This window comes from Marmota monax, unplaced genomic scaffold (genome assembly GCF_021218885.2).
Source record: "Marmota monax isolate L192 unplaced genomic scaffold, Marmota_monax_Labrador192_F-V1.1 WCK01_AAM20220418_F8-fsc00043, whole genome shotgun sequence".
Lineage (NCBI taxonomy): Eukaryota > Metazoa > Chordata > Mammalia > Rodentia > Sciuridae > Marmota > Marmota monax.
Window position 1 is genome coordinate 6,196,680 of NW_026691982.1, and position 72,089 is coordinate 6,268,768.

General features: G+C 33.5%; 1 protein-coding gene across 1 annotated transcript; it reads left to right on the forward strand.

Moving 5' to 3' along the window:
- The first annotated feature begins 36,458 nt into the window (after nucleotides 1-36,458).
- Nucleotides 36,459-47,919, forward strand: LOC131424310 (uncharacterized). Its single transcript, XM_058580513.1, has 3 exons — nucleotides 36,459-36,975; nucleotides 41,485-46,532; nucleotides 47,060-47,919. Exon 2 carries the CDS (start codon nucleotides 41,927-41,929, stop codon nucleotides 46,487-46,489), a length of 4,563 nt encoding a protein of 1,520 aa, XP_058436496.1. The 5' UTR covers nucleotides 36,459-36,975; nucleotides 41,485-41,926; the 3' UTR covers nucleotides 46,490-46,532; nucleotides 47,060-47,919.
- The last annotated feature ends 24,170 nt before the right edge of the window (nucleotides 47,920-72,089 follow it).

Genomic DNA, 72,089 nt, shown 5'->3' on the forward strand with positions numbered 1-72,089 from the left:
TCTGGGGTAACTCGTTAGCTCATAGAAAGTGCCTTCTCACCATGTCTTCAATTGGGGGAAAAGGCAAGAGTCTCTTGGGATCTCTTTTATAAGGGTAATGGTCCCATTCATGAAGGGAAGCACTCACAACCTTATCACTTTTTTATCACTCTCCTCTTAGTATCAGTACATAAGAACTCTGATTGCAGAGTAAAAACTTAGTGAGACATCTATATTCAGACTGTAGCAAATAGGTCGAAAATAAAAAAACGTTTTCCTTAGTGTCTTTAACTGTATATCACCCTCAAAAATATGCTAAAAACAAAATTGTGAATAAAGAATTTCTCACCAACTGCCTGTTTGTTTGTTTTAAATCCCATAATCTGCCTCTTAGCAGACCTGCTTTAAACTCATAGATTTCTTATTTCCCATTAGGTGACATTGAACAAGATGTAGAACCTTTCCAGGATGTGCTTTCCTCATTTGTAAAATGCAGAATAATAGAGTCTCCTTCCCTGTGTTAGAAGGGTGAATTAAGGTAAAGGATATAAAGTGCTTAGAAGCAGCCTAAACATCCCACACATATTGTTGAAGGAATAAATGATTAACATCATCATCAGATTATCTATTTTATAAAAATCTCTGACCTATGACTATCCTGTTTCCTATTGTCCTTTTACTATTGTCATTTAATTAATTCTTTTAATTTACACAGATGTAAATACAGCAGAGGTAGAAGTTTACATTGGTTTCCTTTCACCTATTATATTGCTTTCTATCTTTTATAAATTATTGATGATATAGTATACCCTCAAGTTACCAACCATTGTAATGATAGGATAATTCTAACTATTAGCAGTTAAAAAAAAAAAGTCTGTGATAAAAATTTCTAAACATGTATAATTTTCTAATATTTAGTGTTTCTAACTTTTAAAATTATAACCTTAAGATAAATTGCTAGGAGTACAATTGATGTCTCTTAAAATATAATACTTGATTGCTTTCCCATCAGTGAGATGAATAATACTGCTAAAATCTTCTCTCAACTATGTGTGCTGTAATTTGCATTTTTTTCCCTTAAGGATTAGCTCTGTTATTTTAAATGAATTTGGTAAGTCTTTGTGACTCTTACATAAATCTCATTATTATAACATACATTAATCATTTATAATTTTCTTATATATATATTTAAACCCTTCTATATAAGATATCCATATACTATACCTATCAACATCACAAAATTGTATCAGTGATTTTAACAGGTCTATTTTTCCTATATCAGGTACTTCTTCTGTGAAAGTTTTACAGTTTTATTTAGCCCAATTAGTATACCTTCTCCTCCATGATTTATTAATTATTTCAAAATGTAGACAATTATTACTGTCACAATAATCCAATTAAACCTCAACTTTATTTTTTGCTTGTTCTTCTTTGTTTATCTTGTGTCTGTTTATGTGACTCTCTCTACCAGTTCTGTCAAACAGAACTTGTTTTGATGATAAAAATGTTCTATATTTGTACTATCTAATGCATTGGTTATTAGCCCAAGTGGCTCTTGAACACTTCAAATGAGACTAATAGGTTTGTATTGAAACCTTTAATAAGGATGCTCGTGGTACACAAAAACATGTGATTTGTTCTTTGGTAATGCTAATGCTGTCATTTATTTTCCTCTTAGGTTAGAAAACAAAATGCTTCATGGGATGGTCATGTCTCAAATTATATAACTCAATATTTATTAACTCATAAAATTCTACATTTTCCTTCATTCCTCAACCATGTAGTGGAAATTTCAAGTTATTATGCTGCATAATAACTAATAAAAGATGAATGTTCTTTTCTATTTATTAGATATGTGCTGCTTTATGATTATGAATGTTCCCATGTTCTATAGTTATAAATGTGCATTCCTCATATGTATGTTAATATGTGTATATATTCATATATATTATACTGATTATTTATATATATATATATATATATATATATATATATATATATAGTGTATATATTAAGAATAATGATGTATATTTCTGAGTAAAAAAGAAAAAGTAGAGAGATCTCTTAATAATTCATAAATATTCTAGAAAAAGATTTCATTAAAAGGTAAGAACTGTTGTGAAGTGGGGATCATGTGTAGTATCAAGGATGAAGAGTGTCCAGCTATTTATACTGGGAGGAGGTGGAATTTTCCTATGTTGTAAGGAGAGCAGTCTGCCTGCCCAAGTGCTTTATATCAATAGATGGAATCTTTGAATGATCCTAATAAATCAACCATTAAAGCAAGATAAATTCTGAACAAGGGAAGAAATACCATCATTAAAATCTCCTCTTCCACCTTTTCATTAAGGAAGAGCACCTGATTGTTCCCCTTAGTTTGAGTAAACTTTAAAAGAAATTTTTTTTTCCTGATATTAGGCTCCTGATCCTCCTTTTCTTAGAGCACTTATTGTACAAAACTTGTAAATTCTATACTTATTCCTTTGAGATGTAATTCTTTTCAAAGGCCTCTTGATGATTCTAGAGCCCAAGAATGTCTGGAAGCCATCTCACTGAACTGTGGTCATCAGGTGGACAGCTCTCTTATCTCCCAGTGTGTAAGACAGTAGGTGCCTACCTTCTAGCTGTAGTGGGCACATTGCTCCAAATAGTAAAGCTACTTTCAATCACTATGCTACAAGAATGCTAATTTTTCCTCTAGGTAAACACAATAGGCCAAGGTCTATGATCCTATTGACCCCTATTTGCCACCCAAACACCTCAGGCCTTAAAACCTATTTAGTCCTTTGTTTTAGTGAAAGCTGAGTTCGACTGCGTTCTGGATTATATTATCTTGAATATTATTGGCATCAGATCAATATTGGCATCAGATTCCCTATTTTAGCTCGGCAGTCATTTTATCTAGAGGCTCCAAAGTTTCAATTCTGAAGCAATGCTGCTTAACTTCCAGTAAGAACATGTGTCTGCTAAAGGATCAACCCCACCCCAGTTTATGATGCAACTGGTAAGCAGCTTATGAAATTCCTTTTGAGGGCTATAAAGCAGCTCTGTGGATGCCCACACGCTGCTGCTGTCCTGGGAAGGAAAGCTTTGTTGATTCGCCTCATACTACTGACAATAAATCTCTTCCATGAAATTTCAGTGTGTGTGTAGTGGTCTTTGGACTTTGTGTGAACTCCGAGTGTTCTTTCAAATAAAGTCTTCCTTGCTTGTTTAAATATTCGGAGTAATTTATGCTTTAAATTCTTCTTCCAATCTGCTTTCAATACATTGACAATATAATCATTTTAAATCCCAAGTCAGATCATGTGTCTTACTCAAAACCTGCAGTGGCTTACCTTCATTTAGAGAGAAAGCTGAAGTCTGCCCTTGGCCCTGCTGGACCAGGTCTGCAGTTTGTATGTCTAAACTCATTAACTCTCCTACAAATCAAGTTCTCTTCCAGTGGTAGCACCATATATGAATTTCATATACAGAAACATAAAAGAGTAAATCTTGAACACCCCCCCCCCAAATTTCAGTATCCAATCATATCCCAAATCCTGTCGATTTTACCTTCTCATACCACTAAAAGCTGCCATATTTTTTTCCATTCACTATTACTCTTCTGTATAAGCTACATTGTCACATATCTGAACTTTTGCTGTGGCCTTCCAGTTCTCTTTTGAATTCCAGTTACAGCTCTGTACTACCCACCATTAACATGGTATAGGAGAAACTGGATTAACCTTGCAAATAGAAATCTGATCACTTCATACCCAAGTATAAACCCATTTTTGAGTTTCCATTGTTCTTTTGGTAATTTTTAAACTCTATAAAATGGCCTATAATGTCCAATTTAGTATCTGACTTTTGATTATCCATCACTTTTTCCTACAATTATTCATTGTCCTCTGGTTCCATCTTATCACATGGTCCTTGCAGCCAAAAGCTTGGTCCTTGTTCCCAATGCCAATCTAATAAGGAGGACACAGTTTTGAGGAAAAAAAAAAAAAAAAGGTTTATTGCTTGCAGCAAAGGAGAAACCCAGGGGACTCCTGTCTCAAAGGCTGTGATTTTGCCCATCATCAGAAACTTGGGGCTTTTTAAAAGGTGACACAAAAGGGGGCTTTTAAAGAGGTGATTCAAAGATTACTGCATTCCACACATTCTTTGCCTGGAGTTGTAATCCACTTGTTAATTTGGGAGATTGTCATTTCTGAGATCATCTGGCACCATCTCCAAAGTCTGGATTACTTCCTTCCTGTGGTGGGTGTGCATGCAGGGACAGATAATTCTATCTAGGATGGGGAAGAAAGGTAATCCTATTTCCCAAAAGATTAGGAAGGAGGAAAGATTAGGGAGAAGCATGGAGAGAGGAAGAGAAAGAAATGTGTCCATTTTAAAAATTAATTGCAGTGGAAGAGCAACAAGGGTTATATTCAAAACATAAAGTGGACCACTGTTACACAGATATTGAAATTTTATTGCTATTCCTATCCCTATCTCCAACTTTGCATAGATATTCTTGTTGATAGGACTTTTGATTCATTTCCAATTATCTTTGCTTTTTAAGCTCAAATATACCTTCCCAGGAAATGTCATCCCTAATCCTTTACCAGATCAATTCCATCTATTTGTTTCCATAGTTGACATCTTTCTCAGAACTAATTTCTTCTGCCACTCATCACATAGTGCAATAATATTTGCTTGCAATTACCATTTCTTGTATTAGACTATAAACACTGGATTATTGAGTCTATTTTTCTAGGCATTTTACCCCCCAGTAGGAGCTACAATATCTATTGAAGAAATGCATGTCTTTTTTATTTCTAAATAAAATTCAATTTTTTAAAAAAAGTTACCTAAAATTTAACTGCAACAAGTTTGAATGTTGTATGGCTTTCTCTTGTTTTACATCTCCATTTTAGAAAGTTTTGCATGATAAGGACTCTTATCCACTTCCACTGAAAAGCTTATATTATTCTGGCCTTGGTAACTGATCTAATCAAACTGCCAGTTAGTGACACAGGCCACCCCATAATGTTTCTTCAGTATAGCAGATTCACCATTTGAAGACAGGAGAACATTGCTGTTCATTTTTGGCTCTGCTACAGTGTAGTTTCACTGCTAATCCTTGTTATGCAACTGTAGGATTCCTGAGATTTTCTCACTTCCCCAGGGTTTTGCTTCAAAAATGGACTGCAAGCTCCTTTTCTTTAAGAATCCTCATCTCTGTTTTGTTTTTGTCTTGTCAGGGGAATCATTTCCTAGTTTCTAAGGGAATTCTCTCACTCTTTGTCTTGTTCTTGACAAATTAATTTAATTGAGAGCAACCATTTCTATAATATTGTTTTGTCTGTAGAGACCTCTATCATGAGATCTATGATGTAGACTGAAGGAGGTGGAAATTTACAACCCCTTAGGGGAAAAAGGAAATTGAGGATTCTGACCTTCCAATTTCCCTGTATTTGCCAAAGTTTCCCTACTCACCCTCCTGCTGTGTGTGGGGAGAAGTCTGGTAAAATGAAGCTTTTGTCATTTAAAAGCACAGGCCTCAGCCAGAGAGAAGGCAGGAAGAGAAAATTCAGAAAGGAGAGAAGGAACTGCACCTGGCCCCCAACTATGGCTGAAACAGCTGTCTCCAGTACAAAAGCCCCTGGGAACTTCCTTATCTACAATTGCACCCTCCTATTCTGCCCTAAATGAGCCCACCACCAAAATTCCTCCAATGACCAGGCCCTGCTAAACCCTATGGCCTGCTGCCATTTTCCCTCTCAAAAATGTGTCCCTCCATTGCTTAATAAAGTACAGCTGATCCATTGAGGACTGTCTCCATTTCTTTTTCTTTTTGTAATCTCTTTAATTTGCTTTCAAAGACCATTTTATATACCTCATACCTTTTCCTATGCAAAAAAACTGAGAAATGAAAAACATCATATTCTTAAAGAGGGGTCTGGAGATATGTGCAATGGAGAACAGATAATCATAGGGAAAAAAAAGGAAAACTTTATTCTGATATCTACTTGTGCTAAATACTGTTTTTACATTATCTTAAAGCATTTTTTTACTAGAAAGAAATCATGAATTCATGTAAAAAAAAAAAGTGTTGCAGTTTATGAGAGAAGATAAAAAAAAAAACCCATACCAAACGATCGATCAGTTAGTATGAATCAACATAATATGGAAACACATCCACCTTTTAAAATTATTCTGTTTCCTTGTTCCCACCTTACAAAAACTATAGTTTGTACAGCAGAATACTCCCTCTATTTGATAGAATGAAATATTACCAGATCTTGGAGTTGCAAGAAAAGGCAATTAGAACTTTCAACTAAAACTAAATTTGCTCTGATTTTATCATCAAACAAATTTATTTAGTAAATAATTTATTTTTTAAAAAGCAAAAAATTGTGCTTACTGGATTTTGTAGACATTGGGAACCTCATTAGAAACACAAAGTCTCCAAAGGAGTGGGCACTGAGCCTGAAGCTTTGGGTTGTCTTTCTGTAATTTTAACATAGAGATTTACATTTACTGTTTGTTAGTAAACTACCATTTGGTTTTTAGAAAAATAATTCTACTGAGTGTCTGTGAAGATAGGTTGAAGATTCCATTATTAAAAGCAAAATTCCAAGACCAGGAAAACTTAAATTGCTCCATAAAATAATGTAAAGACTATTCTTCATTAAATAATATTATTCTTGCAATGTAGAATCCTTTATCGAAAGTTATTCAGAGGAAAGCTGGAGTAGTCACTGAATGAAGACAATGGAAGAAAAATCAATCAGCCCATTCCAGGTGAGAAGCTAGAACACAGCACATTTGCATGGAACTGAACTTGCTGTTCCATGCTCAACTTTGCAAATATGACCCATGAGAAGGATAGATAATTTCTCACAGAGTATCCAGCTTGTGATGAAGGTTGGTAGGCAGAAATGATATGCAAATTAAAACAGTGGCTAAGAGATCAATCTTTTGCCCTGAGAATAGACATTTGTATTTCTACCCTGAAAGGAAAAGACTAGATGGACTAAATTAGACTTAGATGGACTAAATTATTTTTGTTCCAAATTCACATATTGAAGGACTAACTGAAAGGCGAGTGACTCACCCAAGATGGAGATTCAACCAAGAGATTTTATTGAGAGGCTGCCCAAAGGAAAGGAGAGGCAGAGAGCAGAGAGAAAGAAAGGGTAGAGAGAGGAGAGAAAGAATAGGAAGAGGGCAGAGAGCAGAGAGAAGAGAAAGAGAGCAGAAAGTGTGTGCTTACAAGCTTCGGCTTAAGAAAGGTTGCAGAGGGGACGTGGTGGGTGCTGATTGGCAGGGTGACTCAGGAACACTGAGCAGACACTGTGACCTGCGGGGACTCCTGTGGGGATTGGTCGAGAAAACCCCTAATGTGATCAATTTTTTAGATAGGACTATTGGGAGATTTCTAGATTTAGACTATGTCATTGATTTGGGGTCCTCATTATGGAACAAGTGCCCTTATAAGAGGAAGCATCAGTAGGCTTGATTTCTTTCTTTTCCTCCCTGCCAGGTGAGAACCCAATCAGAAGGCAGCCATACTGTTGCGGGGCCTAACCTGGGAACCTCATGGAGGAATGCTTATCTTGCTCTTTGTGCAGCAGGGAAGTCGTAATATTGAATGATATGGTTTGGGACAGAGTGCTGTGAGAACACTGTCAAGCTCTATTTCCTTGCTCCTTTGACAGGAAGCTTTTCTACTGTTGGTGCAAGGTCAGCCTATATGAGTGTTTCTGAACTCTCCGGACTACCTAAGATGATATGTTGTGTATTCTGGCCTATCATGACTGTTATATGTAAATTGGCACATACTCACTATAAAAGCTATTTTTGCTGAGCAATAAGGCAGATGCTGTTCTCTGAAACCATCTCTGGAGGGGTTTCTCCATGCCTTCAAGCTCCCAACAGTTGATGCTTGGAAGGGCAGCCCCCTCAGCAATATACAACCCAGAAAGAGAATCCTTACCAAAATATGGCCATGTTAGCACATAAGTTTTAGATTCATACCCTCAATGTTGGGAAAAGTATAAACAGCAGCCGCACCCCAGAGAAAAACTCCAACATGGCGCCTAACGACCTCCTTTTCCTACCTTCCCCTTTTCTGCAGTGGCGTGAAAAGTCCCCGCCCATGTGAACTCTCCCTCCGGTGCCAATTTCAAATCTAGCTGGCAGGGAAACTTAGCCCCAATAAGAACTAATTCCTGGGCTCCGGAGCTGATATCTGGAAGAACTTGCCAATAAACAGGTGGCCTGCCATTTATCTAAGCCCTGCTATCTCCCCTTAGTTCTATATAAGCACACAGCCTTTTGCAATAAAATTGGAATTCTCCCGGTGAAGGGTGAAGTGTCTTTGCTTACTTCTGTGTGAACAATAAAAGTTTGCAGCTTGATCAGAACTCCTGTCTTGCTGTCATCCCTCGTGTCTCTTGTCCCTTCATTCCTCCCCACCTAGGTTCGCGGCCCTCGTTGATGTGTCCTGCCTGTCAGGACACTGTTTTAGTACAATTAATATATTTATCTTCTTACTCTTGAAAATAAACAGAATTAACAGAATCTATTGGATTGACATGTGTACATTCTAAGGCGAGATCTGGAAGAACATTTGCTAATCCATCTTACATAGGAAAACAACTTTTGTTAAACATATGTTTTTTTTTAAATATACATACACACATACACACATGGGGGGTGGGGGAGAGAAACAGGAGAGAGAGAGAGATGTTGAGATGTTTAGTTAGTTGCTGGGTTTTGAACTCAGGCCTCTAGCATACTAAGTAAAAACATTACCACTGAACTATATCCCCAAATCCATCATAAACTCATTTGAACAATCTTGAAATTTCAAACCTGATATCTCAGTGTAGATCAATACCATTGTTATATTTCTGAGAAAAAATTTCATTAAGTTTCTATAACCATAAGAAGTGAAATAAATTAACATTGTAATTAATAATAGTAAATTCAAATAAGAATATATAATTAGCAGACAGAATAAACTTTATGTATTAAAATATCCTCTGGGTTCTATGTGGTATTTTAAAATTAATATAATGAAAAAAATAAAATTTTCAAACACAGAAGTTTGAATATATTAAAACACAACAAAAATTAGCTTCATCATTGTGGTAGAAAATTCTACATTAGGTTCTGATAAAACGTATTTAAATAATAATTTAATTAGTAATCCTTTCTCAATGCTAGGGTTGAATGAAGTTTAGTTTTATGAATTTCTTACATATGCTGCATGAAGTGCATTGAAATTTCTCCTAATAATAATACCCCAAACTCATTGAGAACATACAAACACTATTTTACAGAAGAACATAATAAATGTGAGAGTTTCATTCCATACTCATGGGAAGCTATCTCCAAGTCATGACGTTAGTTTTGTATGCATATATTTCTTCAAAATTTAATTTCCCTTTTAGTACATCACACTATGTTCAATAATAAACACTTAAAGTGCAAGGCCTTAGGTTGTATTCTTGGTATCCCCCTCTGCCCCCCCCCCCAAAAAAAAAAAAAACAGGAACACAAATATATGATTTGCTTGTTTTATTATTCTGCTTGTTTTACTGTGTCCTGTCTAAGGTGAATAATTTATTGAGAATGCATCATTCAATTCAATTCATTGTTTATACCTAATACAATATTGGTCCCATATAAATGGATCAAAAATATTTACTAAAATAAATTGAAAGAAATATTTTGGGAATTATCAAAAGCATTAGAAAATATTACACTAAAATCCTATAAAATGGCTTGTACTAAGTAAAATGTGCAAGGAAATGTGCTTGTGAATTTTGTATATTTGGAAAGAGTGGTGCAATGATGAAAATACTCTGAAAAAAAAAATGAACAGAATTTTTCTGACAGGCAATTCTGAACCTTTAGAAACTTACATAGAAATTTGACTTACATTAACTATTCATTCTAAACTTATTGCTGTGTAATCAGGTATGAGAAGAGTGGCAAGTATCTGAATGAAAATTGATCTACTACATACTTAAACCAATCTTTAGCATTAAAAATTAAATAAAGGCCAAAAAGATTGCAGAAAGACAATAACGTTTGGGAACAAAGATAATGGGCATTTTTGCAATCTGACAGTAAGCCTGAGAATAATAGTCATTACACAGAAAATCACCATCGAATAGAAGAAAATATTTACAAATCATACATGTGATAAGAGATGATTAACCAGAATGTATAAAGAACACCTAAACTAAAAAATAAACAAAACAAACAATTCAAAAATTTATAGAAAACTTGAATAGACATTTCTTTAGTTATACAAATGAAGCTAAGTATGGGCACTTGCACCTCTAATCCCAGCTACTTGTGAGGCTGTAGAAGGAGGATTGCAAATTTGAGGCATGTATGGGCAACTTAGTGAGACCTGTCTCAGAATAAAAAAATAAAAGAGCTGATGTTGTAGCTCAGTGGTAAAGGATTTACCCAGGATTTGCAAAGATCTGACTCCTATTCCCAGTATCAGAAAAAGAAAAAAAAAAGTTATGTAAATGGTAAAAATCATATAACAAGATGCTCAACATATTATCATTATAGAAATGCAAATCAAAACCAAAACGATATATTACTTCAAAAGTATTATGGCAGCTGTTTTTTTAAAGCATAGCAAGGATGTGGAGAACTTGGAAAACATGTACATGGCTGGTAGGAATGTAAAAAGGTGTGGTCTCTGGAAAACAATATGAATGTTCCTCAGAAAATTAAATAATTATCATATTGCTCAACAGATTAATTTTTGAATATATACTCTAAAGAACTGAAGCCAGGATTTCAACAAACATTTGTACACTAATGTTTATTGTTGCATTATTCACAATAACAAAGAAGTAGAATGATATCATATGCCCTTGTAAGGTGAATGCATAAAGAAAATATAGTATATATAAATATTAAAACATTATTCAGCCTTACAAAGAAATAAAGTACTGACATATACTTCAACATGGATGAAACTCGAAGACATTATGGAAAGTGAGATAAACTAGAAAACAAAAGGAAAATATTTTTAAGTTATCTAGAAAACTTAAATTCAAAAAGACAGAAGAACAACAGTAAGTCCTAGGGGCTAGAAGACTAGGTGTATAGGGGGCTACCAAGTTTCATGAGTACAAAGTTTCAGTATGAGTTGAGAAAACGTCTTGGAGATGGAGAAAGGTGTCTTGCACAATAGTAGGTAAGGACTCAATGCTACAGAATCATACACAGAAAAAATCATCACTGTTACATTGTATGTTATGAACGTTTTATCACAATTTTATAAAAGAAAACTAGACCTTTCCTAAATATAGTCAAATATAAATCTTCAGCAAGATAGCATTTAATTCAAAGAATCTTTGATTATTTAGATTTGGCAAAAGTTGATATTTAACCAGTATGATCTTCTTTTCTTCTTCTATCCTTTCTTCCTATACTTCTACCTTTTATCTTGGCTTTCTCAAATAATATTGTATGTCCACAATGAAACACAGATACACACATTCACACACACACGGACACACACAATTCATCTTTTGGAAAGTAAATAAACATGTACAGTTCATGTATAGAACAAAACTTCATAATAGACCAATGGCATTTCCCAAGTAAAGATGAAATTTAAATTTAGAAAGAAGAAGCAAAGATAAAAAATGTGGATGTGTCAATTTACTCAGTTATTTGATGTTAAAGAAGTTAAAAAAATTACCAAAATTAATCAAACAATAATAAGTATATGCCAAAACATAAGCTAGATTTAAAATTTATGTAAAATTTAATGCAAGTGAAAAATAATTTAATTTTTCTGAGTGACCAACTTTAGTTTTGGAAGAAAGGGGCACATTAGTTAATTAATTTATTTGAAATATAATTGACAAAAATAAGTTCATATAATTAAAGTATAAAATTCAATACATTTTTTAAATTTGTTTTAATTAGTTACACATGACAGTACAATGACCTTGACATATCATACATTTGAATCAGATGGGATATAATATCTCATTTTTATGAGTATACAGGTTGCAGAATCACATTGGCCATGCATTCACATACATACACACAGTAATAATAATTTCTGTTTCATTCTACTTTCCTTCCTATCTCCCCAACCCCTCCTCTCCCTTCCCATCACTTCTCTCTACCTAATCTAGGGTAACACTATTCTTTTTTCTTTTTTTCTCACATCTTCTTACATGTATTTTGTATAACAGTGAGGGTCTCCTTCTACCATCCATGCAATTCCCTTTCTCCCTCCCTTTCCCTCCCACCCCTCTTCCCTATGTAGAGGTAATCTTCTTCCCATATAATTAAATATAATTAAATTATAAAATTCAATACATTTTGACACACATATATATATATATATATATATATATATATATATATATATATATATACCCTTACCAAAAATCATCATAATCTAGATAATGAAAGTTTCTTTCATCCCCAAATTTTCTTCATGACTCTTGGTAATCTCTCTTGCCTATTCAGCAAATATCCTCATCTCCAAGCAATGACAGATCTTTTTGTCACATAAGATTTATTTGCATTTTGTAGAATAAAGTATGCATTATTTTATTTGACTTCTTCCTCTCAGCATTATTTTGACATTCATCTATGCAGAAGCAGAAATCAATAGTTCATTCTGTTTGTTCCTGAATAGTAGTCTATTGTATGTACATGCACTCTTTTTCTAATTACCTACTGACAAACATGTTTGGATTGCTTCAGTTTGCTGTTATCGCAAGAAGAATATTATGAGCATTTGTGCACAATCCTTTGTATGATTATATACTTTCTTTTTCTTAAATACCTAAGATTAAAATGTTTTTTTCATATAGTAGGTTTATAATTAACTATAATAGTAAGCTTCCAAAATGTTTTCCAAAATGATTATATCATTTTGTGTTCTAACAACTAGATGTCTAGTTCTGTCTTCTCAACTATTCATTTACTATCTTAATCTGTTAGGTTTTTTTTTTTTCCTCTTTTGGTAATGAGGATTGAACCCAGGGATGCTTTACCCCTGAGCTATAACCAACACTTTTTATTTTTTATTTTGAGATGATCTTGCTAAATTGCTGAGGCTAGCCTAGAACTTGCAATCCTCTTGCCTCAGTATTCCAAGTTGCTGGGAATACAGGTTTGTACCACAACACTTGGCCTATCTTAACCTTTTTAAGACTATTTTTCAGTAGTATTATATTCACATCATTGTGCAATGTATACCTAGAACTTTTTTATCTAGTCATGCTAAAATTTTATATTTTATAATTAAACACTAATACTCTGTTTCCCTTCATTCACTAGGTTTTGGCAATTGTCTTTATATCTTCTATTTCTATGACTGTTTTTGACTACATTGGATACTTTACATGAGGATCATCATACAATATTTGGCCTTTTGTGACAGGCTTATATCACTTACGGTATTGTATTGGAGGTTTGTCTATGTTGTATTATGTAAGAGGATTTCCTTATGTGTAAGGCTGCACAATATTACAGTGTATGCATATAACACATTTTTTTATTTATTTCATGGATTGAAATTTTGTTGTTTGCACCTCTTCACTATTTTAAGTAACACTGTAATGAGCATAGGTGTGCAAATATTTCTTTGCAATCCTACTTTAATTTGGCTGTATGTCTAGTAGAGGAGTTTCTGAGTCATGTTTGGATTCTATTTTTAATTTTTAAACAAGCCTCCATGCTTTTCCCATGATGGCAGCATCGTTTTACATTCCTAGCAAGGCGCACAAGGATTCAAATTTCTCTGCATTCTTACTAACATTCGTTATTTTTCATCCTTTGATAGTGAGCACCCTAAATGGTTTTGAGGTGATATCTTGATGGGGTATGGGTATCTATTTCTCTTATGTTTGTGATTTTCAGTAATTTTTTTTTTGGTATGTTTGCTGAACAGTCTTCTGGGATTTTGGTTATTTTATAGTTATTGACAACTTTGGAGAGAAATGGAATGATAATTCATAATACTGCCTCATACATGTTTATACTCATTTAGGCTATCTTTTAAACAATAAAAGGGAAATGAAAAGAGAAAGTAAAAAGTATGTTTTTTAATAGCCATATATTTGTGAGTTTTCCAAAGTTCTTTTTCTTTTCTTGATTTTTAGTTTTATACTGTTGTGGTCAGAAAAGTTAGTTAACATGATTTCACTCTTATATTTGTTAAGTTTTATACTGTGACCTAAAAATGACCTGTCCTAGAAAATGTTTCATGTGCTAATAAGAGACCATTTTGCAGGTAATAGAATCTTCTGTAAGTATATGTTCTTTAGAGTAAATATCCATTTGATTTAGAATATAGTTTAAGTTCAAAGTTTCCTTATTATTTTCTATGTGAATGGTTTGTGCATTGCTAAGAGTAGAGTGTTGAAACCTCAAAGCATTATTTTATTACCATTTATTTTTTCATTCAGAATATTGTTTGCTTTATATAATTAGTGCTTCGATATTTGATGCATATATATTTAGAATTGCTATATTGGCCCCTTTATCATGATGAGGTCAGCTCTGTATAGCAAAATTACATGTTTGTCTGTTTCTACAGTTTATTTTTAATTTAAGTCTATTTTATTCAAGTGCAGCTACTCCTGCTCTCTTTTTGTTTTTACTTGCATGGCATGTCCTTTTCTTGTCCTTTGTCTTCAGTCTTTGTGTATCCTTAGAGGTTGCTAGTCTCACTAAAGTCTTTCTCCATGGTGATTCTACATGATTTTTGAATATGTGGAAATGTGAAATCATTTTAGTTTAAAATGTATTTTATTGTCTTTTTTGATAAATCTAATATCTGCAAATTCTAGACCAATTTTGATTGTTTCTTTTTCTTCTTCTTTTTTTTTCAGGGTGAATTATACTTTCCTATCTCTTTATGTTTGGTAGATTTGATTGAAGATTATATATTTTTCTCTCCCATAAATATGCTTGTGTATCCTGTGATGCAATTAAATTGCTCGACAACATTTCAATAAAATTACATTTTGTTTTTTTTCAGATTTTTTTAAGGTAGATATGAGCAGTATATATTTTGGAGGGACTTTACTCCATACTATACTTATTATTGTTGTATTCCATACTGTGGGAATAAGATTTTAAAGTCTGGCAGGGAAGCATGTCCTTTTCTTGGTCTCTCATGTGCTTTAAATATTATTTATTATTTGAGCCTCAGGAAATTTCATTACACAAATACAATATTTCAATATGTAAACTTCATCTGCCCTCTTATATCACTGGGATTTCTTTCTTTTTTTTTTTTTTGTTTTCTTGTTTGCTGTCATTTGCTTCATAGACGATACTGACTTGTTTTTCCTAGAATCTCACATGAATTCTTTAACTTGAGCATTGTACCAGGCTCTTTCTTCATTCTCCATTTTTGCATCACAGCCTGGAAGTTCCCTCAAGTCAATAAACAAGGCTAATGATAGATTTTGTTTTATTTATTTCATTTATCCATGAAGCCCTCTCACTTGTTTCATGTTCATTATCTTGAAGACTATATTGTTTTGTGCATTTTGAGTTTTGGTTGCTTGAGTCAAAAGCACAGATCTTTTCCTTGTTAATTAATCTTAGCCAGAACCCCATAAAACAGGACTTCTGTGGTTTAATGGTGAATGAGTTGATATTAGTGATTCTGATGGAAATATTTATCAATAATACATCTTTCTTGCAATTACTAAGACCAGGATAAAGATTTGCTTACAACAGATCTCACTGAACTCCAACAATATCAATGCTTGATCCAGTCTTCTACTTAGATAATAGAAAATCTGATGTCAAGATAACTTGCTTGAAATAACCCGAGACATGATGTTAATGGTGTACTTTCCAGTTTATAAATTTTACATGTCTTATTTTACAAAAATCAGTACAAGTGTTTTTGCAAAGCATTATCTTTATTTTTACTTTATATACTGAGAAATTAGTGTTCATATTACTTTGATTTTCATCAGCTGTCAGATCAAGAACTAAAAGATTAAAAGCTTTCTATTCTTTCTTAAAGGCAAGTCTCTTTCCATATTATATAATATCACTCTGATATCCTGATTTAGAGATATGTTTATAATTTTTAAAAATTCACTAATTGATCTTATGTATAGGTAAAGACACAATGACAGCTGAGTGCTATGACATTTTCAGCCAACCACAGCTGTTTCATTATCCTTTTTTGGTTGTAACATCAGAAGGATTCCTAGGAACACAGAAATTGTATTAACACAGACATTTTCTTATGCAGACACTCATACTGCCTGGCTGCCTTTTAAAACTTGAAGGACATTTTTCCCAGTTTACAAACAGCCTTTCTTTTAAAATAAACTACTCTGATAACACTATGCATGCTAAGTCAATGCCTGTGGCATTTTTAGAAGCAGAGTTACAAACCTCTGGGAATATAAATTTAATGGAAATCCTGACAGTACCCTATCTTTAACTAAGAGAATGCTGTCAATGTTAGATGGCATTCTCCAGGTAATACTGATGAGGTCAGCTCTGTATAGCAAACTAATTGAAAGATGTGTTTGTGCTGACATATTATAAACTGTGCTTATACATGCTATACAAATATAATGTAGTTCAGAGCACTGGATAGATGCAGAGCTATCAGTAAAAGTCATTACTTGTATTGACTAAATAAGAAATTGCTGTTCCTAGCACTTTTTAGTTTATTGATGAGAAATGCACATTCTATGTCACATTTATCACTGTGAAAACCCAATCATTTTTGTTTCTGATATTTTTAAAACTAATTTATACAAAATTAACAAATTTTAAACCAGAAATTGGCAAATATAGAACATGAATTTATCTATTTTAATCAATTTTCATTTAATTATTGTAATGGAACAATGTTTGTTTAATTTAAATTCATTGTACCAAAATCTGTTGAGCCTATTTATTTTTTAGTGAATACTAAAAAATTAAAGGGTTTTCTCTGTTTTACTTTCTTGATTGGGTTTAGTTTTCTGTGATAAAACAAATGTAAATACTCAAGTTTATCACAATCTTCTTTCAACTACTCACTCAGTGACACAGAAATTCAATAAGGAGAGAACACCAGAAGTGATTCAAATATTTTAAAGCTAAACCTTGGTTACTTGATATTCTTCTATGCATGTTATATTGTATTTATCACAACCATTCTAAAACATTTAATGTCATCATGTTTGTTGTATTATGAATGTTTACTCATGTACTAGCCTGTTTCTGTTAACATGATAAATCACTTGAAGTTGCGTTCTTATGAAGAAAAGAACTCTGTCTCTCAGTTTTAGAGGATAAAAGTCCAAGACTGGGTGGTTCCATTGGTTCAGCCTCTGAGGATGGCATAAGCATAAATCAAATAATAGAGAGTGAGGACAAGAGGAAGAGACCACATTATCAAAGAGAAAGTCAGAGAGAGAGGCTCAGGAGTCAGGCTCAGGCTTTCATAACAATGCTTTCTCATAAGAACTAACTTAGATATCCTATGTGAACCACTTTCTCTAGTGCCCTCCTCTTGAAAGTCCACACCCTCTCCTAACACAGCCACATTAGGGTCCAAGCTTTTACTATGTTAATCATTGAGAACAAACCACAACCAAATCATTGCAACACCCATACTTTTAAATGAGATTGTAAAGAGCTGTCTTCTTTATGAGCTGTACAGCATTTTTTTTGTTTGTTTGTTTGTTTTTTTACTTTTTGCTTTGTGTGCCCAATCTAACTCCATGACTTTCAAACTTTTTGACAGAAAATGAAATCTGTTTCTTACCAGAAATCTTAGTAATTGTATTTTAGTAAGATAAAAGCATCAAATATAATTTTTATACTTACTATAGCAACATATTTTGATAGTTTCCACAGTTTTCCATTCCTTAATTCAAATTTTATTGTTCTCGTATTAAAATACTGCTTGTAATATATTAAATCAATTTAGTAGTATTGAGCATCTACTTTTGGAAAACACTGATTCATAAGTTATGCAGAAAGGCCCTTTCAGGGAGTTTCCTAATATACAGAAGAGAGAGAGAGAGAGAGAGAGAGAGAGAGAGAGAGAGAGAGAGAGAGAGAGAGAATCCTCTTTTTGAAGTAAATAGGAGAAATAGGGAAAAAATTTACAGTTTGTACTTATAAATATTATACAGACATGTGTATTAATCTACTAAGTAACTCAGGTATAAGATACACTGGCCTTTCCAATCTCAGAGAGTTATTTTCTTATTAATTTTATTTTCATAAAATTTGTGTTCTGTGATCCTTGGTTTGTAGTTTTCATGCTTGAATTTAACTTCTGTTTCCAGGAATATGGTTAGAGAGTTTATCTCAGTAAAACATTCCCACTAAGCCCAATTTAAAATGTACTTTTGAACTAGTAAAAGTAGAATTCCAATGGTAGAACAAAGAAAAACTGATTTTGTTTTGGTAGCATTTGTCCAACTGATAAATATTAACTTTGTATCGGACAGAATGTGTTCACAGGGAGGAAGTGTGGGGTAGAAATAAAGGTATTTGGCCCAAGCAAGAGTTAAGATGAGATGGTCTGTACCATTATACCATAAAATTAGGTCATTGAGGACTAAATATATGGAGTAAGAAGGTACTGGTAGAAAATACATACATTTCTTTCTTTTTTTTTTTTTTTTACTTCCAACAACAAAAAGAAAGTCATAGTATTGACCAACTCAGGTAAAATGTTTAGAAGGAAAGGTGAATTAGAAATTATTGGGGGAAAAAATCACAGAAGGGAAAAAAAAAAAAAAACTCCACATGAAAAACTAAAATTATCATAACCAAAATTAAAAATTTAAGTGAATGCTTTTTCTGAAGCTAAAAATTTTTGAAAAGCTTTGCTTAAATGGAAGATATATAAGATGAAATCATACAGAATGTAGCACAAATGGCATAAGTGGGAGAAAAAAATTAGTTTGGTACCAAGGAATCAAAGTTTGAGTTGTCTTAGAAAATATTCATTTCATCTTATTAGCCAATTAATTAAAAAATTCATAAAAATGTGACAAAATGTTTTATGCATTTAAAGAATAATTTCATGATGCATCTGGTAAACTGAATAGAAAATAAAGCATGTGGTAGTCAGAAAGATGGGTGGTAGAAATGCTCTAAAATCAATAACAACTGTTAGATTTTTCAGAGTTTGCACCAGCTTTACAATGCTGCCTCACTCACAGGTACAGCTTTCCTAAGATCACCCATATCCAATGACTAATCATAGCAGGGATGTGACAGTTTGGATATTTCAGAACTATGTGGGACAACTTTAATAGGTGAAATCTCTTCAGAGGACTCCAATGATTCACCCAAAATTTGTTGAACTCACATTCTGATTTAAAATACAACTGCTCAATCCCTGTTTCCTCCAATTCTCCATCTTATGTACTGATACCTCAGCTATCTGTATGTCAAACCCTGTCTTGGGAATTGCTTTTAAGGAAACTAATCTATTACAATGGTTTTTCTAATAACACTAATACCTATAAGAAATATCATGCTTTATTTTCCCAAATAACCTTCAAAATTATTGAAAACAAATACACTCTTTTCAGTTAGAGGTGCAGGGAAAATTGGATACTCACATGCAAAAGAATGAAGCTAGACCTCTATCTCTCACCAGTTTCAAGTCAAACGCAAACAGATTGGAGACTTAAATGTCATACTAGAAACTATGAAACCACTAGAAGAAAACAGGGGAAATGCTACAGGGTACTGGAATGGGCAACGGTTCTTTGGAGAAGACCAAAAAAGAACAGGAAATATTTGTTTTTTATTCATTAAAGTATATGATTACATCAATCTATAGAGCTTATTTACATCAAAGGAAACAACCAATCAAATAAAGAGACAACCCAGAAAATGAGAAAAATTAAATAAATGAAAAAATAAAATGGCCAACTATACATGTGATAACATGGTTGACATGTATAATGTAAATGCAATTCAAACAATTCAATAGCAAAAAAAGCAAATAATCCCATCAAAAACTTGGCAATAGACATTTCTCAAAAGAAAACAAAAATGGCTAACAGGTATTTGAAAAAATAGTCAGCTTCACTAATTTTCTGGGAAATTCAAATCAAAATCACAATGAATCAACACTTCACTCCAGTCAGACCAGCTATTACCAAAAAAAAAAAAGACTATGGACAACAAATGCTGGTGTAAAAGTGAGCCCTTGCACACTATTGGTGGGAATGCAACTTAGTTCATCCTCAATGGAAAACAGTATGGAATTTCTTCATAATTAAAGTGGTATCACCATATAATTCAGCTATTCCATTACTTGATACATACCAAAGGAAATAAAATCAATAATTCAGAGACATCTGCACTCCCATGTTCATTACTGCACTATTCACTAAAGCTAAAACTTAGGAAAAAATATAAATGTCCATCCATTGATGAATGGATAAAAAGAATATATACGTGTACACAAAGTTATATTATTCAGCCATGAATAAAATTTTGTCATTTATAACAACATAGATGAAACTAGAAATCACTGTATTAAGTACAATAAACTAGGCACAGAAAAACAAGTACATTATGATTTCACTCATATGTGGAATCTAAAGAAAGAGCTGATATCATAGAGATTGAGGGTGGAACTGTGATTAAGAGAGGCTGGGAAATGTAGAGAGTAGAGGCGGATGAGGAAAGTTTGGTCAAGTTTTACTAAATTGGAAATGAATAAGAAATTCTTGTATGCTATTACACAATAAGATGATTATAGATAATAATAATGCTTAAAAGATTCATAAGAAAATATTTTGAAAGTTTTTATGATAAAATTTTAAATATTTGAGGAGACAGACATGTTTGACCTGATCTAAATATTAAATAACATTTGCATGTATCAAAACATAAAATGTTATCCCATAATATTTACAAGATTTATGTTTGAATCTTTCAATTAAAAAATAATTAAAGAAAAGAAAGAAGAAATAATCAAAACAAAACAAATGCCAAGTATACTTTTGTAGATTGAACTAATGAACTCAATTCTTTATCTCTCACTTTATACATAACCTGCCAGTAACATTCTGTATCTTCCCACTAAAGAGTTGGACCATAATTCCCCCCATAATTTGATCTTATTTTTCCATATGAGTTGCTATACCCAACAGAACAGGGCAGAAATGAAGGTATTAGAAGTCCTGGCAGAATCAATATCATATTTATTTTTTTATATCATAAATTGTTTAACCAGTTCCATAAAGGAAAACACAAACTAAATGTAAAATCACAAATAAAGTAGAAATAACATTTTAATTATTTGCACGTACACATAAGGAAAAACATACACTTTAAAAATTTTTCTGGTATCATAATAATTTACAAAAATTACATTCATATGTATAAGCTGTATTTAAAAATTTAATATTTTAATATTTTTAAGTATTATATTTAGAAAAGATGTTATTTTTAGAATAATCAAGATGAGGTAAAATTAGAGATGTAATTAGGTTCATGTCTTCTATGAAAAAATATAAAAACCATTGTGATTATAAGTGAATCAAAATTTAGAAACTTAGAAGGTACTCATGAATTGGAAAATTCTATATGAACAATGTAAACTACCTACAGATTACTTTGCAAATTCTACATAATCTCAAAGAAAGTTCAGAGTTTTGTTAAGAAATTTGACCATTGATAAAATGATTTCATTGAAACTTAAAAGCATCAAATGTAGCCAAACACATTTTTTAAAATAAATCATTAGGTGGGAAGGTTTTTTCTGTTTAACACAAGACCTATTTAAAGGCACTATGCTACTGCAGGTATTAACACATACCAAAATAAGAGAATAAAAAACTGAAACATAGCTGTGCATATATATGTACTAGATATAAGTCAGAAAGGGCATTTCAGCTGAAGGGGAAGCAAACAGTTTGATTAACTGTGTTTGAATCATTAAACAAAATTATTGGTCAAAAAATTAGTTCTCTGCCTTTCATCTTGCACCAAAATAAATTCCATGGATCCAATAGCGAAATTGTAAAAGAAAGAGAAGAAGACTTGTATAATCATAGAAAATAGATTTAATACATAGTCTTAGTTTCAATTTAATATCCATATTTAAATCATAATTTTACTTTCAATTTAATATCTGTGTTAAATCCCATTTCTACCCAAATAATGATATTTCAGGTCTCAACTGCTTACTGTGATTTATATGTGTGTATGTGTGCATATATATACACTCAATATGTGTCTAAAATGTGAATCTGAGTTTTATTTTAACACTCTATTTAAGACTATAACTAGCATAGTATTATAAAATAACTCCTTGAATCATCACAGTTATTCATTGTTTTCTCAAAAGGGTAATTGACTCAATTTTTAGTATATTACCAGTGATGGGGTAATTTTCCTATCAGAATTGGTATAGGCTAATGAATAGTTATATCTTAGTGAAATATAAAAGTATTTCAAACATCTCGATTCTATTTTTTCTAAAATGTCAAAGAATATCACAGTTTTAGAAGAAAAGATATTTTGAATCTATCATAATATTTTACAGTTTTTTAAATTGTCTCATCTTTCTTTCTAAGCTACCTTTTTCAGTGACACTGGTGTATAAGAGTTACGAAGTATTGTTACTCTGTTGTCTTACCTCAACCTGATAAGGGCTTTGCTTTCCATGTCAGACTATTTTCTGACTGGGAACTAAAGACTGTTTATTAAAATTTGGTAACACAGAAAGTTTTTCATATTTAAAATCCATTTGCATTCAATGCCTTCAATATTCCAAAAAATTTTAACTAAGGATCTCGTTGCTTTCATTCTGTCATTTATAACTATATATATATATATATATATATATATATATATATATATATATGCATAATATGCTTTTGTAGGTAGAGCCAGTTTAGTAGAAAGAAATAATTGTTTCATTTGTGTTTTGAATATTAATTGAGAATCAGACAAGGCCTACAATTGCTTGATAATCAAGTATTCTGCTGAAATTTTACATTTGTAATCTTGGTGGATCATAATTGAATTTCAATGATAAATAGAATAAGTTAATGTAAGTTACTAAAGGTTGAATACTCACATAGTGAAGTATTGAATATAAGGATTTATAAAATGTAAATATAGATTATAAACTCTATAATATTTATATTTATACAATATTACTTTTCAAATAAAGTATTGTGATGAAAGAAAACATTTATAAATATATTGAGAATTTTTAAAAATTGGCCCAACCTAAAATATTTCTTTGTAACCTAAGTAAATTCTTTTATTGAGTTTGATATTCTAATAAATACTAAAGAGATGACATATGAATATATAATTCAGTTTAGAAATTGCCAAATGATATTATGTGCAATATAATTAGATAGCCACATTTTATTAAAGACTAAATCACATTGATGAAATATATTAATAAAAATCAATATGCATACATACATATGAGATTTTTGTAGAAGGTCAAAATGGCAGCCCTATGAATTCCTACATATTGAAGCATGTTTAAATATACTTTTAGGAAAAGTACACTGTTTATACTATCAAATGTTTGATTCCATGTGGAAATGTAAACATCTATAACTTTTGAAACTTGAATGCTTTTAAGTGACCTATTCTGAGGTGGAAAATATCTAGAAGCTAATTCAGATAACTTCAGTTCAATGTGTTTAAATATTGAATATTCTGATAGATAAAAATAAGTTGTTTCTAATGCTGAAATAACTTCCTGATTAAAAGGAATATAGAGAAGAGTATTAAACTTTTAATTTATAACACATTGAAAATAAATATTAATAGTGTATATAAGTTTAATAGTATTATCATTTGGAAAAATTAGGTAGAGCCTATGTTGTTTAATAAACAATGCATTAACATCTGTGACTTTACATCTGAATGATAATAGATCAATTAATATGTATCAGTATTTACATTTTTATGGCACTTTAAAAAAATGTAAATGTTTGATATATTTAAACACACATGAATTGAAATAAGAAAAGCATGTAGGCATATTACAAGAATGAAATAATATATTCGGTGCTTCATATTTTATATTAAATCTACATATAGGGAATGATAATTTATTAAGCTTTCAAATAAAAATGAAACATTGAATATAAGATTATTTTTACCAGTCAAAAGTAAGAGTCAGAAAAGAAATGAAGTGAGAATAAATGAGTAGAATTGGGAAAATGACCTATTATTGACTGTGAATCACAGCAGTTCTAAATTGGAAGTGATACATGCAAATGGTATATGAAACAAGTCATAGACTTTCCTTATTTAATAAGGAAATATGTAAATTTAAGATACTTAAAATGAAATGAAATTAAAAATTGAATTCCTTGGCTATGTCAGCTACATTTTTTATGGAGTGGCTTGTATCTAGCAGGCAGTCAATACTGATTTGTTGCTGTGGATTTAAATGATGAAGAAGTTGGCATGTTCACAATTCTGCAATTAGGATTTTAGGCAAAAGATGGATGAGTTTCTCCTAAACTTCAGAGAATATCTTGAGTTTCCATTTAACTACATATCAAGACCTAGGTGTTTTTTTAATTTGTTGGGGGGGAAAAACAACTGTTGTACTTCCCCAGGCTCTCTTTTCCATGCCCAATTGAATGCCAAGGAATTGAAACTCCTAAGCATTCATCTGAAGGCATCCAAGGGAGTCCTTTAGAAGCCCCTTGTTACCAATTGTAGTCAAATGTTCACATTTTCTATCCAAAAAAAAAAAAAAAAAAAAAGTCACTATGAGGAAAAAAGTGAACATTGTGAATAAATCTAGAAAATGAAAAATAGGTTAAGGCATATTGAATCTGATTCAATTCATTTTGTTAATATTCCAAAAACTATACTAAGCCCTGAGGATAAAAAAATCAAAAGTCATGCACCAGTGTTCAAGAAAATCTGTGTCATAAATAGCAGTTTTTAACCAGTAAAACAAAGCAAGACCCAGCTTAATGGTGTTTCCTGAACTCTTTCCAGTTATGTGCCAAATCTTGAAGGATATACAACATATATTTTGATTTTAAACTCTGTACACCTATTTTTATGGCCACATCTGTCAGGCTAATGCTACACTGTTTTCAAAGCAATGTACAACTTGGTTTGAGTTAGAAGTAAGAGATGAAGCATAAAATTAAATGAATGTCAAAGAAAGTGCTTTCTGGAACATTCAAGAACTTGGCCTCTTGAGAACATGAGAGCTTATTCAAGGTAGTAAACATTTCTTTCTCAAAGCAACATGGTCTTGAATGGCAAGCATTAAAAAGTGCTGTAACTGTGGGTTCTTTTATAAACACTCTGAGACAATGTATTGTAGCGATTGTGTTACATTATTACTGACTTGTGGGTAGTATTGTTTTCCGCCCTAATTCTGTCAGGTGGGCTGCCAACATTTCTAGTAGCATATCTGCAAGTAACCCATAAGTATAAAAGTAGTAGTAAATACAGACACATACATATAACTATAAAATGCAATTTAATAAACATACTAGGAGTTAGTATGATAATAATTTTGAGACTTCATAGAAAATACCATAAAGGATATTATATCAATGTTCAAGGTAGGTAAGAATCCAAAACAAAGTTTCTTATAGAAGAGGCAGCAAATTGTTGAAATTGAAAGATCAGTGTTCCTTGTGCCTGAAAACAATTTGAAATCTGAGGGTGATAAGGTCATGAGAAGGAAACATAAGACCGACCATGAAATACCTTGAATATTATGCTGAGCAACTATCTGTATGAGAAGTTATACTCCATTTATATATGATGTGTCAAAATACATTCTACTGTCATGTATAACTAATTTGAACAAATAAAAAATGTCTTGAAAAAAAAAAGAACTCTGAGAAGGTAGAATTGAAAGAAAAAGAACTCATGGATCAATTTTAATTCAAAACTGAATGCTAATTATGATGCCATACTGTAGGTTTGGGGGACTTAACAAAGCAAAGCTTTTCAGATGAGAGTTTTCAAACAGTTAATGGAAGAAGCAATCATTCAATGTGATAATATTGAAAATACAGGAAACATCATGCTCATTTTTTAAGGATTTTCAGAAAAGTCCGGAAATGAACAATAAGCTTACAGCGTTTTTCTCTTCATTAATAAAATTGTGTAAAGGAATATAGTAGATTGCCAAATTATGAGACTGATGACAACCAAATTGTAAAATCACATTAGGATCCATGGTGAGTTGAGTGACTGAAGAAGGTTTCAGTTCTGAGTGTCCATTGCAAACATACTAGTCATTCTGAAGCCTGACCTGAAGGCTAGACACCTAACATCTGAGGACATTTCCAATCATATTTTCTCGACTATTTAAGGTGTCTTAATGATGTACCAGGTTTTATTTTGGGGGATTCACATTTTCCTGACTTTTTATTTGAGGACCATTTGTTAAAACATTTGATGGAACAGCATTTACACAAGACCTTTTAGCACAGTGGAGATCACAAATAACTATAACATTTATTCAAAATTAAAGACACATTATCAGTCTTCTTCTAAGCTACTAACCAAGAGTACCCAAATCAAACCAAGAGTATGAATTCCATTCCCAATTAAAAATGTTCTCAGAGACAGATAAGATATACCATCAATTTTTTATGTTTGTTTGTTTATTTCCCCTAATTAAATTCCTCCAGATATTGTGTAATAAAGATTGTAGGATAAGCTAAATGTATATAAACCTAAAACAGCACTTTCTTAAGAGGCTGATATAATATCTAAGGGGACTCTAAATTGAGATCTATTCAATTTTATGTACAAGGGCATTGGCTGGTTCCTCTTGTCTTATCTGATATATATTCTGTAGAATATAGCTCTTTGGGCTTATTTTAAAGCACAGACTACAGAGGGTTGATGAGAGAAATAGCTAGTCTAGAAATTTCCTTTGATAGGTTAGGGTTTCATTTTTGAAAACAAGGCCCAGTGCTCTAACAATATGGCAATGCTCATCTGGAATGGTCTGGCCCAAGGAAATCAATTTTTTTTAGTATCAAGATAAATAGAGAGACTTAAGGCTAAAGAGAAGTAGTGCTACTTGCTCATAAAACCAGTAAAAGGGAGACAGTCTCTGAATATTCACCATCTGTTCTCTATTCTTCTTCCAAGTTTTATTTCTAGGACAGATCATTTGCCAACTCACTGAACAAATACCGAACTATATGGAAAGCTTCTAGAGTTGTTTTGATGGAGATGGAAGCTTCCTCTTCTGATGCTGAGCAATGGAGAATTTTAGATTTCCAGGTTTGGCCTACTGTGGATTTATGATGCTTATTAAAAGTTATTGATGCTTCAGTCATTAACCTAGAAAATCAACTAATCAGTCACAAGTGAACTTTATCAAGGTAAGGGGGGTGGCTGAAATAACTCCAGTTCTTCATTTTATTGCATGTATTAGTCATTCCTCAAATAAATTGTGTCCAGATGTTAGACACATAATAAGGTAGGACTGAGGATATAAAAAGTCTTACTAAGAATGAGGGTTTTATAGATGACATAGTGAATAGTAGGCTTCAGCCAGCAAAATAGGAAATAAAATATACAGGAAAATAATGTAGGAGTAAAGTTTAATTAGTAGCAAACTGTCCTCCAGTCTGACATATCTTGGGCAGCTGTTGTCTAATCTGATATAGCAAAAAAACTTGATTTAAATGTCTTGGGGAAAAGTTATATTATTATGGAAAGTGTCTGATTCTACAAAGTTTCCAAGAGTTCTCAGCTGAAGGCCTCTGGTTAGAATTATCTTCCAATAATATGAGGATAATTTTGTCATGTTTGGTTGAGTTTTATAAATACAAGTATCAATCTTTGGAGTATCACTGCTAATGTACGTAGCAGCACCAGGTAGGATTCTTTAAATCTGTGTTTGAGGACTATGCTTTTCAATTCTCTCATCAATATCATTAGGTCATGCAAGAATGATTTAGGAGGATGTCAAGGAAGTGCTGCCTGCACTAATGGGATAAGAATGGTGCATTGTATAGGTATCCTGAAATATTTGACCATGTCTGCCTCCATAAATACAAAATATTACTATGCATATGGTCTGGCTGGTTATCAACTCATAATGTGAAAGTTATAGTACCATGTGAAATATTAAAATATATATGTATATGCACATATTATGCACTTAATATATGATATCTTATGGAATATCTTATAGAGAACTCTAAATGCCTTGGAGCTTCCTGGGTGAAAGGGAACACCTTTTTTTCTAATGAGATTACTCTCAATGATGTGTTATAGATAACTTCAGAATGGGTACTGTTTGTCAGAGAAGCAAAGATATAATTAAAGAGTCAAGACTTTCAGTACCATTTCCAATTTCCAATAAAGGAAAAGAGGCTGAAGGTTAAGTTTAACACCAATGGCCAATGACTTATCAATTATTCTTTATTAATGAATTCTTTATAAAAAGCCATAGGACAAGTTTTGGAACACTACTGAACATATATAGGTGGTAGAAAGGTTCACCTCTTTATCTGCTTGCTCATGGGTAGTAACCCTTTATAATAAACTAGTAAACATGTTTTCTCACATTATTTATTTTCTCACATTATTATATTTGAAGCAAATTAGGGTAATATGAGGAGGCGCTTGTAGGAACCACAACTCACAAGAGGGTGATCAGAAATATGGGCGAAAAGATGCCACTTGCAACCAGTGTCTGAGTGGGGGCCAGTGTTGTGGAACTGGGTCCTTAATCTGTGAAATACGACTCTAATTCTAGTTAGAAAGAGTCATCATTTAATTATACTGTGGACAATGAACATCCATTTGGTGTTTACAGGAGAATTTGCTTGGTGTAATGATTTGGATATGAAATGACCCTTCAAAAAGCTTAGATTAGGCAATGTAGCAATGTTCAGAGGTGAAATGTATCAGAACAGTGACTTTATCAGTGGATTGTTCTATTTGATGGATTAATAATTTTGACTGTAATTATAGGAAGTTACCGTGTAGCTGAAGGAACTGTGTCACTGGAGGCATGCCCTTGGGTATTATATTGTGTCCTCCTGGCTCCACTCTTTCTTTCTCTCTGCTTCCCTGCTTCCAAGAGATGAACAGCTTTCCTTTACTCTGCCGCACCCTCTCCCTTGAAGTTCGGTCTCACCTCAGGCTCAGATAATGGGTTCAGCTGACAATGAACTGAACATCTGAAATCATGAGCCAAAATAAACTTTTCATTCTCTAAGTCTTTTTTTGTCATTGTCTTGTATCTGGGTCATGGCGATTAGAAGCTGACTAATACTCTTAGTGTGTAGGGGAAAAAATAATAAACACATCAGATTTTCAGTGTGTTTATTATTTGTTCTATTTTTATGTTCTAGTGAGTGGTATATGAGAGTAGGAAAAACACTTTAGTGTTTTCTATCTCCTATACTTTGCAATAGGCTTTAATTTCATTTCAATTGAAACCAATGTCAATATCTTGGCCAACGAGGTTTGAAAGTCTCAGAAAAAAATGACTGATTTGACTTTCAATCATTCCAATTTGTCTTGATGCCTTTCCTGAGGAATGGAGGTCATACAGACCCTAAACTTTCTAAATAGCATTAGGACTTCACAATGCTCTTTGATAATATTTGTGAATCAAATGGTTGTCCCTGTTGATAGCTTAAAAATTCTCTGGTTTAGGGACACAAAATAATTGTAATTTCTTTTATTATATAAGTATATACAATCCATTTGGACATGATTGAAAGAATGTTGAAGTTCTATCTGCCTTATATTACCAAGATTATGGTAGTAACAGATACACCAGAGACAAATTCAGCAGTTTGAACAGAAATGCTCCCCAATAATGTTTAGTTGAGTACATTCACTAATTTATCCTTGCTGTGTTGGTAATTTCATGTAAATGTTTCAAGGCTATACCTCAGATCCTACAATGTTATTTAGAAGTCAATTTCAGGGTAACAAAGTTTATGTTAAATTTGATATTTAAGCTTATCCCAATATTTCTTTTCTAATAGGATATAATCATGTATGTTTATGATTATGTCATGCACAATATAGGTAATTTGGTTTTGTTATGTTTATGAATATGTCATGCACAATATATATAATTAGGTTTTAGATTGCAATATATATATATATATATATATATATATATATATATATATTTCTAAACTCTTCTAAAGATTTGGCATCTTGCTATTTTACAAGTACTAGGATCTTACCATGGTAATAGCTCTAGATAAATTATCAGTGAGGGCATTTCCTTAGCTTCTCTGTGTTTATCCCTTTATGTATGAGTTTCTACATATACAATAGGCATCACCATAAATGTATTAGAACACTCACATTTCCTTTAACCAGATCTTGATTGTATTGCTGCTGAGGTCAGACACCTTTCTTGTTTCCAAAATCATTGATTAATTTCAAAAAAAATGAGAATCATCAATGTATATATCTTTTTTTTTTTTTTATCTTCAGCTAAGTGAAGTGAGCTTGATTTAATTCTCACTTCTTGGCAGTGTTATCCTATGAAATGGATGCTATGGTCCTATATTCTCTTCTTTAGTTCTTGAGGTATGACCTATCTGAAAAACAAGATCTTCTGAAAAATTGAAAATTGAGAGTTTGATTACTTGATATTAATGGTAGAGCATTTACTAAGCCCATTTAAAATTGAAAACTAAAATATATTTTATACTACATAAATAATTTAGAAAGTGTTTTAAATACTGAAACAGAAGTACAAGAATGCTTTATCTTAATATTTTCTATGTTAAAACTGCATTTTACAGAGCCACACACTAATATTACCTTAGCTTTCCTGATCTATTGCAATGTTTTGCAAACTCTGCTCACACTTATTTCTGTGTTGTGGAAACAACATAGAGATTCATGCCCAACTGTAAATAACTAACTAAATATAAAGGGTAGACTAGATTAAGTAGCAAGCACATTGCCTATATAATAGCAACCATTGTATTGCACAATATATGTAATTTGGTTTTAGATTGTAAAATGTCCTTGTTCTTTAGAAATGTCAAGAAAGTTTGAATGCAATAATCTACCAGACAGTCACTTAATCTGATGCTGTATTAAATGTTTCTTTTCTTGGCAGAGAAAAAAATCAATTCAATATAGTTGGAATTATATATAAAGACTCCATCAAACATTAGCTCACCTTGTGACCATTAACTGAGGATTCTCATCCAAAGTATCATATTTAGAGCTCAATGTAAAGAATGTACTTGCTATGGGTAAATATTTAGAAATCATATCCTCATTGTGTCAGTAAAATCAGGAAGAGATTTTTACAGCCTGTAGCCTGAGGACATATTTGAACTTATATTGGAGATAGTTTTTTTAAAAGGCTTAGTCTGCAAGAAAAACTGGCATTGCTGCTATTTCTATCGTTAAGAAAAAGTATCCAAAACTTGGATATAGACACAAGAGATTTGTGGGTGGTTCTTTCAGGGGAGTGTTGGCCTTACATTTTTGATGGATTTTTCTATTTTATAATTCTGTAGGGACAGAGTTTAGTAGATTTTTTGGTTAGTAGAGAAACAAATATAAGTGGAAAAGATAAGCCAAAATTTATGGTTTATTGTTCTATTGGATGTTGACTAGTTTTCATGTAGCTTAGAATTTCTATCCTAACCTCTTGATCAAATTACCCATGAATAACTAAATTCTAGCTTTTTGAACAGGAATTATAATTTTACTGGTTTCCCTTTTAATTAATTAAAATAAATAAAAGTTTTACATGTATCATTTTGTATTACAAATATAAATTATACTTTATATACATTTTGGAAATTACAATTTAACATATAACTTCAAGGCAGTGAATTTCCAGGCTTTATATGCAATAGATACATATGCAATAGAATACATAGTTCTTAATGACTTCTTCTTAGTTCATAAACATGTAGAACTTTGGATTTCTTCATTAATAATTCATTGTTAATGATAGCTACTTCCCTAGATCTTAGTGAGGGATCAAGTGTAAAAGCCAATGGATATGATCAGGTGAAAACCATATGAAATCTGCTTTGACTTTATATTGTTTGTGTATTCTCTTTCCAATATAACTGACCCAGGTCAAAGCTAACCTACTAAAATTATCTCATGAGGTAAAATAAGTAAACAGCACCTGCTGATGTCCTTATAATGGAAATAAGATGGTATACCAACTAATATTTTCTGTGAAATATTGACCCTGGCTTCTTGAGTTTCTCCCTCACTTAGAAAATGAATGCATTGTCAAATTTTAAAAAGATATTAATCCTAAATTAATCTCATTAACCTAATTCATTCTGGTAGTAAACAACAAGGGATTTCCTTAAATTTCTCAGATACAAAGAAGTTTTGCAAAAGGATATATTATGTTGAAATAATTGAGAAAATTGTCTGTTTAACTGGAAATGCCACCACAGAATAGACAGATATGTCTTTGAACACTGGCTTTTATGTCATGCTGAAGTGAACAGGATATGAAATGTAAATGCAAATGGAGATGATTCAGGTTCTAAATATTTTTATCACTTTTTAAAAAAAATAGATAATAAAACCTGTGTTTCCTGTTTCATTAAAGAAATCGGAGCACAAACTTCAAGTGAGGAAAGATGTAATGAGTGTCTTATAATGAAAAACTTTATATAAGCTAAAATGTTTACTGAGTGTATGTGTACAGGTAGAATCATAATTCAATGCAAAAAATGTTGTGTAAGGGTATCATTATACCTTTTATAAATGTCTATTTTGTACTTAACATTGTACTCATCTGCAATAAACTTACTCAAAACTAGAGTTACAAAGAATACAAAGATAGACAGACCATGGTAGTTTGAAATTAAACATGATCTGTGGTTATAAATATGCATGAGTCCTTGATTATCTATTTAGTTAACAGTCTTTTTATGCTGCCAGATTATGACTAGAATGGAATAGAATTATTTTCTGTACTACTGGTTTAAGTTCAATATCTATATTCATAAATTTCTTTTCATGGTTTAAAAAATAATGATGATTTCATGCAGTGGTATTCGATTTTTATTTTGAAAAATTTTCACAGGTATTGTTATAAATTTGCATGCCTTTGTAAAGTAGTAAGGCAAGAATCAATACATTTGTATAACATTCGGGGAAGCAGAAATAGGTTGGGAAAGTGACTTCAAGAATATAAGGTCTGACAACTTCCAAAGCCCAAATATTTGATATTCTGAAAAATAAAGAAAGCTTTTTTGTAGAACACACATGTAACATTTTTTCTTTGTGTTTTACTTGGCTCTTAGAATAGTACTGTGTATTTAGATGCAGAAACAACATGTGTTAAAGATGAAACAAACTGGTGGTGGCACACACTTGAAATTCCAGCAGCTCAAGAGGCTGAGGTGGGAGGATCAAAGTTGAAAGCCAGCCTCAGCAACTTAGCAAAGCCCTAAGCAACTTAGTGAGACATTGTCTCAAAATAAAAATATAAAAAAGGGTTGGGGATGTGGTTCAGTATTTAAATGCCCCTGGTTCAATCACCACTTTCAAAAAAAAAAGATGAAATAAATATAACAGAGCACACTGAGAAACTTAGATAATCAGCATTTGATTTAGCAAATGAAATTAGAAAATAAAATATATGCATCTAATATCTAGTAGAAAATCTTCCTTTCATTGTACATTTTTAAGTTACTCTATGACCTACACTCCAAACTTCTTTGCTTTATTTTGGTATATGTGTTTTGTATACTTATAATGCACACAGTTATATAAAAATTGATGAATGTTTCTTATAAGGTATTTCAATATTGAATTAGCCAAATATTGTATTGGCATTGATTTGCTTATCTAAAGCTTAATTTTGAGAAATAGTACATTTGAATACAATAAAATTTTTATTTCATTAGCACATTTTATAAAGAAATTCCAGATGTACTGTATGGTGTTGGTGTTGTGACTACTTTAAGCAACAGAACCCCAAAATGTGTGCATCTGCGTTTCAAATACTGAGTGTATGAAGGTTGTTTTATTTATTTATTTATCTATTCATTTATTTATTTATTTTGGTGGTACTTAGAACCAAACCCAGAACTTTGTACATGCTAGGCACTCTACCAATGAACTACAATCCCCAGCCTCTAAAGTTTAATTATTTTCCAAATATGGCTTTTCAGGTGAGAACAGGTCACACTTCCCAAGCAGTACAAAAATGGCTTAAGAAGTCAGGGAAAGGAGACTAATTTGGAGGTTTTGTTGTAGTTAGGGGAGAGGTTTAGGTAGCTATACCCTCCTGCAGGTGAAAAAAGGAGGAACGAGGATTTCTTACAAGCTTGCTTAGATGTGAAGAAAGGGAAAGGAGTGGTACAAAGTTGAAGAGACACTATCAACATCAAAACATGGAAAATATGCTTTACACACAATGAAATAATACAGTGTTACAGCTAATAATCCTACCTTGACTGCTTTCAGTTAGCATGCTTGGGAACAAATTCTGGCTTGTCTCTGCAAGATTTCTGTGTGATCTTGAAAAACCATACAACTCTTCTATGCTTATTTTCTTCTAATAGTGTGACTTGGAGGTTATTGTGAAAAGTGTAACTAACATAGCCATGTATATAACCAGTAAGGATTACTAATAAGAACTCTTAGATTCATGAATCGAAAAATAAATTAGCATTACAATTTTAAAAATTTGTTTTGTTTTTACTAAGAAAACTAAAGTAAACGATTATATGTCAACATATACTATTGTAATTGTGGACCTGACATTTCTCACTATCAAGGATGCTGTACTTGTTACAAGGTATTTCATGGTGCAGCTGATCTAGATGCTTTTCTTAGGTTCTCAAATTTCTGTTTCTCTGGTAGCCTTGAACATACACATAGTAAATTAAACCGAATTTTTAAAGAATATTTTTAGTGGGGCATTACATTAAATATGACTAAAAAGTTTTTTTGTTTTGTTTTGATTTTGGGGTTTGTTGTGCTGTTGTTCAGATGAAGACATCATTGATTTTCTTTCAGTTAACCAATAAATTTAATGAAAGACGGAAAGCCACTTTATGGTTAAATTCTAGCAATTAGTTTCATTTGATAGCATAAAAGTGAAAAGTTATTCCTTTGATCTGTTTTCTTTTCTCCTATGTTTTCACAGTGTAGCCACCTTTCTAATTATCTTTGCTGTCACATGAATAAACCTCAAAAAGCATAAGAATTTCTGTTAAAATCAAGTTCTGTTCTTATCAGTTATTTTAAGAAATTGTTTTTTAGTTTTTCTTATTGTGACACCAAGATCAATTAGAAAAATTATAATCATAACTATTGATTTACAATAAGCATTTAAAAAATTTCTATCCTTTAAAGTTATATTGGGAGGATTAATTAATGAAGAATATTCATAATATTGACACATAAGAAATGCTCAACAAATTACACAAGTTATTTAATATAGAAGAAGGGTTACACATTAAACTATGTTTAGATAGATCTGAAGGTAGATAATTTACATTTTAATGTTTTGATTTTGTCCCACTAAGAAAACAGTAAATTCATATCTCTCAGTGAAAGAGAAGGAAAAATTTAGAAGAATATTTTGGAAAACATACATATGGGAATCAAAATGAAGATAAATAGTCAAACATTGTCCCTATAAGGGACAATTGAATTTTAATTTAATATCAATTAAAAATTGAGATTAAAATTTTCACATCACAATAAAGTACCCCTGAAAAAAGATGGGACCAAGTAAAGGACATTGGAAAATAGATACATTTTCTACTGCTATGGGAAAATGGTGATTAAAACATAATAAAAATGCTTTTATTGAAATGGCACAAGTTTCTTAAAACCAGGCAAGATGGTGAGAAATTCATAGCATGAACACATATCCATCCTTAGAGGGATATGAGGACATAAATTTTGGAACTACCCACAGTAACCTTCTGTTTTGGAATCTGCTCAGACTTGTTCTTCAGGAAAGAAAAAAAAAAGTGAACAATCATGACATTTTTTCTGGAAGACAAGAATCTACAAACCCACAAAATGCCAGAGAAAGAAATTATAGTGAACTCCAGAATATGTTACCAAAGTTGCCTTAACTGTCTTGTTCATGACAAAAGAATATTAAGTATTTCTACATTTTAAAAGCTAAGGTAAATATTTTAATTGGGATTTCTGATTAAATTCCATATATATTTCATTGTTACAATGTCAGACATCAAAAAATAAATGAGGAAATGTATTATAAGGGGGTTGAGGGGTTAAAACATTGTTAGTCATGCATAGAAGGTGAAAATTTCAGTATGGTAATAAAGAATGGGAATGTATATTTAAAATTTTTTAAGAAAGAATAAATTCAATCCTATATTTTAATGAAAGAATGTAATATTCTGCCACCAAAACATTATATTATCTATCTATCTTTATCATGTTGTGCTTTGGGGAGATATTCCTTAATGAGAATCATACCTTTCTGCACCTGTTGTGAGAAAGGATTTGACTGTCCTTTTGACAGGAGTAAACATCAAGGATGAACAAACAACATGAATCAGCAAAAGGACTTGTTTTGGACTTGTTTTGGACTTTGCAGTGACTAAGTGACTTTTTAGTTGTAAACATGTTTTTGGCTATAGGATGACTAGATAGTATGCCCATGTTAGATAAGTTGATGATGTAACTAGGTAGTGTGCTTATGTTAGATAAGTTAGACACAAACAAGTTTGTTGTAAACATATAGAGTATATAAGCGCGAGGGAAACTCCATGTATTTGCTCACAATCAACTCTCATCGCCTGAGAGTAAGATCGTGCAGTGTGAGCCAGTCACCTCGTGTATTGCTTTGTGTGGTGTGCGAATAAACCAGCATTTCAAAAGGCAATCGAGTTCGTGCTTGGTGTTCGCGTACGTCGCGGTCCGGGGTCCAGTGCAGATATCCGGAAGGGAACTCCTGGTAACCAGACAAGGCTGAGAAGCTGCTCGTGACAGTTGGCGTAGTCGGCAGGATACGGAAGAAGAGCTCCGGAGCAGGTAAATATAACCCACATGGCAATGCACAATTTCTTCTACTGAAAACCTAGAATGACCGTGATCGTCCGGCGTCTAGGCTGAAGGTGGAATGAAAGGGGAGTGCCCCCACCAAAATCCTTAGGAGGACGGTGGTCCCTGTGCATGGGGTGGCTTAAGGAAAGGATAGAGAATTGGGCACTATATAGCTGGCATCAGGGAATAAGTCAGATACCTTATAAGATAGAAACAAACGGGTTTATTGCTTGGAAAATTCATATAGCTAAACTGAGGATCCTCTTAAAAATAGCAACATGGGCTTCAAGGAAGTAATAAAAAGATTTAGGCAGAAATGTAGAATAGGAGAACTAAAGCTCGAGCAAAAGGAATTAAAATCTCAATCGCCATGGCGAGGTATTGAAAGAATTGTTCAGGCAAAGATGCCTGAGTTCCAGAAAGGAACCACAGTTGAGGTAACATTAAGTAATCCTCAGACCGTCAAGCCCATAATGGAACGGGCTGACAAGAAAGAAATCCCGGGAATATTATGTAAAATTATAGATGATATAGATGATGACAGGCTAAGAGGCAAAAGGTTAGTAAAAGAAGCCCTTAAAAATGGAAGTAATAACCCATTTTTGAAAGATATATTGAACCAGCTGGAAGCTCCTGATAAGGCCAGCATGCCAGTTTCAGTAATTAAAACATCCACACCCGGACGGGGACGCCCAGATGGGTTGGAACAAGTTATTGAAACTAGGGACTTAACTAGACCTGAAATGGTTCAGTTAAGGCAAGATTTTTCACAGAAAGGTCAGACCGACGGAGACTTTTTGTTTACAATTCATAGTAAGGGAGGCGAGTCTATAAGACTCGCAGGCAAGGAGATGCAGGTGGTTAATATCCAGATAGACAATCCGAGTGTTGCGGACACTTTAGCAAAGATTATACAAGAGGAACCTGACAGGGTACGCACACTTTGGGATTGGATTGCAATAGCCTGGGCAGAGGCCATCCCACATATAGATTGGGGTGCCTTTGAAGGCCAGATACAGTGGAAGAATCCCAGTGAAGGGATTAAGATAGTAAAGAAGTTAGCTATTTTTAGCAAAATTTATAATCAGTTTCAAGGATCCCCTTTAAGTGCTCACTTAACAGCCGCGCTTAGGAGAATAATTATAAAAGGGGCACCAGAACAGCATAGAATGATGTTGGCAACCATGCTAGCTGGAGCCAACACCCTATGGGATGTAGTTGAGTTCTTAAAGCAACATCGAGAATTACAACAAGAGCACAAAATGTCATTTCAAGCTGCAATGACATTTCAAGCTAAAGCCCGAAACCCAGTCTGTTTTCCAACAAATGGTAACGGAAATATTAAATGTTACCAGACAAAAAACTTCCGTTTGGGAGGCCCGCCTGGCCAGCGGAGCCTCCCAAGAAACAGAAATATGTTGGGAAATGGCAAAGACTGGAGAAAGGTGCGACCAGGACAAGCCTGGACACAAGGAAATGTTGCTGTAAACAACAGACAGATAGGAAGGAGAATGAACCCACAAAGGCCGGTACCGCGAGGAAGTCAGGTGCAGGGCCAAAGAAGAAGGTTTGGTTTAACAATGCAGAGGTTTGGAACACCCAGATGGCAAAACGGCCAGACACCCGGCCGTTCATACAATTAAAATTTATAGTTGATAATCAAGAATATACAGACTCCTTCCTGATAGATACGGGAAGCGAGGTAACAATAGTCAGAGATGATTTTGTAAATAATAAACCAGCTAAGGAAAAAGTTATAGTACAAGGAGTATCTGGACATAGTGCAGAAATGAGAAAAGAATGGGTAACATTTAAAATATATGATTTGGATTATACAATACAAGTATTGGTAGGCAAAGTTCCACATGGAGTATTAGGAATTCAGGAACTCAGGTTATTATATGGTGAATGGTTACCTTTGAAGAGATTGAAGTGTTTTGAAACAAAAATTTTAAGCCAAGTAAAGATTGATCCAGTAAAATTGCCCCATACTCCACCAGTATTTACTAAACAGTATCCTATTAAAGGAGGACATGAAGAGATTAGCACCACAATAAAGGAAATGTTGGAAAAAGATATAATAGAAAAGGCATCATCATTTAAATATAACAGTCCAGTATGGCCTGTTATGAAACCTAATGGCAAGTGGAGATTGACGGTAGACTATAGGAATATAAATAAAGTAACCCCCTCTATGCCAGGTACTCTCCCAGATGTAGAGTCCATTTATGCTCAAATTAGAAATTTTTCACCTACTTGTTTTTGTGCTATAGATTTGAGTGATATGTTTTTCGCTATCCCATTAGATATTAAGAGTAGAGAATTGACTACATTCACTTGGGAGTCAGTACAATATAGGTTTAAGAGGTTACCACAAGGATATAAAAATAGCCCAATTATAGCACATGTAACTTTACAAGAAACGTTAAAGGATTTTCAAGATAAAGGAACTACTAAGTTATGGTCATATGTAGATGATATATTAATTGCTGGGAAAGATATGACCGAGTTAAATAAGGTAAAGGACGAGGTAGTTACATTATTGAAGTCAAAAGGATGGTCCATTAATCCTGATAAAATTCAGGGTCCAGCCACGTCAGTTAAGTATCTGGGGGTGGTGTGGACTACAGAAGGACCTAAGGTTCCGGATGCGGTGATAAATAAGATTTTGGCTTTACAGTCACCAAAAACCAAGACAGAGGCTCAGCAGGTGATGGGCATTTTGGGATATTGGAGATTACATATTCCATATTTGCAAATGATTCTGGCTCCAATACACAGGGTATGCAGGAAAGCTGCGGACTTTGTATGGGGACCGGAACAGAAAAAGTCATTAGAATTAGCTAAGGAATATGTTCAGACATATACCCAATTGTATGTACCTCAACCTGGTGAAGAAATTATAATTGATATAATATATGCCAATGACTTTGGAAATTGGGGCATATATACTAAAAGTAATAGTCAGACTAAACCAGTTGGGTTTTACTCCAAAAGATTTCCTTTTTCCGAAAACAAGTACTCTTTCTTTGAAAAAACAGTGTGGACAGCTTATACGGCGGTACAGAGTCTAGGTTTTGTTTTAACTAATAGAGTAGTTACATTAAGAACTCAGATACCAATTTTGGATTGGGTACGAACTAAGGAGGAAGATTTTAGAGGTTTACCCATGGAACAAAAAGTGTTGAAATGGAAATGGTATTTGTTAACTATAATTAATGATGCAACAGTGTCAGGGAATAATAAGACATTAAGGTTATCAGAATTAGTTTTTGCTCAGCCTATGGTAGAAGTACCGGTAGAGGTTAAACAACCAAAGACACAACCTATTGGAAGATGGGGGGCAGTTGCTTCTCATAAAAATGCATGGTTCACAGATGGATCAAGTAAAGTAGTAGGAAATATCACTAAATGGAAAGCTGTGGCATATCGACCAAGTGATAATAAGATCTTAGTGAAGGAAGGCTCGGATGCCTCAGCACAGTTAGCAGAACTCTGTGCAGTAAAATTGGCCGTTGAACAATCTATCCATGAAAAGAAAAAGTATATACACGTTTTTTCGGACTCATGGGCAGTTTGTAATGGTATTGCCATATGGTCTGCAAAGTGGAAGGAATCTGATTATAAAATTAATGGAAAAGATGTATGGGGAATACATATTTGGAAATTTCTTGCGGAGGCACCTATACATGTAAAGATAGCGCACGTTGATGCTCACACAGGACGTACAGATGAAATATCTAAATTTAATGATGTGGCAGACAAATTGAGTAAATTTGATTCCGAAGGGCTAAAATTGGTGAATAAGGCCCCTTGGAAAATATTAGATAAAACAGATACAAAGATTCGGTTGAAACGTGACCCAAATTGGCATATAAAACTTCCTGAATTGAATGCTGATATTTCGGAGGATGAGATCCGACAATTGCATAAGGAATTAGGACATATTGGAACACATGGAATGTTCCAGTGGTTTCAGGGCAGAAATATAAAAGTTACCTGGGGAGCATGTAAGCGTGCGATATCTGGATGTGAACTATGTGCATCCTCGGTGCAACGTTTCCGGAGAGATCCACCCCACAATAGACCATCCCCTAGAGGATTTAATGAGAAGGTACAAATTGATTATATTGGTCCTTTGCAGAATGGAAAATATGTGTGTACTATGGTAGATTGTAGTACCGGATTGGGACATGCATGTGCAAGTAGACATGCAGATCAAAGCTCTACTATGAAAACTATTTGGAGCTGGTGTGCAGCATATGGATGTCCTTGGAATGTGACTTCCGATCAGGGTTCTCATTTTACTGGTAGAAATGTTCAGAAATTAGCTGACGTTTTAGGAATTAATTGGGATTTTCATTTGGCCTATAATCCACAAGCAGCAGGAAATATTGAAAGGTTCAATGGATTATTAAAGACTAAATTGTGGCAGATAGGACAAGATGTGCCGTTTGACAAGGCAATACTGATTGCAGTTTTTGAACTTAATTCTAGGCAAAGACTGCACAGGAGATCACCCTTTGAGGAAACATTCCAAAAGGACATCGATGTGCAGGCAGACGGGGACCCAAACCCAGATAATATAAGACCATATAAGGTGTGGATACGTAACAGAAAAGATAACTCTGTGATTAAAGGTGAGATTGTATCACACGGACAAGGAAATACCCTATGGGTATCAACTGGAAAAGGGGACCTCAGATTAGTAAAAAGCCAAGATGTTGTCACTAGGTAAACGTTTGTGTGTTTGGTTTAACATATGCTTTATTATCCTGATTGTATATTCTTGCTTGTTTTTGGGTGGATATTTTTATTGTAACGAATGGCAGACAGCTCTTTTGAATGGTTCTACTTGTTTTATTAACGTGAATCATAAATTGTTGGCACGGGAGTTGCTACCCTGTTATGTACTTAATTATACACTGTGTTTCTGGTAATGGCACCTAGGACTTTGTTACTTTTGCTATTTTTGCTACTTTTGATAGCCCTGCAGTTCTATTCAGTAATGGGAAATCAAACTACAACTCCCACTACTTTTACTACTACAACTCCATATTATTTTGGTATCAGGAACATTAACCTGACCAAGCATTCTTACAAAGATTGGATCTTCAATTATATTAATTTCACTCATTCACTTCAAGAGTGTAATAATTCTTGTGCAGTAATACCACAATATTGGAGAAGTAACAAATTCCTACAAAATTTTACTGCTATTAGATACTTGTTTTATCATAATTATGCATTTTGCCACCATTATAACAAATACTCCGCACCTAAGGGGTGTGACCATTTTTGGGACATCAATACAGTTGGGATATATAGCCCAATGTTTAGATCTAGTGCGGATGGAGGATATTCTAATAAATATGAAACTAACCCCCTCCGATGTCACCTGGTACCTGGGATTATGGATATGTGGTCTTATAAGCCACATTTTGTGTATTATTATAGGAAACTTGGAGGCAAACCTTTAGTTAAGAGCTATAATGCTACAGCAGCAGTGCTTAATAATCCAAACCTTACTGTATATACTTTTGAGGAGTCTACAGAAGAGAATGACTTTACATGTATAGAAGCAGCAGAAAAGGATGTTGCATCACTGCCTTTTCAGGTTTGGGTGTCCAACAAACAGAATGATTATAATTTATTCGATTATGAATATGAAGAATATGACTATTCTTCATATGATGATGGAGAGGAAGAAGGTTCTGATGAATTTACAACTACAACCCCACGAACAACTACGTTGGGGATAAATTTGTTGCCATATAATGATTCTAAGAAAATGTTGGATGAGTGGAAAGGATTGCCTAGACATTTACAAGGAGCTAGGCCATTGCCTAGATGGCCGCAAGTTTTAGTTGAACCCTACGGGACATGGTGTCCAAAAGAGTTACAGCAGTATCTAGATTCCATGAGCACTAAACAAAGGAATATGTCTATATATATTGAAGATGTGCAAAGCAGAACTCATTTGAATTATACCCATTATGTATCTTGTGTAGCGGATTTTCCTAATTTACCTATATATGGAAAGTTCGAGATTCTACAGAATCCTGATAGATCCTTAGAAATACGGAACCAATCTTATCTTACTATAGATAATTGGTGGAAAGTCAATACCTTAGGTACCGCCACTTGGCGATCACCTGTTGTGTTGACCGACCCTTTACCACAGCCATTTACCCATAACTTGGTTAAACCCGTGGCCACGCCTCCTAAAATAAAGGATAAAATCGGGTATGTTTGTATCCGTAGCATTTTTGGAGATATGCTTAACCGAACACAGGGACAAGCATTTATTGGTAGAGTTTGCTTCCCTGTTGATTCAACCTTCCTTAAGTGGTGCCAATATAGATATTATTATAAAATTGGTAATTATTCATCTGTAACTTATAAGATTCACACACAGGCCTGTAGGCTGGGTCCAGTTTACAGGACGACTGGGGTATTACATCCTGAATTTGGAATGTTTAATCACTCTGGATGGCTATTATTTGAAAACAAAACAAGGAGGTATGTCTTTAAAAATGCCAACAATGAATGGGACCTCTCAGAGATTGTGGATGGCCCGAAATTGGGACAGAGAGTGCATAGTCCAGGGTTACATGAGTATAAATTCACCGTGGACAAATACATTGTTAACCAGACAGTGTGGAAAAACTACACACAATATTATAATATATTTAATTGGACATGGTGTTATAATTTTAGCAGACAAAATTGTGTACAGAATCCTCTTCATGCTGTATATTTGAATGCCTCTCATATGCATCTTGAGGTGAATAATACGTGGCATAGGTTTGATAATCAGTCCTGGCAACCTGTATTGGTTGTCACACCTAAGGATATTTTGGAAAAACACTTTTATAATGTTACATTTCTGCAGGTAGATTATACTTATAATGGATCCAAAGGAGAATCTTCAAAGTGGCCTTATTATAAATGCGAAGACTGTACCTTTAAGTTTTATGATAATTTCTTTGGGACTTTGATTCCCGTGTTTAATTTGAGTGATGACAAAATCAGAGTGAATGTCCATAATATGTCAATCCCGATGGGAGTTGATTCTAATTATGTGGACACTAAAAATGTTAGTTTAGCTATGGAAAGATCTATTTGCAGATGGTTTCCACATTCATGGCAATATGTGATTGGTATTCATAGGTCTATTATGCATAATGATTCCACGTACTATGATATTCCTCTTGATGTAAATATAACTGGAAATGTTTCCAAACATTATGAAGGTGGTAATGTTGTATTAGGCAATGAGGAAAAACAAACGAGGGATTATACTTTACATCCAACAGTATATTCTCTTGCATTTGTACCACCAGATTTGGATGAAGTTACTTTAGTGAATTACAAAACAGAAACTTACCTGGTAAATGCTGATGACTACTGGTCATTGAAGACTGGGTGCCCTAGAGCACAGCTCTGGGATACTATAATTAGATACCATGTGGATGTAGCAGATAGAAGAACTCTGAAATGGTGGTTGACACAAGGAATGGATTTCTCTACTTGGCCTAGTAAAATATATCCAGGAAAATTACCTTATTACTGGTATATGTTATTACCAGGAAGTGAAAATGAATGGAATCTTTATGATATTGTAACACATGATGTTTTACATAATAATACTGATGTGTTTGATGCACATGCAGGTAATCATATTATATATAGTACAAAGATGGATATGCAGAAATGCTACATGGAACCGACCTCTTTGAATCCTTGCTTAATTGATAGAGGAGGATTTAATGAAACCAAGGGATGGGTTACTGCCCATTTCCCAAGAGCGGTCCTCTTCCCACGCAAGGAAAAGGACGGTAATTTTATGAAGACTTTAGAGGCTCCAGGATTTTTACCTTTACTACATCAGCCAGTTAGATTTTTGATACAACCACAAGTACAGCCAATTGTGTTACGATTGTCTGTTAGTGATTTGTTGAAAGGTGAAACTGTATGTCCTTCTTTTGAGTCTACTGTGTTGCCAGATTTGTTTTATTCAGTTCAAAGAAATGCAGCAGGACGGAGACCTTTGCAGTTCGCAGCGATTGGCGCTTTCCTGGCCGGAGCAGCTTTGGGGGCAGCAATCGCTGGAGCAATGACGGAGGAACTTCGAGTGGAAATTTCAGCTCTGCGTGGACTTCAGAATAAACAGAACTTTGTTATCTCACAATTATCTAAAAATCTGCACTCCGCGTCCTTGCTTATGGAAAGACTTTCTGCAGAACAGGAACTTTTGAAACATCATGTTGATTCATTAAGTAAGGTGATCGAGACTATGGATGCATCGTGGAATGTACGCATGAAACAATTGGAGGCAACTCAGGAGTGTGAACATCTGCAGGCAATGATCACCGCGGGATTAGAAGAAATAAGACTGTTATTTAGAACTGGCATAGGCATGGAAACTGCATCAGCTATAACCATATTAGATCCTACAAAGGATTCTTGGTGTGAAACTGGTGTCTGTATGATTAATTTATGGCAAATGTCGACATCTAAGGTTGTAATAGGATATCCAACTAAGGCTATACCGAAGAAAATTGGTAAAGATTGGATAATACCATTTGATAAGTTTTATTGGTTGAAATGGAACAATATGTCATATTATGTGCCTAGTGAAGCCACTTATGCGATAGGTAAAACAACTGTTATAGCCTATGATCTTTTCTCAGATGAACCTAGGACTTCTGATATAACTATATCTATGCCTCAGGCTACTTTGTTAGATCTTGGGAATTTTAATATGTTGTCTTGTTATCCTGAACCGTACATGGTTCAACGATGGCAAAACATTTCTTATAGTGATTCTTTGAGTCTGAATGCTGGTTGCCATATACATACTAATGTCATGATGATGGAACATATGAATTTGACCGTTCAGAAACATCTGTTTAGGAGTTTGAATTTTACTAACACGAGAAATGTACGAGTCCTGACTCAGGTGGTTTATTTGTCTAATCATACTTTTGGGTTACATACTTTTGTGCCCCAGCCACCTCTGTCGGAAGAATATAAACATATGATGAAGGCGACGGAGGCAGCTAAGTCCATTTATGCTTCATTGGGAAAGGAAATTGAGACAGTACATAATCAAACTACTGAACTTCTCCAAAGATTCTCAGGAGAAACTCATAAAGTTAAAATGTTAGTTGATTCTGGATACTTGATTCCGCGTGACTTTCAGTATACTTATGATTGTAGTTTTGTAGGTTTCTTTAGAAAATTGGTTCATGCAGATGTTAGTTGCATTATGAGATGGAACCCTTTCCATTGGCTTAAGGAAGGATTGCTATATGTATGTTGTTTTGTATTATTTGTATTATGTATTAAGGTTTGTTTAAAGATCAATAAGTCTGCAGGAAAGAAAACTTACATTAAAATGAATAAACTTCAACATTACAGGGACCATGAAGCGAAAGGCACTAAGAAAATCAAATTCAAGAAGGAGAAGGACGGAAAGATTGAGGAATTATTCTGAACAGTTGCACTATGCAAATTGTCATCTTTGCATCGAATTTCATGTAAATACATGGTTTTTATATAGTGCATATACACTGTTTGGGCAGGAACGTTTTTCTCTTTTATGTAGACTAGTAACCTTACGCAGTGGACCATGGTGTCCACTGGATAGGACCTTGGAAGGCCAAGTGCCCTCTTTGTGTATGTTTTTGAATCATGTTTGGAATTGTATTTCTGATAATAATTTGCATTGTGATGTTTATTGTAGATATAATATACATTTGTGTGTTAAGACTTTATTTGGATTGTTCACTGAAGTGATGAAGTCTGATCATGATTTAGTAACCTTACATTCTAATGCAGGTGCTTTTTATGTTAATGGACTTATTTCACTTAACTATAATAGATCATTATTATTTGGTGATGCTGTATTGTGTAGAATCAATTCGCAATGCAGACAAAGGAATACATATGTTCCTAGATCTTTATTTGACATATGTTTAAGAAACATTTGTAAGCCTTACTTTATTAAATTATGGACTTATGTGGATTGTCATCAACACTTACCTAAGATTGGTTAATATTGTAGAATTTCTTGAGGAACTATGTCTGTGGACCAGATAATCATCAAACGGATATTAGGACGCAAGCTGAGGAACGACCTATTATTCAGGAAGGACCGGATGACTCCAATTCCGATGTTCTCTGAAAAAGATGTTAATTATCCATTTATGATAGTTCACAATTTGGTGATAGATTTGGATCTAGTAAAGGATTTGGATTTGGACATTTATTTACGATTGAAACAACTTTTCGTTCCAAGAGTGAAAGCTCCCTTCTGCTGTGAGTTTCGTGCTATGCTTCAGCCTTTTCTGCACTCCTGTGTGGTCGGTGGCTGCATGGATGCCGTGGATTGCATCTTCCAATCTGAAGATTGGTTTGCAGGGCCGCGACAGCCCATACGTTTCCCCGAGGACGGGCAACTTCCGAATGGACGACCTAAGACAGGGGACCGTACTTGTCGCTTTGATACATCGGCACCATCAGTAACATCGGCGCCTCCGTATCAAGGGGGTGGAATGACAGGAGTAAACATCAAGGATGAACAAACAACATGAATCAGCAAAAGGACTTGTTTTGGACTTGTTTTGGACTTTGCAGTGACTAAGTGACTTTTTAGTTGTAAACATGTTTTTGGCTATAGGATGACTAGATAGTATGCCCATGTTAGATAAGTTGATGATGTAACTAGGTAGTGTGCTTATGTTAGATAAGTTAGACACAAACAAGTTTGTTGTAAACATATAGAGTATATAAGCGCGAGGGAAACTCCATGTATTTGCTCACAATCAACTCTCATCGCCTGAGAGTAAGATCGTGCAGTGTGAGCCAGTCACCTCGTGTATTGCTTTGTGTGGTGTGCGAATAAACCAGCATTTCAAAAGGCAATCGAGTTCGTGCTTGGTGTTCGCGTACGTCGCGGTCCGGGGTCCAGTGCAGATATCCGGAAGGGAACTCCTGGTAACCAGACAAGGCTGAGAAGCTGCTCGTGACACCTTTATACCAAATTAATTTATCAAGGGATACCTGTATAGCAGAAGGAATTAAAATATAATATCTCCCTCCAAAGAAAAGTACATGTTCATTTAAAGCCTTGAAAGACAGAGATAATTTCTCCCTCAAGAATGAAGGGTAGGCCTGCTTACTCTCCATTATAAGAGATAAGGGTTTCTAAACACAGGATTCCTTTTGTGTAGCTCAACTCACTGTGCGGGTATCATTTGCCTTTCTTTGTGTCATCCTGGTGGAACTGAGGTTGGGGAAATGGTGTAACAGCCTTGGTTACTGCTTTGAATATACCTTTCTGACCTAGGAGTTGTAGGGTTCCTACCTGTATGCATGAAAATGTGACAGACTAAGGTGGCAAGTAAGATACAATCTCAGACCCCTACCACTCATGATGTGTTAGATTTGGTATTTGAAAACAGACTTAATGGATATAATTATAATGAATGGACATTCCTTGTATTTTCAAATATAAGGTTACAGATGGGATAATTACAAAGTATCTAGTGAAACTTTTTACTATTTGGGGGGCAGGGGAGGATACTGGAAAGAACTTATATAAGTTAGATAAATGCAAACATTGGAAGTATTACAGCAACTACATTCACTCCAGTTTAGCTTGTCTCAAGAGATACACAAAAAGAAGAATTGGCATCAGTTGAAAACCTCTGGGAGCAAGACTGACTTCATATAATTCTGCTTTACCCCAGAGTAAATGCCACACCATTGATTGATTATGAGCTTGTTATGTTAAGAGTCTCAGAAGAACAAAATATTGGCCAGTTGCTATGGAGGAAAAAATATCTTGAGGCTTTATGATGCCTTGAGTGAAACTGAAATTCTTAAGAGAGAAATATTTGAAGGAATATATGAGGTTTTCTTTCCTTTGTTAGAGGAAAAAAGAGTATCTTACTGTTTGGTGAAAAGGAATATCTGTTTCAGCAGCCATATTGATTGACAGGTAGAACCTCTGCATTAAAACCCTTAAGATCTAACATACAAATATTGCCTCATGGCCTCTTCTGCTTAGATATGTGCAGTATCTAAATGCAAGCAATGCAGTAGAAGTCCTAGCATGCTTTATTGTTCTGGTTCCAATTTCTCATCCTGAAATTGGACAGTGTCAAGTTTGCAAAGACACCAAATCTCAGGCTTAAAGGAAAAAGGAGATAGGAAACTGCTGAAATTATAGCTTAATACTGTCTACTTAAAAGCAATGTAGTGCTATCGGTTCATCCACAGTCACACTCAGCAGTCATTTTTATTTGTTAAAAACTCAGAAAAAAAGGAGTAATTAACACCATAAACATCAAAATAAGGACACAAAGTCTGGCAAGGTAGTTCATTTCATGCTAAATAAAATCTTCCTATGATTGATCTTCTGCACTGTTCTGACAAGATCTGCATGCTGTACTTAAATCAATATTTCTAAATCACAAAATTACCTTTTTAATTTTCTCTGAAGATATCATTATTTACTCTTCCTATTCTTAGGAAACAGGCTAATTTCCAAAGAAGGGTGTAGAATCTTTTTAAGCTTCTGTGGCCTGTTCATTTTCTTAGGCTCATTTCTTCCTCAAGTTTTATTAAAAGTCTTACCCTTTCTAGCATCCTTCAAGAAATCAGGTCAGTGTATCTCCTTCAAGAATGTCTTGCCCTTCTCTTCCTCATTTTAATTTAACTACTCCCCTGGTGTGCTATCCTAGCACTTATTGTATTAAATTGAAAACATTTGTCTCCTTGTCTGTTTCCTTCAGTAGACAAAATTCCTTGAGGACCAGAAACTTAACATTCCTTTGCATTTATCCACATCTCAAACCTCAGTACACATAGCCACTGACAAAGACTTCTGAAATAATAGTTTCTCCATGGAGTCGCTCCTAAGTAACTGGACTGCTTTTTAAATTCTGGGAAGTGGTGGAGCAGAGAGAGCATACTGAAAGAGGATATGTGGAAAATGGAGACTAGAATTTGCAGTTATAAAAAATTTCACGTGTGATTTCAATAATTCAAGGGAGAATCTCCTCTTTGATTTCTGTCTTAGGGTTTATTTGGCTTTCAATTTCAGGTAACTAGTTTTAATTTTCTGGTTCTCACTCTTATTGTCTTATAAATATATGTAGCTCCTATTGGAAGCTCCAGGTTAAACTTCTAAATTCGAATAATAATAGATCAGATAAAACATTTGAATTAACATAATCATTATAAAGTTTTCTTTTTTTCCCCTAGACAACAGAAGAGGTCCTTTAAAAGTGACATTATTATAGTTCTTTCTTTGAGTGAAATCTTTAAAGTCATTAACTCTATGTTAATGTGGGGTCAACATTGTTGTGCAGGGAAATTCTATTTATATTATTTGTTAGGCATTATATTCTTAGTAGACTGTTGTCATAAAAAGCGAGGAGAATATTTTGAAAGACAGTGTAGGGTAAAAACATTTCAAATTCAGAAATCAATAAAAACAGTAAAATTATAAATCATGATAAAATTCTTGTATCTTCCAATGTCATATCTAACCAAGTACCATGTCATTTATGTAAATATAATGGTACCTATTTCAGATTATACTCTGGCACATGTAAACACACAGAAACACAATTTAATGGACATGTGTCAATATAATTCCATTTTTATTGTTTTGTTTTCCTGATTTTTCCATATAGTTTCTTTTCTTCATCTTCATATGAACTTATAGCTTCATGAATCAAAAATATGACATTGCAGCTCAGGTGAGGCTACACATCATGGCTGCATGCTGGTAGCAGGCCCGCCCTGGCCCCTGGGGACTCAACCCCCAGTTCTTTGTTATGCATGTCAATGTGGCCAGCTCACAAGGCCGTGATGCGGGCTTGCGGTTCCCTGTTTATCTGCCTCGCACATATGTGTCTCGGGAACATCTTGACCTGTTTGAGCCTCCTGATAGGGGACGGTGACGTGACGGTAACCCAAGGACGCAGTTATTACTCTTCCCTCCTCACTTTTGAGTAATTTCCCACAGCTGTTAAAAAGATATATAAAGGGAACAAATCTGGCAATAAAGCGCGCACACGCTCCCTCCTGGATGAAGAACCTTGGTGTCCTGTGTATTTTTAACCCTGCCGTCCCTCGCCGGACTCGGCTCCGTTAGCCGGATGCGGCAGCTGCAGGCATGTTGGATTGTTTGTTTTATCTTTTTTTTACTAGTCCCATAAAGAAAATATTCTTCAGAGTATCAGGAGTCATAGCTGTTGTCTCTTCTCTTCGACTCTACAGAATGCCATCTCTTTTTAAAGCTTTTTAAAAGTTCTATTTAAAGCATTAATTTTCTAAGCTTTAAAAACATTGGCTGGAGATTTAGATGTAGCTCAGTGGTAGAGCACTTGCTTAGTATGTGCAATACTTTGAATTTAATCCCTAAGACTATAAAACATTACTAATAATGCTAAATATTGGATACATGGACTAGTCACACAAGGCACAGAAAATTAAAACAATATTAAACAGTTTTCTGAAGTTGGATTTTATAGATTAGCATAGTTTATGATGAAAAGTTGCTGGATTGAGGGTTATTCATGATAAGACTTAAAGTACCATAGCCATTATTGGATTATCAGCAATGTGACATTAAAAAAATTAACTATCCTATTCTTTGATACTAATTCCTTCAATTTATGGAAACAACTTTCTTTCTTGAATCCGGGCAAAATTTTATCTGCTGTGACCAATAAGAAAGTATGGGAGAAGTAACTGTCTCTGATTTATCAGATTAGGATAGGCAAGAAAAGGAATTGTCTTCTGTCTCATCCTATCAAATTCTCCTGCTGGAGATCTAAGCTGGATAGCCTGGCAACACAAAAGACTAAAGAAGTCAAGTCATATGAATAAGGAAGGGTCATAAATCCTGTTCACAATCTCAAATAAGCCCTATGATTCAATTATTCCTGATCAGTTGGCAGTCATATGATTGAAGGAATCTCCATATGTGAAGTGACCCAATTTTTGAGGCTTCACAGATAAGGTCCCAGACATAAGATGATTAAGATGAATAGTCAAGCCCTCTCCTTGGTGATGAACTCTTCACCTGTCTTTGGAGTTAATAAGATACTTTCTTTATGTCATTAAATTCCAGGGTGTTTCAATATTAAAGGTACACTGATGCTGGGAACAGCAAAATCCTCAGCATAAATATGTTCTATTTATTAATAATATTATGCATAGTCATCTACAATATTATCATTATTTGGCACTTTAAGTAAATGTATAAATGCTTAAAAATACAAATACAAGTATATATATTTTTCTAATCATTTCTATCAAACAGTTAATACTCATGGGTAAAGTAAATTGTAGGGCATGATGTAACAAGTGGGGCATGTTGCATCAGAAAAGAGGAAACCTAACTTGCTGCCTGTTACCGGCATCCCAGTCCTGGGGCTGCACATGTGGCTAAGATGGCGCCTGGTGATCAGCCAGAAGGCGTTGCTGAGCATTGTGACAAAAAATCCGACTACCTCTGGGATAGGCTCAGGACCCTTCCACCCTCGTGGCCAGCTCGTGTCACCCATTACTGCCTGTAGGATGGGTATACACGTGAACTCTCCCCACCCTGCTGACTTTTATCCTGATTGGCTCCTGTACATTATATTAGCTGTGTGTGTTTTCTCAATCCTGCTTTGACTGGTCTCCCTGATGCATCTGATTGTCCTCTGGTGGTCTCCTTTCTTGGCTCCTCCTGGTCCGGGCGTGCTCTCCCCATCTCTTCCACAGGTCAGGAGGAAACAAGGGCTAAAAACTCCGACAATAAACATGTAATAATTCTAAATACAAGTAATAATTTTGGAATATCAGGATAATTACTCATAATATTTGTTTGTTTGTTTGTCTGAATCTCTTCTGTAGTCCCAAACTGTTTCAAGTTCTTAGAATTAGGTTGAAAACAAAATAATAGGTAGAGATTCTGGAGGTTTAATTTTTTTTTGGTCCTGGCCAACAGTGTAATATAAACACTTGTCATATTCATGGATGGTTTCCTGAAAGTCTTATTATGGGAAGAGAGTAGTTGTTTGCAAGTTCTTATAATCACAGGTTTTTAGGAACTAGTGATAGAGATGTAATTGTGAAGAAGTTTGAATATATTCACAAAACATTTCCCTAGAAATAAGTTTCTATAGGATGATAAGTTAGAATTGCATTTTTATCCTTATATAATAAATTTTTATCCAATTTATGCTTACAAAATAGGATTTTCAATATCTAGAAGAACTGAATTCCATAAATCAGTTAAAGCCATTATTATTATTATTATTATTATTATTATTGTTATTGTTATTTTGATATGTACTTTGTTATGGTTTAGATACTAGGTGTCCCCCAAAAGATCATGTGTGAAACAAGAGTTTAGAGGTGAGATGATTGGATTATGAGTCTTAACTTAATTTGTATGTTAATCCTCTGATAGGGATTAACTGGGTGGTAACTATAGACAGGTAGGGTATTATTAGAAGAAGTTGGTCCCCGGAGGTTTACCTTTAGGGTATATATTTTGTCCTAGGTGAATGGAACTCTCTCTTTTTCTTTCCTGGTGCAGTGTCCTGAGCTGCTTTCCTCCACCACACCCTTATGCCATGATGTTTAACTAAGACCTGTGAACCCTTGAGCCACAAAATATTTCCTCCTCTAAATACTATTTCAGATCTTTTGGTCACAGCAGGGAAAAAGCTGACTAAAGCATACTTCAAATCTTAGCTGGGTAGCTGTTGGAACTCATTCTATAACATTTACTCTGATTTGCCTACTATTTCAAGATATCAAACAACAGATAATGAAAGATAATTATCCTTGAGTGATAGGAAGCCAAACAGTTGAGTATTAGCTTCCTCCATCTTTAAACCTGAAGAACATATCTGATGGTAATTCACGAAAAGAGACCCAGAGAGTCTGTGAGGTTAGCAGACAATCCTTCAAATTCAGGGAGAAAAAGCTCAGAGAAATGGAGAAGTGAAACATACATGTAGTGAGAACTCTAAGGACTGACAAAATGGTGCCTCTGAAGTGTTCCTTCCCTTGAATAATGATGGGTATAAACATATGGGGAAATTACTTGGTGTTGGGGTAGGAAATGCCCCAGAAAATTAGAGATAATTGTCACTGGTACCAGAAATACTGTCAGAAAAGTACTCATTCCCAAGAGACTGAAAAATGCTCATGATTCATGAAGATTTGGGGAAAGCATACAGAAAGGTATTGTTACAATTGTAGAGAACACTTAACTCTAGACTGAGAACTGTTCTGGTCTTTGCCTAAAATATCAGAAAGCCATACTTAGGAGAATCTGTTTCCAAGTGACCTAATTGTGTCATAAGGAATGCTCAGGAATATGTTTTAGGAATAAAAAAATATGCAGCATCCAGCATGGTAAATTTCACAGCTTCTAGCATCCAATTAAACATTATCAAGCACACAAAGAGTGAAGAAAGAACTGGTACTCCTAATAAGACAAATAGAATTTAACCAATTGAAACTTAATCCAAAATAATTCAGACATTAGAATTATCAGATAAGGATGTTTAAAAGTTATTTTGCTCATATTTCATAGATTCAAAAAGTTAATAAGAGACACAGAAAATATTAAAAAGGAAAACATATACCTTATACAGGTGAAAAATATAATATTTAAGATGAAAAACCTATAGAATAGGATTAAAGCATATTTGATATTATAAATAGATAAGTGAACTTGTATTAGTGGATGTGAAAAATACTCAAAATTGCTTATAGAAAGAAGAGAGAATAAAAATAAAAACAAAAATTAGTAAACCATGGGTCAATATCAAGAGGTCTCTTACATATGAGATTAGAGACCATAAAAGAAGGAAAAAAAATTAGAACAGAGAAAAGTGCCACAGCCCAGCTGGCTGCAGCAAAATAGCCTGGGAGTGAGGAACAACTTGTGTAGACTGATACAGCAGGAGTAGGAGCCATTTATTGCAGGACAGGAGCAGTATTTATACATTCCACACAGCTTACTTAATTAGCATAAACTAGATACATCAGTCAACCAATAAGGAATCTCCACACTTAATGGCTTGCTTTTGTTATTTCTCAAACCACTCCCTCTGGCATTTTGCCAGGCACCATCCAGTCTTGTTTACGAACTCTAACATTCCCCTGGCAAAATGCTAGGTGTTATTTTGACTTGTTTACAGACTCTAACATTATTGTTAGTCTGTAAACAAGTCAGGATGGCGCCTGGCAAAATGCCAGAGGTAGTGGTTTGTGAAGTAACCCCAGGGAGCCATTATGTGTGGAGATTTCTTATTGGTTGACTGATGTATCTAGTTTATGCTAATTAGATAAGCTGTGTGGAATGTATAAATACCGCTCCTGTCCTGCAATAAACACTCCTGCTGTATCAATCTACACAAGTCGTTCGTCACCCCCCGGTTATTTTGCTGCAGCCGGACTGCGGCAGAAAAGAATTGCCAAATATTTACCAGTGTTTCAGAAAATCCAAAATTCATAGGTTTATGACTTCCAGGAAACTTGTACCACAAGTACAAAAGATAAGAAATCCATAAGTCATGGAGACAAAAACAACTGTAAAGAGAAAATTTTACCAGCAACTAGACTAACTGGGAAAATCTAAATAAGATCAATAAAATAAGCCAATTAAAATATCCTGAGTGGGATATTATACTAGAGTTTTAAAGATGTTGCTATCATGGGAACTAGAAGTTACATAAGATATTTTTCTATATTTTCTTTCATTGGCATATACATCTACTATGATCTCAAAACGTAAAGTTCAATTATATAAAAAGTAGTTGGAACAAAGAAGACTTTAAATGTGAAAAATGAAGGTAATGTTTACAAAAATTTCTCAAATTTCTTATCACAAACAATATAAGGAACAGAGAGTGAGGTGATAACTCCAAATCATTGAGAGGAAATATGCCAACTTACAATTAGCCAATTAAAAATAATCTTCCTAAATGGAAAATATTATAACTTGTCTTCATGAAATTAAAAAACAAAAATTTCTGCACTTTGAAATATACTCTTATTGTGTTTAAAAAGACAAGCCACAGAGTGGGAGACAATATTGAAAATCCTATATCTGATTAAGAACTTATATTCAGAACATATAAAGAACCCTCAAACCCCAGTAAAAAGAAAATCAACAACACATCTTTAAAATGGGAAGTTAATTACTACATTAATGAAGAGATGTTTATGGAAAATAAGAATGTGAAAATATGCACAAAATAATTAGTGACTAGGGGAATGAAAGTTAACATAGCAATTAAGCAACAAAACATTTATATTAGAATTGTTAAAATTTAAAAAATGACTACACTAATTATTAATGAAGATATGGAGAAATTAAAACTTTCACATACATCAATGTTGTGAATTTGGTTAAAAAAACTTGGCAAAAGGTTTGCAATTTTGCCAAACAATAAATATGCAGTCACCATATGATGTAGTCCTTCCACTGTTATATTTTTATACAAGTGAAAAGATGGCATATATAGGCACAGACTTTGGGAAAAAAATTCCATAGCAGCTTTATTTGTGATGACCAACAACTGGAATTAATCCACATGATTGAATAAACAAAATGCAGTATATTTGCACAAGATTATACTACTCAAAAGTAACCTTTTGATATACATACAATACAGATAGAACTGAAAATAATTAGTACAGATGAGAAAGAAGCACATTCATATAAATTGTTATGTAAATTTCTAAGAATTGCAAACTAGCCTATGGTAATGACAGCATATTGGATGTATGGGAAGAAGACATGGAGGGAGGGTAGAAGAGGTGTTTGGAAACTTTGGGAGTAAGAAAAATAGTATTTTGTTCATAATGATGGTGTGGGTTTATATGAACCTTATCAAGGTATGAACTTAACTATGTTTAGTCAATTGCACTATAATAAAGCACTTTATACAACAAATGAAAATACAAGAATTTCTTTATAAAGAGAAAGCTTTTTGTTTTCAGACGATGTATGACAATGGTACTATATTTTAGGAAATTCACATAAATTCTAAATATTTCCAAAAATCCATTTCATTTCATTAACTTAAGTATGTAAGAATCTCTGGATTAATTCTTTTACTTTTTACAAAATATGTTTAACACTAAAAACAGGCCAAAACATTCTGCCTATTTGGGGACTTACCAAATGGTTTGTTAGCTGTCAAGTACTTGTATATGCTCCTGAAGTCAAAATTAGAAAAGTTTGGTCTTGTATTTGAGATAGCCCTCTGTTTCTTTTTATATTGCTTAATTATAGAATTACAGAAATTGATTCTGCTATCAAATTTGTATTTTCTAATTAGTGAAGTCAAAAATGATTAGGGTATGTTCATAGTCCACTAAGTAGCCTACCTCTATATATGTATTTCAGAGCACCAGAGAAATAATTAATTATATACCTTGCTCTTTCTGTATTAAAATGCACAATACTCCAATAGATACCCACTGCACTTTAAGTTTTGTAACTGTAGCACATATGTAGACAAACCAGAATGAGTCAATTGATTCTACACTGTATGATTGGCTGAATTTTTTCAATCTACCTTCTTTCCATTTATAGAAATAAGACCAAAAAGGATTTTTCTGAAGCCCATTCTTTGTTGAATCATTTAAAGCTGTTCAGGATTGTTTTTCATGCTCAGAGCCTGCTTACCTTAGCCTAAGTTAACAACCCTTTCTTTTTCTTTGAAGACAGTCTAATTACTGTAGTGGGAACTTTCATCAGCCATCACATATTGAATCTAGAAGTGCTGGAACAATAACTCAAGGCGACTGATTGACAGTGACTGCTGCCAAATTAGCATTTCCATGGAAGCCAGCATCAGTTATCGTCAACAGACATTATCCTCCTCTGAGATTTTCTGAACTGCTTCTCAATACAGGCCAAATCACTCAGCATGCAATAAAACAAAAGAAACTTGTCTGAATACTGTATTAAGAGAGAAGCAACTGTCTTATATTCTCTCACACCACAGTGTTCTTTAAATTGTAAGAGGCAAAACACAACAGATTCTTGCTGTGTTAGACAGTTCCTCTTGGAGTGGGATGATTTAAATTTAGCATAGTTTAAAAAATAGCACATACACTGAATTGAGAAAACTTGGGTTTAAAAGCTAATTGATTAATGCATTGTCAGTACATCTGTTGTGAGCATATCAAATATTTTTAGGATTAAATATGAGCATATGTGAAATGGCAAGAAATTATATCTTATTATAAGGGATAAAATTAGACTGTGTATGTATTTTACAATTTTGTAACTCCCAACTAAAAGCATCAATATTAAAATGATGCATCCAAAAGCTAAAAGTGACTTTAGATACCATATAGTGAAAATATATGAATATAAGTAGAAAAGTAAAACCAGAGATTTTCATAAGTTGCTGGGTACTAAATCATAAGATGTGGAAAACTCAGAACTAGAAGCCAGGTATCTAAACTCATATCTCACTCTTGCTCCAACTTTTACACACATGAACACTGCCCCCCTCCAAACACATTGGTCTTGTTCTATGTTCAATGTTATAGGTGTTTAGATTTTCTTAGTACTACTTAGGCTGGGTTTGATAATAACAAACTGAAGGTAAATATGATTTAAAAATTTGAGTCACTTCTTTGAACTTGCCAGCAATTTAAAACCAGCCAGTGTGAAGCTGAACATCTCAAGGAATGTTTTCTTTTAATTCTATAGTTCACCACTCAACTCATATCATGTAAGTAATATGTGACAAATTGTTACTAAAATTTTACTTTATTGTAACAGAATTCTAAATAAAATATAACTATAATAAACTTTCTCTGATAATTGAGTACAATTTTTACCTGAAATCCTAGTGATGGTTTACCAATTAACAGATATATTGACCTGAGATGAATTCAAACGAAGCTATCCCTTAAATAGAGAAGTTTCCATAACACTCAAATGAATCAAAAATATTTCTGATGTGCATCTTACATTATTTTATAATCACAAGGGGAAAATTATATGTAAAAAATTGTCTCAATTGATTTGCTCCGTTTTTCTATTGAGTGTTTCTACTTTGGATAATTGGTGTCTTACTACCACTTTAGCACTGGGACATCCAAATTAAATTAATTAATCATCTTTACTAGGAAATACTTTATTAAACCTCTTCTGATAGTTGAAAATTCCATAACTTTTACCCTTGTACATAGATACTTTTAGTTGTTATGCTTTAAAAATTTATTATTTTCACTTTCTGTTTCAGTAATTTTCTTTGGTCACCAAGTTTTCAACACCTCTCAAGTAATATATTATGTTATATAAAATAGTTTCTCTTATATTTTTATTTTTAATTTTTATTTTTGATGCAGGAAATTGAACACAGGGGCACTTACACAATGAGCCACATCTTCACCTTTTTATTTTTATATTTCAAGAGACGGTCTCACTAAGTTTCTGAGGCTGGCTTTGAACTAGGATACCTCAGCCTTCTGAGTATCTGGGATTATAGTTGTGAACCACCATGTCCAGCTCTCTTATCATTTTAAATAAAATCATATTTAATTTTATCTATAGTTAAATCATAATTTTATCAAATTATGTATATACACAAACAACAATTTTAGGGAATTAATAAAAATTAGAATAGGTAGCTTATTAAAATGATGGAAATCTACTTTAACATTTCTTTTGGTTTAGAACTTTTTAAGTTTTCTTATTCTATTTTTTTAAAAAAATCTTCTTATTCTATTTTAGTATAAAAATATAAAATATTTTATATTTTATATATATTTTAGTATAAAAAAATAAAAGCAAAGTGGCAGGATTTAAAATCAACACGCATAAATCAAAGGCATTCCTGTATATCAGCGACAAATCCTCTGAAATGGAAATGAGGACAACCACTCCATTCAAAATATCTTCAAAAAAAATAAAATACTTGGGAATCAACCTAACAAAAGAGGTGAAAGACTTATACAATGAAAACTACAGAACCCTAAAGAGAGAAATAGAAGAAGATCTTAGAAGATGGAAAAATATACCCTGTTCATGGATAGGCAGAACTAACATCATCAAAATGGCGATATTACCAAAAGTTCTCTATAGGTTTAATGCAATGCCAATCAAAATCCCAATGGCATTTCTTGTAGAAATAGAGAAAGCAATCATGAAATTCATATGGAAAAATAAAAGACCCAGAATAGCAAAAACAATGCTAAGCAAGAAGTGTGAATCAGGCGGTATAGCGATACCAGACTTCAAACTATACTACAGAGCAATAGTAACAAAAACAGCATGGTACTGGTACCAAAACAGGCGTGTGGACCAATGGTACAGAATAGAGGACACAGAAACCAATCCACAAAACTACAACTATCTTATATTTGATAAAGGGGCTAAAAGCATGCAATGGAGGAAGGATAGCATCTTCAACAAATGGTGCTGGGAAAACTGGAAATCCATATGCAACAAAATGAAACTGAATCCCTTTCTCTCGCCATGCACAAAAGTGAATTCAAAATGGATCAAGGAACTTGATATCAAATCAGAGACGCGCCGTCTGATAGAAGAAAAAGTTGGCTACGATCTACAGTCGGTGGGGTCGGGCTCCAAATTCCTCAATAGGACACCCATAGCACAAAAGTTAATAACTAGAATCAACAAATGGGACTTACTCAAACTAAGAAGTTTTTTCTCAGCAAAAGAAACAATAAGAGAGGTAAATAGGGAGCCTACATCCTGGGAACAAATCTTTACTCCTCACACTTCAGATAGAGCCCTAATATCCAGAGTATACAAAGAACTCAAAAAATTAGACAATAAGAGAACAAACAACCCAATCAACAAATGGGCCAAGGACCTGAACAGACACTTCACAGAGGAGGACATACAGTCAATCAACAAGTACATGAAAAAATGCTCAACATCTCTAGCTGTCAGAGAAATGCAAATCAAAACCACCCTAAGATACCATCTCACTCCAGTAAGATTGGCAGCCATTAGGAAGTCAAACAACAACAAGTGCTGGCGAGGATGTGGGGAAAAGGGTACACTTGTACATTGCTGGTGGGACTGCAGATTGGTGCAGCCAATTTGGAAAGCAGTATGGAGATTTCTTGGAAAGCTGGGAATGGAGCCACCATTTGACCCAGCTATTCCCCTTCTTGGTCTATTCCCTAAAGACCTAAAAAGAGCATGCTACAGGGACACTGCTACATCGATGTTCATAGCAGCACAGTTCACAATAGCAAGACTGTGGAACCAACCTAGATGCCCTTCAATAGACGAATGGATAAAAAAAATGTGGCATTTATACACAATGGAGTATTACTCTGCATTAAAAAATGACAAAATCATAGAATTTACAGGGAAATGGATGGCATTAGAGCAGATTATGCTAAGTGAAGCTAGCCAATCCCTAAAAAACAAATGCCAAATGTCTTCTTTGATATAAGGAAAGTAACTAAGAACAGAGTAGGGAAGAAGAACAGGAGAAGAAGATTAACATTTAACAGGGATGAGAGGTGGGAGGGAAAGGGAGAGAGAAGGTAAATTGCACGGTAATGGAAGGAGACCCTCAGGGTTATACAGTGGAGGGGGTAGAGAGAGAGGAGGGGAGGGGAGGGGAGAGGTGGGGAGGGGGGAGGGTGGATGATGGGAAAGGCAGCGGAGCACAACAGACACTAGTATGGCAATTTGTAAATCAATGGATGTGTAACTGATGTGAATCTGCAATCTGTGTATGGGGTGAAGGTGGGAGTTCATAACCCACTAGAATCAAAGTGTGGAATATGATATGTCAAGAAATTTGTAATGTTTTGAACAACCCACAATAAAAAATTAAAAAAAAAAAAAAAAAAAAAAATCTTCTTATTCTATTTTAGTATTGCTGTTCCTACTTTATGTCCACAGACTAAAATAAAAGGTATTTTTCATTTATAAGTGACTTTACAAGTCCTTGTCATTTCCAGAGCTTTCTAAGGAGACTTTCTCTTCAACCTAAATAGGATGCTATTGAAATAATAATATTAATCTAATATATTAATTAATTAATTGTATTAATCTATATAATAATCTGATATGACCTGATTTATCTGTTTTGGCTTTAAAAATTATTGTCATGCTCTTTCCTTTTGTAATTAATTTCTAACTACCTGCTAACCTTGAATATTTGGATAACCACTTCTATTAACATAAATTATCTAATATTTTTTTTTAGATTTACTCAATCAAGAGCCATATATTCTACTTCTTTATGTTGGCATGATGTTCTTTTTGACAATGGATCTTGATCAGTCTGATTTGTTCCTTCTGGTTGTCTGCTTCCATGCTGTTCTTACCTTTCCAAGTGTCTACACCTGTTATACTGAAGTCTCACACGTTGGTCTCACAAAGATTACAATGCTTAAACACTAGTTGAATAATATTTATTTGAGTGAAGAAACCAGAAAAAAGAACATATGTTAAACCTAAAGTATAATAATAAGAAAAACAGAAATAATCATAAATTCATCAAAGATTAAACAGATGAGTAAATGTGGATTAACACAAAAGTGTATATAAAGTCTATGATTAATATTTCAAAATATTTTCCTACTGCACTACTCCTTGTGCTGACTAATATGACAATTCAAATGCAGATAATATAATATCCTTTCACTTGAATCAACCATGCTCACTTTATTTGCCAAAGATATTCCTCCCATAGATAATGCTTTCTATATCTGCTCCTATGCTTTCTTAGGTATGTTAAAAACTATTAGCTAAAACTATATTTTAATTCTTTGAAAATACTGATTAACCTCATGACTTGATAGAACATAAATTAAAATATATTTTAAAAAGTTTATTCAATTTAACACACTAATTTTCTTTTATTAGTTGAAAGGATATAGGGTAGACATTGGAAGGAAAATAAAAATTAGTAAAGGCAAATGCTATGTCCAGAAATTCACAACTTAATACACAAAGTAAAAAGAATACAATAATGATTAGATTGGTGGCTTTAATAACTAAAAGAACAAAATAACATCATCAATTAATAGAGAAATTATTTTAACATGAAGAAATATGAAAATAATACATAATTTAGTTTGTGATGAAAAATATTAAGTTCAAACACAAATGATTTTTAATAAAGAAATACTGGGACATCTATTTATAAACTAGTATGCACTTACATGGCATGGTGATGATGGTTTATTTAACAAGCACTGATCAAAAATGGAAAGCAATGGGCTGGGGCTGTGTCTCAGTGGTAGAGTGTTCGCCTAGCATGCATGAGGCACTGGGTTCAATCCCAGCACTCCATAAAAATAAAATAAAAATATTGTATCCACCTAAAACTAAAAAATAAATATTAAAAAAATGGAAAGCAAGATGCACCACTTCAGATAAATGATTCTACCATTAATAAATATTAGTGTTTGTAGAAAGGCAAAATTATGAATTAATCAAGATCAGCAATTTACTAAAAAGGTATAATTATCTAAACTAATGGCTTTATACAAAGAAGAATAAATAGTTTCCTATTGTACAATAGGACCTATTATAGCTGTAAAAATACCAAAACAAAATACTACAAACTGAATGGCTTAACAAACAATTACCAATTATTTTATTTGGAGGCTGTACATACAAGACCAAGGTATTGGCAGGTTTGAGCTCATGGAGATTTCTTTTCCTTGGCTTCCAAGAGAGTATTTTCTCTGTATGTATGCCTGTTGTTTTCTTGCCTTTTCCTTTTCCTTTTTTTTTTTTTTAAATAAGTGCATGTATCCTATTGGATTAGTATCTTCATCTTATGACCTTATTTAACCTCAATTACCTCTTGAAGAACCTCTTGAAAAATATAGTCATATTGGTTGTCAGGACTTCAATCTATGAATTTTGTGGTGACACAATTTAGTCTATAACACCTATTTCATAATTTTTCTGACAACAGAGTGAATAGTGATGTACAGGACTATAGGCAGCAGAAGTGGGTGGAATGGATAGATTTCAGATTTGGTGTCAGAGTGAGAACTGAAAAGGAAGACGCTCTGAAAGATTTATATAATTTCCAGGCTTTTACCTGCATGGGCTGAAAAGTTTTTGAAGACTCAGATTTTATGAGAGAAAGAGTGAAAGAAGATATGCTATAACATTTAAAAATATATGATGTTATGTTATTAAAATAAAAAGTTTTCAGTGAGAGTATATGCGTATAAAAAAAATGGGTTACTCCAGATCAGCTATATATTTTCTCTTTTATAAGTTTACTGAAGTATTAGCACAGTTATCATGTAAGAGTGCATTAAAGAAGGCATTTCAGAATGTCTCAAAATATGTCCTTGAAAAAAATAATTCATTTTGTTAGAAGGCAAGGCATTTCAATGGTGTTGTCAATGGTTTGATCATGTTTAGAAAAAACTATAATTACTGAAAACTCCATCAAGGGAGCAAACAATTTTTAGCATAAAACAGAAGTTTTAGCCCTTGGTCTATTTTACATATTTATCAATGACTTGGATGATTAAAATTGCAGCCAACACAAAACTGGAAGTGGTAGCTATTATGGGTGGATGACAGATATCAGACATAAGTAGGAAACAAACTGTATAAAAATATCCCGTAAGAGTCCTTGTAAAAATCAACACAGCATATCAAAAAAGATATATACAAGTTACCTCAAAGATAGACAAGGTCCAGATTCAAAAACTTAGTCATAATTTGGTTTAATGCATTATCTCATTTTGAAAAAAAAAATTGTCAATCAAAAATATAAAATTTTAATCATGGGAGTATGAAAAAGAGGGAATTTTCAAACTAAATGTTTGCTGTTGAAATTCTAGAAATGATTGGGGAAAAAATCATAGATAATAGATTCCAAATATTCATATTCCATTAGCAAGATCAGAGTTATTAATATATTGAATCAATATATATTGCTGTGATTTAATACTGCTTGAATGTGTACTCCCAGTCTTCATTTATTGAAATGTAAACACCTTTGTAAGGTATGAAAAGGTTGGAAAATTAGTCCAACAAATGCTGTTTAGTGTTAGGCCTATGGCAAATGATTAAGTGTAGCTAAGATCACTAAGTGGAGCCCCTATGGTTAAATTCTGGTGGCTTTGAAAAAGGGGGAAATAGACCAGAACAGACTCATAGTGATATACACATGTGTGCTCCCTGTCTCTCGCATCCTGTCTACTCTGTCACATTGGGATACTCTCAGCAGGAAGGCCATCAGCAGAAGAGACCCTATGACCTTACTTCTTCAGAACTCTGACCCCCAAATAAACCTCTTTTCTTTGTAACTTTTCCAGTTGTGGTATTGTGTTCCTAGAAATAGAAAATAGACTAATTATGTAATAACCTGTCTTTCCCTGATAACACTGCATGATATTCATCTATTCATCTAACTTATAACATGCTCTCAAGAAAACTTGAGTTTGATATAATTTTCCATTATGGGTATGCCTTTAGGGAGAGGATAAACTTATGGAGTCAAAGATTCTCTCTTTTGTTGTAAGAAGCATAGTATTTCTGTTTTGAATAAGTAAATTGTTGTTATGGTTACATAGATAAATTACAAGAGCTTGATTAAATTAGTTCATTACTAGTGGGTGATGGATACATTCTGGATATAATTATACAATTATTTTTCTGACTCTGAAAATATAAGTGTCAAAACTGTGGTAAATTCATGAACACATGAGAGCCATAATGAGAGGTCTCTTGAGGGACAATCTCTGAACATTTCCAGGAGGCACACCATGCAGCATTATGATTGACAATTCAAGGTCAGCAATTGACTCTGATTTTTATTTATACTCTGTACTCAAAAACAACTATAAAACATAGTGACAAATAGTAGTGCATCTCAACATGTATAGGAAGTGTTTGAAGAGTTTTTGATCACAAGATTGATAAATGTAACACACAACATGAAAGGGAAAACTATTGCATTTTTAAGAATATTGCTGAAATCATTGTGTACAGATAAAGATATTTGATTGGTTTTATGCTATTGAAATTTGTGTTGCAATAGATGGCTTTGTAAAATGTTGTAAGAGTCAATAAATAGAATCACATTGAGAAAGGAACAGCCATAATGAAGGAAATGCAAAAGGTATGATTAAAAATCTATGGTCATAAATATTAAATATATGCAAAATATGTAGGTAATAAAACAATATGTGTACACTTATTAACTTGCTTAATAAACAGTGCCAATACCGTTGAAGTCCCCTCCCCATTGTAATTCTCTTACTCCATGGTATTTTCTTCTATCTTCAATTTCCTGTTTATCATTTTGATTTAGCCTGCATAACTTAATTGTTTATATATTTAACTTATAAGCAATTTGTGATGTTATTTTGTGCACTGAAAAATTAACACATGATACATATTCTCTGAAACTCATTTTTCCAATCCAAATTCTGTCCTTAATTTTCATATTCATTGATACATGTTATGCTATTGCCCTCACATTCACTGCTGTGTGGTATTCCACTATACATATATGTATAAATGTAGGAATAGAATTCATTTAAAATTCTCTGTTTATAGATATATAGGTAGCTGTCCCCCCATTTGATTTTCTACTAAAAGCAGTACAGTGAACATTCACATACCTGTATTCCTTCTGTATTTTTGTGTACCTACTACATAATTTAGGAGCAGATTATTTGGCTTGTAGCTTATAGACACCTTTAATTTTAGTATATTTGCCAGTAATCTGTTAATGTGTTTTTACACTAAATATTCTAACCATAAATTAATATGATTACTGGTATTCCATTTCCTCACCAACAACTGATATTGTTTCTGTCAGATGAATGAGAAAAGATATCCCACAGTGGTCTGCTTTTGCATTCTGTAATTAGTAATGGGGTTCAACATTTTATAATTTGTCCATAGGACTCTCATGGTTTGCTTTCCATGTAATATTATAATAGCTTAGGTTCTTTTTAATAGAGTTTTTTTTTCTTACTGATATTTGTTTTAGTCAACTTTTTCTCTGCTGTGACTAACAGACCCGACCGGAACAATTGTAGAAGAAGAAAAGTTTATTTAAGTTCTCATGGTTTCAAAGGTCTCAATCCATAGACAGCTGGCTCCATTCATTCCTCAGGGCTCCAGGTGAGGTGGAACAACAGGGTATGTTGCATTCCTGTGGACAAAAACACTCTGGGGTCACTCCAGGAGAACTGGGCTGCACGAAATAAGCACACAAGAGACAGAGATACCTTTTTCTTTGGGAGTCCTGTGAAGGCTTCTCTGACCTTAAGGGTCCGCAGAAAGAGAGAGAGTGCGAACACAGCATCTAAATCATGAAAATATTAAATAGTTATTTATGCATAGTACATATAGTAACTATGGTACATATTGTGGTACTTTGCTTTTAGTTGTCCTGTCTCCCCAGTGCATTGTGGCCTGCAAAATTTCTCATCTTTCATTTTGTTTCATGAATTTGAAAGACTTAGGAGTATTAGTCAAGTCTTAAATAGAATACTCCTCTGTTTGTTGTTTTTCTCATGGTTGGACTGAGTTATGGAGTTCACGAAAAAGGCAAAATATTCATTTGATCACATCATGTCAGGTTTACATGACTGTTTAAAATTAATTAAGATTTGTCTGCTAGATTTCTTCACCTTAAATTTACCATTCCCTGCCCCCCTCTTTTTTTATTCTACTATTTGGAAACAAATAACTCCATGTATAACACCCTCAAGGATAAGGTTGTAAGGAATTATACTTCACCTTCTATACAAGGGAATGTATGTATATAATGGAATTATTATTTATGAAAGGTTTATATTTCTCCCAAGGCATTGATTTCTCCTTTCTAGTTATGAAAGTCGCAGAAGGTATCTTTTTTCCAATAGCAGTCGGTTTGGTCTAAACTTAGTTCTATTGTTTAATGTGGTCATTTTCATCAATGATCTTATCTAGGTGAAGATAATTTGCTGCAGTTTCTACATCAGCACATCCTGCTACACTGTGCATTTTGGAGATATAGAGATGGCTTCTTTCCTTAAACATCATTAACCAACCTCTACTAGCTTCAAACTTTTCTTCTGAGGCTTCCTAGTGTCTCATACTCTATAAAATTCAGGAGAGTTAAAGCCTTGTTCTGGTTTGGCTGTGGGTAAGGTAATACTGTGGATGGTTTTAACTTCCAGCCAGGAAGCTCAAACTTTCTATCTTGCTTTCTTATCATCTATGTGTTCCCTGGAACAGCACTTCTAGTCTCCTTATAGAACTTTTCCTTACATTCACAACTGGGCTAAATGGGGCAGGAGGCCTACTTACCTTTAGGTCAGTATTTCAGTCTCTTGAATGAGTATTTTTGCTTATGTGTAAGTTTTCTTTTTATTTCCTTGAATGTCAGACTTTTATTTTTTTTTTCCAACTATTTTTTTGGCTTCTTAGATTTCCTGAAAGGCTTATTCAATATTATTCTAATATTTCATTTGTGTTGTCTACTTGTTTGAAAGGGCTCTTGATATATTCTGGCTATGAATTTGTGTTGAATAAATGTGTTGCAAATAACTCACATTACCCTTTGGCTCATTTTATGATGCACTTAGCAGTGTCTTTGATGAATTAGTATTTCTAATAATATTTCTTGCCAGTGTTCAATTTGTTGCAAGTCAAGTGTCCTTATGTTTGTGCTTCTGTTGCTGGAAATTTATCAACTTGCTTTATTTATTTTTAAAGTTGCATTAAAAGTATTTTTAAAATTGTCATTTCATGCTGGTATAGTCAAACTTACATTCTTATTCCACCATCTCCTTTGTACCTATTAATATTTTGCTACAATGAAGGTATACTGCTTTGGTTAAAAACATTTAAAAAAAAACATTTTATGTTCTTTTTAGTTATTAAAATAAACACTGAAAATATTTCCTTTGAAGAACTTGTCTTTTTATATTTATTTTCACCTATTAAAGTGAAGGATTTTCTGCAATTTTAAGCTTTTTCTAGAAAATAAATTAAGATTATTATTATTATTTTTTTATAAAATGGATATTTGTGAGAATTATACATACATCATATCCTCACCATCTGTGTACCTTATATTTTTTTCCTGGATCAATTTCCAATCTTCTAAAGCATCTTTTAATCTACTAATGGTATATAATTTTAGTTAATACACTATTTCTTTAAAAGCCTATGTTAGCTTTTTGTGTCTATGATGAAAATACCTGACAAGAGCAAATTGGAAAAGGAAAGATTTATCTGGACACATAGTTTTGGAGATATTAGTCCAAGGTGTGTGGACCCTTGCATAAACGTCATAGGGGAGAAGCATGACAGAAAAAAGGTGCTCAGCTCATGGCATTTGGAAGCAGAGTGAAAAATCAACAGGAAGGGGCCACACCCCAGAGGTCTCTCCTTCCTCTAGCCAGTGCGACCTCCCTACAGCTACCACTCAGTGGTTAATTCACATTATTAGTCCAGCAAGTTGATTAATCCACTGAAGACCTCTCAGAATCCTATCAGTTAACTTGTGAACACGGCTTCACTGCCTAACTCATGAGTTTTAGGGGCACATTCCAGATTCTAACCAAAACAAAGCCTTCTTTCACCTTCATATCTGGATAATCTCAATATAGATTTTTAATTTCATAGTTATTTTCTTTTGACAATTTGAAGAATATATTGTTTTCTACTGATGTTGTGAATTCTTCTGTTACCTCAAGTATTGTTTATTTGTAAAAAAATGTATTAATTTTCATTATAAAGATATATTTATATGTCTTATTACAGTCCGGACAGTTCTCAGGTATATTTTGGTATAAATTTCTTTGTATATATTTTGCTTATTTTGGCATACTTTCTGAATATAAGGATTGGTGACTTTTATTAGTTGGGGGAAATTCTCAGTAATTTTCCCATCAATTCTGATTTCTCTATTTTTATGCCACGCATTCTTCTGACAATCAAATTAACCCCATGGGGAATGTTCTTAGTTTTGTCTTCTGTGCTTCTGTATTCTTTATTCATATTTTTCTTCACTTTTATCTGTTTGCTCTTCTCTTAGTTCATTGTTCAGCTTAGTTGATTCTGTTTACTGTTTCTTTGGTTCTGTATAGGTAATATTAATTCATCTATTCAATGTCTTAAAAGTCTGTATCTCTCTTTCCATATGGTAGGTAAGTAGATAGGTAGACAGGTAGATAGATAAAGTAGTTATAGATATATACAGACATAATTCTCAATATTAGGTGATACTTTAAAAAATTATTTGTGATCCTTTTGATAGTCTTTTATTTATGGATTATATTTTAATGTTTTCAACATAAGTATTTTATCATCAAGTTTTTGGTAGTTTACATATCTGAAATTCACGAGGCTCTAATTTTGTTTACTGAAATTGGGAGATGACTGAGTTTAAGGTAAATTTTTCTAGCAAGTATTTATCTTCATTTCTGATGTCATATTAGCATGCCACCAATTAGGGATCACTTTAAATCTGTATTTCCTCTTCAGGTATATTGAACAAATCATACAGTACAAATTAAAATGTATAGGGCATATTTGTGGGTGGAGAACATACTTATTTTTATAAGATTCTAGGGCAGAATTATTTTTTTCTTATTTAGAACTGAGGAAAAGATTCTTAATTGAATGTGTTTTTATACATGGACTTCCACTACTTCCTTTTTCTTTCACAGATTCTGTAACCCTACAAGAATTTGGTTTCTTGAGCAAGGGGTTCCTACTTCCACTTCTTAACTCCTTTTATGTAGTCTCTATATGACTATGAAAATCTACAGCTTTCAGTTTTACAATCAGCAAATGTTCTCAGAACAGCCATGGAGTTGCTCACATTTATCACAATGGTTTTCATTCCAATTTTGTCTTTAGAGGATTTCATTTATTTATTTTTTTTTAGGATAGGTTAGCTGGCATTTTAAAGAATATTTTCCCCAATAGGTTTGATGAAGCAGGAAAGTTTCAAAGAACATTTATTAAATAATATTTTTTATACAAAATTACATATAAGAGGTTGTGAGGGGAATGGGAAAATAAACAAGGAGAGATATGAATTACAGTGGATGGGGTAGAGAGAGAAGATGGGAGGGGAGGGAGGGGGGATGGTAGAGGATAGGAAAGGTAGCAGAATACAACAGTTACTAATAGGGCATTATGTAAAAATGTGGATGTGTAACTGATGTGATTCTGCAATCTGTATTTGGGGTAAAATTGGGAGTTCATAACCAACTTGAATCTAATGTATGAAATATGATATGTCAAGAGCTTTATAATGTTTTGAACAACCAATAAAAAAAATTAAAAAAAAATAATAATATTTTTTTGCAACAAAGATATTATTTCATATTTTAAATTTCACATATCCTCTGGCATTTTAGTCCAGGGAAAACATGAACTCAGGTGAGAAGTCATCAACATTTTTTTTTCCTTTTCTTGTTTAAAAAAAAAATAGAATTACACAGCAAATTCCCACCTAATTCTCAGCTTCGTCAATTATAATCTCAGTGGCTAGTCTTCTTTCATTAGCCCTACCTAGTTCTCTAGTTCTTAACTATTTTGAAGCAATCTAAGATGTACTTACTTCAGGTCTAGTTCAACATGCAACTCAATGAGAGCAGAAGTCTGTTTAAAATAGCATACCCACAGTATCATTATATACTCTATGTGTAAACATATAGCAGATCACATATACTGTAATATAGACTAAACAGCACAGACAGCAGGGAAATCTGATATAACATCATTATGAAGAACTTTATAACAATTAGAATTTTAACAGTTATATTTGCTGCATTGTGAGTTTGTAGGTTTTCTGACAATTGGATTACCATTTATCAGCATAAAGCAAAGGAAACTACCAGGGTGAGGATTAATTCTGTCTCCAGTATTGTTTAAATGATATATTTTGTGTGTGTGTGTGTGTGTGTGCCAGGATTGAACTCAGGGGTGCTTAAACACTGAGCCACATCCCCAGTCCTTTCTCATATTTTATTTAGAGACAGGTCGTTGCTTAGGGCCTTCTAAATTGCTGAGGCTGTCTTTGAACTCACTATCCTCCTGCCCCAGC

Bases quoted from the DNA above. Each gene is read 5' to 3' on its own strand.
- LOC131424310 (XM_058580513.1), top strand. From the start codon at position 41,927: ATGGCACCTAGGACTTTGTTACTTTTGCTATTTTTGCTACTTTTGATA.